Source organism: Mercenaria mercenaria, chromosome 1 (genome assembly GCF_021730395.1).
Source record: "Mercenaria mercenaria strain notata chromosome 1, MADL_Memer_1, whole genome shotgun sequence".
Lineage (NCBI taxonomy): Eukaryota > Metazoa > Mollusca > Bivalvia > Venerida > Veneridae > Mercenaria > Mercenaria mercenaria.
In genome coordinates this window covers 73,170,481-73,232,197 of record NC_069361.1, presented here as the reverse complement: position 1 = coordinate 73,232,197, position 61,717 = coordinate 73,170,481, and the positions used below count along the sequence as shown (strand labels likewise).

At 34.3% G+C, this 61,717-nt stretch overlaps 1 protein-coding gene across 1 annotated transcript; it reads right to left on the bottom strand.

The window, feature by feature from the left end:
- Nucleotides 1-16,776: 16,776 nt before the first annotated feature.
- Nucleotides 16,777-44,584, bottom strand: LOC123534233 (homeobox protein six1-like). The gene is made up of 2 exons (XM_045316384.2): nucleotides 43,683-44,584; nucleotides 16,777-18,777 (listed from the first exon to the last, which is right to left on the bottom strand). The coding sequence occupies exons 1-2, from the start codon at nucleotides 44,459-44,461 to the stop codon at nucleotides 18,528-18,530; spliced, it is 1,029 nt and encodes a 342-aa protein (XP_045172319.1). The 5' UTR covers nucleotides 44,462-44,584; the 3' UTR covers nucleotides 16,777-18,527.
- Between the last annotated feature and the right edge of the window lie 17,133 nt (nucleotides 44,585-61,717).

Here is a 61,717-nt window from a genome sequence, read left to right as displayed (position 1 = left end):
CACATATAGATGTCAAAATGAGGATGCTCTTGCCATTGCTAACGTAGGCGATCTCTTTTCAGTTCTTCTTACAAATTATACTACAAGCAGATTTTAATTAACGAATTTCCTAGAGATTATTCACGTTAATTACCTCAATAAATAAGGTTTTCAATGACAGTTTATTAACTTCATAAACTAAAAATTTAATCCGTAAATCAGCGCCCAGCTCTTTATGAATTGCTTCGGAATATTGCCGTCAAAATACGTTTTAAACGAAAGTTGATACAGCCTCCATAATCTCAGAAAATCGGATCGATTTTGCCATTAATGTTTAAGAAATAATTCCATGGTTTCATGTTACACGAACGGGATTCTCCTCTTTAACTCCTGTCAAGGTCACGTGATCTCTCGTCAAACACAATAATCACATGTTGACATCCACGTTGTGTTGAATTGGACTAAAGTCAGTTAAAATCGTTTTAATTTAAAATTTCATTTTTGAGTTGAAGACACTGTATAATGCAAAATTACATATAATGAATACTTACATACTTTATGCTATATGTATATTGGTTTGTATTATTTAAAGGTTCATAATGTCTTTGTTTATGGTGTGGCTGTCACACTTTTGTTAAGAACATAAAATATGTTTATTTCTTGTTAAATAATATTGTTGGGGTCATTGATTTCTCATATATTTGACAAAGGTTCCAATTATTAATTAACTTAGTATTAAATAGTATTGAGTCCATTGTTCAGTATTAGCTCTAAAGTCAGTATTTAAAGCAGTATTTTTCTGACAATGTAAGTACGTATAGCATCTAAATGGACAGATGCTTTATTTGTTTTAAAATGAAATTAAATGCCACATGGAACTTTAAATATATAGAAGATATTCAATTTTTTTTCATGAATATGATTTTTATTTTCATCGAATAGTTTGAAAATAAAGAAGGTATTTCACGAATGGTGGCGTGGCATCCAGTGAAATATGATATTTTGTATACCATACGATCATATAAAACATATTCATGACAGAAAATAAATTTTCAGTTTATCATAAATCAAAATGAATGAAAAACGTCATTTTGTTACATTCCGAACAGCCAACAACAAGAACAACAACAATAACTTTCCCGCATGTCGCATGTTCTACCTTAGTTTTATAAATGAATAAAAAAACATTTCATTTCAAGATTTAAAAAATCAGAATATTTAGGCTGGTCTGCCAGTCATAGCCTCTTACCTTCTAACTTCTTGTACCTTTCTCCTACTGCCGAATGTAAGTAAGACTAGAGCCGGATATTCAACAGATGGCATTGTACAGAATGAAAGTTTATTGACTGAAAAAAGTATGAAAATATACTACAATAAACTTTTTACCACACTAATAGCTTCTCTACAGAATGTACAGCTGTACGTGTTGCGTACAACTCCCATTTTCAGTTTCAACAATTTATTCGACTACATACCGGAGGCAAATAGTTGTCTTTGTAAGTTTTTATTCATTTACTACTTTTACGAGAAAATCAGATGATTTACTTTACTATTCTTACGCATTTCATATCCTCAAATGATGCCAGCCTAAGGCTTTAGTAATAGGTCTTGAAAACTAGTGAGAATACAGGAAATATGTTTCGCTGCAGTTGAAATATAGAAAATATCTCTTACTGTGGCGAAAAAATAAATACACGTTATTTCATGCGTATTTCTTGATATAACAACTCTTAATGATTAACCTTCTTTAAACAAAGTTATCTTCCTCCTTCTCCTCCGCCATCATCAGCAGCAGCAGCATCAGCACTTTTATTATTATAACTACAATTGTTGTAAAACATTGATTTTATAATAATAATAATGATGATAATTATGGTAGTTATTATTTTTATCATTATTATCATTAGTAGATCTATTATTATTAGTAGTAGTATTTTTCCTAATATAAACTAACGTATAACTAAACTTTACAAAAATCAGTGATGTTGTTTATAACTGTAGATATATTTATTAGTCAAAATAAAATCGTTTCTGAATGTTACTGTAGTCTCAATCACAATGTCAGATATAAATAACCGAGTATTTTCAAAATAGTTTCTAACTGAATTTGTACGTGGCTCTTTCCTGCCGACTAAAATTCTTTTTTACAGTTCTCCCCTATATATTCCTTTTAAATTTACTTATAAAACGAGCAGGTGTATCATTTTTGCCTAATATATACACTTTTGCATAGGTGTGCAATGTCATCGCAAATATCAATAAAGCTCTCTGGATTAATTTTACGTTTAGAAGTGTAGTTCCTATGACTTGGTAAACTTTAAATACATTAGAAGCAGCAGAGCCCTGAAAAGAAGTGAAATTAAGTATAAGACAGGGAATAAAGTCTGTTATAAGATGTCTGGAAAGTCAGAACACAACCAAGTAAAATGATGGTAGACTCAGTTCAACTGCATCTACTGAAATGTGCAGCACCCTTCACACCCCTAACACCGGCTTAATTAAGCCGAATTCATTTCACAGGTACATTAGATGGGCTACATAATCTCAAAGGGCCAGAAAATAGCAAGAGTTGCGGTCATTTTGGATTTTATTTATGAAAAAAGCACTGATAGAGCAATAATATAATTATCTAGTACCGATTTTAATTTTGCATAGATATAAGTGAGTTTTACTGTTCTGTTTGAATGTTAAATTATAAATAAATAATTAGAAAATTTGTTTATTACATAATACAAAGTGTATTGGCTCAGTGGATAAGGACCCCACCCCGCAATTAGGAGGTCAAAGACTCGAATCCAGTCAGAGATGGACATTGTTACCGAAGAGAGACCGGTTGTTGAGCCACCAGCTTACCATTTGCCTACCCGCCTGGTGCTCGGTATTAACAATTAATGATGAGTGTACATAGATGCCTGGCCCTTTCGGTATGACGCTGTAGCCGGCAAACGTTCCACTTTACCACGGAACATTGAATACATTCTTATAATTTTGGCAGTTGTCACTTATCAAAAATATGTAGCTCAGTGACGAGAATCAGAAAACGCGTGACAAGTACTGATGAAATAAACAAACAAAATGTTAATTTAAAAGAAGAGTTTCAGATAATAGATGATGTGACTACCTGAATGTCATTAGTAATGAAATTGTCTGTAGTAGAAATGACAAAGAAATCAATCAGTCTGTCCACAGTGAATCAGTATGTTAACAAATAAAAAAACTTAAAACTCTTGAAGTCTTTTTTTTTTGTCTTGAATTCAAATAAAAACATATTCATCCGAAATTCCTGAATAACTTACCAAAGAAGCAGATTGTTATATAACTGGTATCACGGCATGTCAAGCTCGCATATATTTCTTACAATGTACATTGTATTTGGCTTTAGTGTGTAATTTTATTATTGCAGGGGTCAAACATGAATTTGATCTGACTTTGGAATTACGTTGCACCAACGTAGTGTAGGTTATTTGGCGCCAAAAATGACTGAAAAATTTGGTTCCACATCACATTAACATCGCAATAAAAATGTTAGGTATGAGATCAAATTTATTATACCTATTGGAACCGCAGTGACAGAGCTAAGGCATGTGTTCAGATGTTACTACGAGTCGTAGTCGACTTTTGCAATCATGCAAGGGTAAGGCAGTGATTCCTATATTTTCATACACAAGCTGTCATCCTAGAATGATCAAACAAAAAGGAATCTAGTCGGGTAGATAAACATGTCGACATTGACAGGAGATTCCGTTTTATATGTATTTTACAGTGTTTAGGTAAGCATGTCGACATTGATCAGTTTCTAGCAAGTTATGTTGTCTTTTTTCCCCTTCATTGTATAGTTATTTTGCTTGTGAAAACATTATTCTATGGAAGTACAGCTGCTTCAAGATTTTTCATATACATATATTTGAAATTGTCGTCCAAATATTGTTTGAAGCCATCTGAAGTGATTTATATTTGCAGGTATATTAAATGAAACCTGATACTGACTCTCTGAGAAACTACCAGACGCAACATTTGTGACAAAATATACTTGTAAAGACAGGGATATCTCTCCTTAGTATTTACAGTTATATCAGAAATAATAATAGTAATAGAGCTCCATACCTAGATTTTAATTTTTCTCGTAGTAATTATTTGCTAAGATGACATAATACATAAGGATTAGCAATTTATTTTTTGATTCATCCCAGTCTAACTTATTTACAAATGAACAAATCTGTGAAAAGATTCTTTGGAGGCATAGAATGCAACCAAGCAACGTAACAGCAGACTTAGTTTGACTGAGTCTGTTCATGAGCGCAATCTAGCACCAGCTTAAGCGGAATTGTTGACTGTTCTCCATGATCCCAAAGGACGAGAAATATAACAACACTATTGGATACAAGTCAAAATAAGAGCACTTGTGAAATGCTTAGAGTTAGCCGCTAACTTACTGAATTGGATTTAATTCTTTTTTGTTTTGTTTGCTAAACTAGATCAAAACAATATAAACAGTAATCTGAAACATGTTTATAAATCAATGCAGTTTTAACTAATTTCTTCATAACATTTTTTCTTTCTACTTCTGATAGAAAATGAAAATGTCATTGCCTGTATATTTAGTTTGTTTGTGAAAATTTTAGTTATAGAGAAAACTTGTTTTTATATATCTATATTTCAAATAGTCATCCAACGTTTAAATGAAAATATCTAAAGCTGGTCTATTAACTGGTATAGACTTTCTGAGAAACGAGCAGACATAAATTTCTTTTATTGAAACAAAAAAAAAAATAAATAAATAAAAATAAAATAAAGACAAGGAAATCCTTTAAAATTAATGAAAATATCCACACGATTTACACCTTTTTATAAAATACAAGGTTAAAACTAACCACTCAAATTGATTATAAAAAATGCTTTCTACGAAGTAATTTGTATTAAAACACAGCATGTTTGAAAATGCATGATTTTGTAGACGGAACTACTGAACATTTAATACGTCGTAGCATAATTGTAGCACTGTTGACAAGTACGAATTATTGCTTGTCATTCTAAACTTAGAGTGACCGAAAGAAATGTCGGTCACATCCTTAGCTGAATAGAAACTCTTTTAATTTGGCTCCCGTGGTACAGTATTCTCAAGTGTGGTGTTTTATTATTGAATGCAAGTGCAGAAAATATATAAGTTAGAAATATTCTTTGCGCAGCAATCGATGAAATATTACATTTGCTTAGAAATGTGAGATATGGTGATGCCGATTTTGAATTTTTCTTCAGAAGTATGTGGATGTAATAAAGGTACCCAAGTTGAACGCACATATTTAGGTTTTTGTAAAAAGTTACAATATAATCAAGTATTGGCTAAAAGGAAAACTAATACATTAAGCATGTGTATAATTTTTTACTATAGAACCATTTTAATTTAAAATCAGCGAATATCCAGACATAGGATGTCCTCTCATTGACTGGCCGTTGAAACGTGCAGGTGGAGAAAGTCCCTATTGAGGAACGTAAATGTACATCTTGTAATGTCCTGGAGGACGAATTTCATTTTGCCTTTGAATCCTCAGTTTTTTTTTTCATTTACGTAGGCAATATATAATAGGGTTATTATAACAGTAGCTTGATCTGGGATGCAGTATTCGACTCAAGTGGATTTTTCCAGATCAGATCTCACGAGGCGCGCAAGCGCCGAGTGTGATCCGACCTTGCAAAATCCACGAGAGCCGAATACAAAGTCCCAGATCTAGCTACTGTTATAATGACCCTTTTATTATATACATTTACCACTTTGAATCTTGTTTTGTTCCTGAACGAAATCTTCAATGTTTATCGATATTAAATGGAACATAGTTAAGTTTTTATGCGCGCTTTTTTTTAGAAATGTGTCGGGTCATGCATATTAATGAAAATAGTCCGGCAGCATACAATACGGAAGGTACAATACGGAATTTAAAAGGTACAATACGGAATTTTTGTCGGTCTGTTCATATTTAATTGTGAAATACATGCAGATTTTTTACAGAATTTATACAGGTATATAATAAAAAAATACTATCGGCAAAATCCGAGTAATTTTAAGTTTTTGCTGTTAAAATTGTTAAAAAGTGAAAGCCTAACAGAAATCCGAAATCTCTCGATTTACATCTATAAAGCTTTTCAAGTCGGAAGAATATTATTGTTAGAAACAACATAGATACTTACACCTAGAAAATTTTATTAAAGACCCTTGTCATTGTTACAATATAATCTTTTCTGTCATTGTTATATTGCATTGTGAAAGGCAAAACATTTTCATCTTCATTTGTCTCTCGCACAACAAAAAGCTATTTCTGCGATTTTGATACTTAGTGATTTTGGATGTTTGTACTTACAGGGTATTAAACTAAAATGTTTTCCCATCCTGTCATGATTTTGATATAAACTGGATACATGTATTTGTCATGCTATGCTCACAGATCTTGTAAGATTTCATGCATAATAACGGTTCTTCTTCTCCTTCTTCTTCTTCTTTATGTTCGTAGTTTTTCAGGCTTCTGGCTAGTGAAGTGAACCCGTCCTAGTTATGAGAACCTATTCAGTGATAAAAAAGATAGTAAATTACGATTTCATGCCACACAAAAACAATTACAAATGTTTGTATTTGCTAAATTATAAGCAACATACTGCTTTGATAGATTTTTTTAATAAAATCTTATAACAATTACAACATGGTCAAGCTTATCCCAAACTATATATATATATATATTTATATGTATGTCTTTATTCGTTTAAAAACTGTACGAATTCATTTTTCCTACATTCGTCAGTACATAAAAATCACAATATTAAAAAACTTTAATACGATTAAAACCATTTTCTTGTAGCGTTATGAAATACTAATATCACTCAAGGTATGACGTTTATTTTTTTTTTAATATTTTTTTTTCATCTGTTTTCCTAATTTGTTTCTTTGGAGGTTGATTAATCGTTCATAATCCGTATTTAGTATCATCAGCTGTACGAAATGAATAAAAATTATAAATGTGTAAAACATTATAATTTTTCACCTGGCTTACAACTTTCAGCTGTGATAAAACGTCACATGACATCAATCGTCTATATTCAATATATACAGGTGCGTTCCCATGGTTTTGTATACAGGCAAATATTGCAGAAGTATTAGACATCTTGTAGACAAAGATTTTAATTCATCTTATTATCCTTTACCCTGCTAAATTTCTATAATAAACTTTGTCCATCTTTCAATTTGGACAGTACCATTAAGTGTTAAAAGGGGATACACTGGTTAGCAAGCCGATCATGATCTACACTGGTCGCAAAGGCAGAAACTATCGTGTCCAGCATGATAAGGGTTAATACAGTTCGAAAGTGGTATATAATTTCTTGAAATTAATATTCAGTGACCAATTGAAAAACTCGCATCAAAATATATGATTTTAAATAAAATAGTGTTCAAAATAATACTTGTTTGAAATATGCATTCATTATACCTCCTATCTTATATTAACATGGCCTTAAACATGTATGCATTTTTCATTAGAAAAATCATTTATATTTTTTTTTCATCATTGTTATCATTAATATCGAACATTTACATTTTGCTATATTTTAGTTTTTATCTACAATAGTGTCGACCTTACTGAAAAAGTCAGCAATATTTGTCATACGAGACACCTACAATCATTGAGCACCTGGCACCAGGCAGGGAGGCAATCAATAACTGTTATTTATTGAAAATACCAACTTTTTTAAATGTTGAATGTTTTATATATCTCATGTAACGCTATATTGGATGCTATGGAAACATATATAATTAGCCTAGCTAATTTACTGCAGTTGTCAAAATGCCTTATGTTGAACAGAGCCATGAATAAGAGATATTATGATCCACACAGAATGATACTTGTTTGCATATCTTGCTCGTTTGTTTAGACCCTTATGTATTGTTTGCATTCATGTTGTTTTGTATTTTGGATCAAATAGTTTCTAAATCCGGTAGGCGATAAACACATTATTGAAACTAACCTGAGCCGCACCATGAGAAAACCAACATAGTAGTGCATCTGCGACACACCTTGTATGCTTTGGACTGAAAATACATAAAATCGTAAGCTCACGTCATGAAAACGCTTGAAAAGGAAATTCAACGGTGTGAATATATTTTTCAGATATTTATTCTTTTTTCAGTTCTTTTTACAGGAGTGATCAGGTGTTCGCATAGGCAATTCTTGCCAGTTATTGACAATTAGATGAAGGTTCGTTGTCAATTTCAGATTGTTTCGCTTTATTTTAAACAAAAAGAATATTGGCATCAGCAGCGCCATTGAAACATGATATTTGTATGATATTTACATCGGGTTTCACAAGACTGTCTTTATTATATTGAATACCTTGGTTTATAAATGTTTCAATTTCTATACAGTTTCTTTAGGATTAAAGCTATTAGAAGCAAAACTCCGTTCCTTTTAACATTTGATTTTGTATGGTCCAATGGTATTAATGTATTTCAAGCCATTTTTCTGTTTTACTTATTTTTTGTCTTTATTCTTAAATTTCAAAGAAGGGTGAAACGTACCTTTATTGCCTCAAATAGGGACATACCTCTCTTTTTTTTCTTTAATGGATTATTGCATGTGTAAAATGAACGTATTAAGACTTACTATGCATGTACGTTGATTTTCCTGTTAAAGCAGGCAAAGACCCTATCAGCAAAAGTCGAGGTCAATGTAGGTGTAAATAAAGCATAATAATAAACTCAGTATAAAAAAAATGCTAGTTAGTTAATTTCAGTACTTTATAGATCTTCAATTTTGAAACAACAACAACTTCAGGAACAAAATACCATCAGTCCTGCTATTCCAAAAGCAACAATATATTATACAGACTACTATATTTATATGCTATAGCGATACTGATATTTTCATTATTGTAAAACAAATAGTGTTTCTTAAACCTAAATATTTCGTCGCATAAACAGCATTTTAACATTTACTACATTCGTTCTGTGGCTAGCTATTATTATTGACTATGCATCTAGTTCCTTATTAATAACATTGTCAGTCCAGTATAGGTCTAAAAGGGCATATTATAAGTCCATTTTATATGACATTATGGAGGGAAATTGCTGGGGTTTGTAATGCTGTAAAGTGTATTGATAGTTGTTACCGAGTCTGCGAGGTATAGACTATTTAATGTTTTGTTAAACTATACGTTTTTGAAAACGAAAAACAAAAGATAAAACATAATATAAAGGAAAATGTTCAACTGGAATGTTTTTCAATACAGTAATAAGAACATTGTCATGTAAGAGCGCAAAATATTATACCTTATCAATAATTTCTTGTCATATTTTCTTATAGGTATGGATTACTGTATTGCAAAGGGCTCCAGATAAACTATACATTATCAAGCGCAATTAAAGTAAAAAACATTTATGAAAGAATGATAAACTGTATCTTTTTTCATTTCCGTGATTTTGATATTGTAAAATTGACAAGTTTCGATTAAACTTTTATGTCTTGGTTTTATTCTGTTTCCATGAAGCAGTGTTTCTTAAAAAGAGAGCTCATAAAGTGAGTTTTCAAGGGAGCGTTCATTGAAAGTTGTTTGCCATAATTTCCTTAGTAAACATTAATTCTAGGTAAGATGTTTTAGATATAATAAAAGTGGACACAAAAAAAGACATTAAACTACTTTAATATAAATCCTCTTTCTGTGCTTTGAATAGATCAGCCTCATAATTATAGCGAGTGTTTTTCGCTTCCGTATTATTGGCTGTCACAGCTCGATTGTGCTGTGTCATAGATTAGCAGATTAGCAATTGTAATCCGACCTCCTTATTGATTCTCCCTAGCTCTGGCATGGAAGATTAATGGCACCCATCATCAGACAAGAACCATATCACGGATAATTATGATTTAGTAATTGAATACCTCCCACTTTCATCTAAAATGTGAAATTTTGTTGTATCCGTGCCAATGATATTTTGTGAAATTCAGTCCCTTTGCTAAGGAGTCTTCTGTACACAGAACAGATTGTATTGCATTGAAATTGTGAAAATATGGTTATCAGCTTTTTTTCCTTCTGTTAATTGTATACAAATTAATTATTAATGCCGTCGTTGATGGGTTGTAAAATGTAATGGAGTTGCTTTTGAGAGTATTGATAACGAACATGTGTTTACTAATTGAAAACTTTAGAAATAATAGCTTAAATGTGCAGACTATCTTACGTTTACATATGTCCAGTTCAAGACTATGAAAATTGTGTTCTGTTATATTATGCATGAAAGCGTTGCATATACATTTACATTCACTCTCTCCAGATCCTTAGGGACAACAAATTATACAGTTTCATTGTTTTCGGCTTGAAAACATCATATTGTTTTTTTTTATCTAAATCTTCTATCCATATTTGGGAGTCATACAATCTTGCAGGCTAGTCGGATTTTAATAGAACTTTACAGGTATAATTGGATTACGTCATCACCTTACACTTGGGTTATTTATTTCGGAGTTATGACACCTCAAAATCTTTGTCTGGACTATTTCTCTTATACTACTTGGAATGAATGTAATAAGATAATAATATCTATATGAAGATCCCTTTGAAGCATAGAATGCAACCAAGCAAAAACGTAGCAAACTCGGTTTGACTGAGTCTTTTCATAAGAGGTAATGGAAAGACTTAGTGGAACACACCACACGTCCCCTAGCACCGGCTTAAGCGGATCTCCATTACACATATGATTGCACTTAAGGACCAGAAAATGTAAAACAACACTGACTCTTAAAGTACGTGGAGACTTTTTACGGTGACTTAACAGCACTGTTTGGATTGAATGATAAAAAATCTATATGAAGATCCTTTGGTAGCATAGAATGCAACCAAGCAAAATAGTAGCAGACTCGGTTCATGATAAGTAATCATGCCTCTTAGCACCGGCTTAAGCGGAACTTTATTACATAGATGTTGAATGGACTCCATGATCCCAAAATACCAGAAAATACAACACTGAATCCAAGTACGGGGAGACCTTTTAAGGCCGTCACATGGCACTTAAAATTGCTGCTGAGACAGTAAAAAAAATTGAAAGGAGTGATAGGTAGCCCGTCTAGTAGCGCATATTTTAAGGGTTTTTCGGTTGATTGATATTGACAGAATTATGGCTCGCGTAATTTTAAATTAATTCAGTCCAGGAGAAAAAGATGATTCCAACAAGTTGTTAATGAGATACCAGCTTACAAACGTAACAGAATCGGGACACCGACACCGACGTCGCCGAATGGGCGAGTCCAATAGCTCTACCGAATAGTCGAGCTAAAAATGTGTCCGGGCTACCGTTCTTCTCCTTAGGTTGTTGGCGGATTTGAAATTAAATTGTATTTGAATGATCTGTACGAAGCCGAGCTGCGTATATTTTACGAATTTTAAGGTTTGATTATTTTGTCACTGAGGTTTGACCCTTTGCTTTTATACATTAAGTCTTTATAGATGTTCAACTTGGGTGCTGATATAATCTTGTCAACAAATCTTCCCCTAAACCGTTGGTTGGGGTTTCTATAAACGTTATTTATGAATATCATCAACATGTCGTGGGCTCAGCGCGAAACTATTGTATATTGTTCTTCATCTATATACAGTTACAATCGTTTTGCTCTTAGCCCACGATGTATCACTCAGTATTTTTGTTTCGGAATTATGATCTCTTAAAGGTTTATTAATGGTGTTTGTCCGGACTACTTCCCATAGGACTTCAAACAAATGGTTAATATTTTTTGTTCTACAGGACTATGGAATCCATTGCATGTTAAAGAATAATAGGGTTCCGCTTAAATCGGCTCTGGGGGAGGGGGAAAGGGGGAGGGGTAATGAATGTTTAACATTCTATTACCTCCTTTGAACTACCTAAGGTAAGCAGACTGCTAATAATTTGCTTGACTGCGTTCTTTGCTACCAAAAAATCGACTTCTAGATTTAAAACATACATATATTTACAGAAATATACGTACGTGGTTTTACCATATTACCGTTGATCTTAGTAAGAAATATTCTTATTTAAGGAAATGAATTTATGATTTTTTAGAAAGACAAGTTATAATATTATAAAGAAAACAAAATGAGATATTTTGCCATGTTCTGTTCTTATCATTATATAGCGATACAATTCCAGAAACCTCATATTACTACTTTAATAATTTATAATTATATTAACAATTGAGGTAAAGTCAAACTCTTTTACAAGGATAATGCATGTTTTTCTTGTTACAGTGTTTACATATGCCCGATTGATTGGTTGGTGTCCGAACTCGTTGCAGATGCTTTAACAGGAAACAAACTTGCGAAACATATAAGCCGCGCCATGGGAAAACCAACATAGTGCGTTTGCGACCAGCATGGATCCAGACCAGCCTGAGCATCCACGCAGTCTGGTTAGGATCCATGCTGTTCGCTTTCAAACTTTATTACAATTAGAGAAACCGTCAGCGAACAGCATGGATCCTGATCAGACTGCGCGCAGGCTGATCTGGATCCATGCTGGTTGCAAAGCCCCTATGTCGGTTTCTCATGGCGCGGCTCATATAAAAAGGTAAATTGATTGAATATTATGTTGATATAGCGTTAGTTTCTTTTTAGACTTATTTTAGTTATTTCGCTGTACCTTGACATTTTTCCATGGACAGCGAATATGTAAAAGATGTGTTAACAGCTGTTAAGACACTTTTATTCTGCTGCTAAAACTCCTTGAAAAAGACAATAGCAGCAGTTTTATGCTAGAATGATTATTTTAAGCACCTAACAATCAGTCTGCAGACGACATAATATTATTCTTTTCTATCCATGCCTTACTAAAGTTATTTACATACTTTCCTCATGTCTAGCGGATGCATCATTTGCATCGGAATTTCGTGCAGTTAGAAAATGTAGGCTTTCCAACATTTTAAGTTTCACGTAAATATTTCACTCAATGTTTATTTTACATTGTGGAATTTGATACGTCATAAAGCATTTTTCTTACAATTGCTGAGCAAGTAAAGAATAGCGTTTTTATCCATGATGTAATGCATTTCACTAAATACTGTATTTGAAATTTAAAACACACTTCGTCTGAAACTAATTTTCAGTAAAGTTTCCTTTAGTTTAAGGCAGGGAATGCAAATCATTAATGTTTCGTTGATGTTATAATTCTTTAGACGCAGAATAAAGTTCTGTACTCTAACACCAGTAGGTTCTAGTACTATCCTGCGTAATCTATTGGCAAAGAGGCAAATACTTTTGCAATATTTGTTTGTACCCAATAACTTGCATGTATTTACAAAAAAAAACTTGTGAACCAAACAAATCTTCTAACTGAGCAATTTATATGTTTTAAATATTTACACAAATCTTTAAAATACATATCTGAATCTTTGTCTACTTTAACAAAAAAAAAATATTACTTTGGAACATAACAAACAATTCATTAAATCAATCTATGTCGTTGAATGATGTTATGAATTTTACGACATCACTCCATCTTTAAAAATAAAGGTCACAAAATACACATGTATGTTCTGAATTATGATAAACAATCGAATGCACGAAGGAAAATCCGAACAAACAAGAAAGAACAAAAAGCAGAAGGGCCATTCACACAAAAAAGCTCAGTTAATGTATGTCTTGTATTAGGCGACATTTCAATATAGTCGCTAGTTCAACAAATGTAAATCATTTATCATTGTGGTTCTTGGCCGCAAATGTATCGCTTGAGTCTTGATGTTATAAATAACATGTCCTAACAGTATGACAAATAAAAAACTTTTGCTCTACGTGACTGTAATAAAATTCCAAAAAGTAAGTGTTGGGCAAGTAGAATTTTTTCAGTAAGAGTATGCCCATGCCCAAATTTCACATTTGAAAACAAAAGAACAATTAATGTATATAGTATCTATGTAAACTAGAAATAAACAGATTTGTATGCACAAGCAACATTGTGTGGTTAAAATAGTGCACACTCGCTTATTAAATAACAACCTCAGTATGAACTTGTGCTACAGATGATAACGGGCAATTTCTTTAACAAATGCTAAACTTCATTTAATTATGAATGCAGCTCTACTACATACACAATTATTATTTTATTTGTAATTACACAAGTTAAATATATTTTATGAAAATTGTCTAAATTTCAAATCCAATAATACAACGTTTTAGTGAAAAATGCGCATAGCTTATTTTTAAACTCTAAATGATTCAATATCAGATTTAAAAAGGAAAAAAAAAAAGAAGGTAAAATCATTTTGAAAAAATATATTTGTATATTTCACAAGTTAAATATATTTTATGAAAATTGTCTAAATTTCAAATCCAATAATACAACGTTTTAGTGAAAAATGCGCATAGCTTATTTTTAAACTCTAAATGATTCAATATCAGATTTAAAAAGGAAAAAAAAGAAGGTAAAATCATTTTGAAAAAATATATTTGTATATTTTACAGAATTGTTGGTCAGTAAAGTCGTAAACATTACCACTTGGAATTGCTACACTGAGCGAAAGGTCGAATCTGGGTTCAATTTTAAGCACATTTTCATGTACGGCTTTGGTTTCTGTAACAACAATTTCAGCAATAGATGAAACTCGTAAATTTTTAACACTTTCGTGCTGTATGTAGTTTCATTATATTTTTAATAAAATCTTAGAAAAGATCCTTTGGAAGCATAGGGGCAACCAAGCAACATAATAGCAGACACTGTTCATGAGAAATTATGAAATGTGTAACACTCCTCACGTTCCCTATTCCCCTATAAGTCTTAGCAACTAGACTTAACTTGCAATCTTCTAAAAATAGATTTTAGAAATAGTAAGCGTAGATGCATGTTACTTCTGATTTGTTCTTTAATTGATCTTTAAGGCTTAATGTCTTGGAACACAGTGATTGGAGTACTGCAAGTCTCTTTGAATTTTTTGCTGAAGAGGGGGAAATATTAACAAGAGGGCCATGAAGGCCCTGTATCGCTCACCTGACCTATTGACCTAAAGATCATCAAGATCAACATTCTGACCAAGTTTCATTAAGATATGGTCATAAATGTAGCCTCTAAAGTGTTAACTAGCTTTTCCTTTGATTTGACCCGGTGACCTAGTTTTTGCCCCCACATGACCCAGATTCTAACTTGACCTAAAGATCATCAAGATTAACATTCTGATTAAGTTTCATGAAGATACAGTCATAAATCTGGCCTCTAGAGTCTTAACAAGCTTTTCCTTTGATTTGACCTAGTGACCTAGTTTTTTAACACACCTGACCCAGATTTAAACTTGACCTATAGATCATCAAGATTAACATTCTGACCAAGTTTCATTAAGATATGGTCATAAATGTGGCCTCTAAAGTGTTAACTAACTATTCCTTTTATTTGACCCCCGTGACCTAGTTTTTGACCCGACATGACCCAGATTCGAACTTGACCTAAAGACCATCAAGTTTAACATTCTGACTAAGTTTCATGAAGATATAGTCAAAAATGTGGCCTCTAGAGTGTTAACAAGCTTTTCCTTTGATATGACCTAGTGACCTAGTTTTTGACTCCATCTGACCCAGATTTAAACTTGACCTAAAGATTATCAAGATTAACATTCTGACCAAGTTTCATTAAGATATGGTCATAAACGTGGCCTCTACAGTGTTAATTAGCTTTTCCTTTGATTTGACCCGGTGACCTAGTTTTTGACCCGACATGACCCAGATTCAAAATTGCCCTAAAGATCATCAAGTTTAACATTCTGACTAAGTTTCATGAAGATATAGTCATAAATGTGGCCTCTAGAGTGTTAACAAGCTTTTCCTTTGATATGACCTAGTGACCTAGTTTTTGACCCCACCTAACCCAGATTTGAACTTGAGCTATAGATCATCAAGATTTGACCAAGTTTCATTAAGGTATGGTCATAAATGTGGCCTCTAGTGTAAACTAGCTTTTCATTTGATTTGGCTTGGTGACCTAGTTTTTTATCCTACATGACCCAGATTCAAACTGGACCTTACGATCATCAATATTAACAATCTGACCAAGTTTCATGAAGATACAGTCATAAATGCGGCTTCAACAGTGTTAACAAGCTTTTCCTTTGATTTGACCTGGTGACCTAGTTTATGATCCCAGATAACCAAATTCGAACTCGTCCAAGATTTTTATTAAGGGTAACATTCTGACCAAGTTTCATTAAGATTGGGCCAAAAATGTGACCTCTAGAGTGTTAACAAGCTTTTTCTTTGATTTGACCTGGTGACCTAGTTTTTGACCCCAGATGACCCAATATCGAACTCGTCCAAGATTTTATTGAGGGTAACATCCTGACCAAGTTTCATTAAGATTGGGCCAAAATTGTGACCTCTAGAGTGTTAACAAGCTTTTCCTTTGATTTGACCTGATGACCTAGTTTTTGACCCCAGATGACTTAATATCGAACTCGTCCAAGATTTTATTGAGGGTAACATTCTGACCAAGTTTCATTAAGATTGGGCCAAAAATGTGACCTCTAGAGTGTTAACAAGCTTTTCCTTTGATTTGACCTGATGACCTAGTTTTTGACCCCAGATGACCCAATATCGAACTCGTCCAAGATTTTATTGAGGGTAACATTCTGACCAAGTTTCATTAAGATTGGGTCAAAAATGTGACCTCTAGAGTGTTAACAGTCAAATTGTTGACGACGGACGGACGGACGGACGGACGGACGACGGACGACGACGGACGCCGGACACAGGGTGATCACTAAAGCTCACCTTTGAGCACTTCGTGCTCAGGTGAGCTAAAAACGCAGAACACCAGAATATTTAACAAACATGACATTTATTTCATTGTTCTTGAACAAAATTGTATACATATTGTTTCTTGGTAAGAATACCAAACAATGTCAAATGATTAAATTTTTGCGAAATTTATAAAGCGAAATCAGTACGCCTGCATTTAATATTATATTACTTATGTAGTTAGGGATGAAATCAAACATTGTGCTTTCGGCAAAGAAAACACTATCCGTGCCATTTCTGTACATACTGTAGAAAATACGTTGTGGTTTCAATGTAGCAAAATGTACTATTTTCACTTTATTTAATTCGCCTGATTGTCTTGAATGGTATCTAGAAATATATCAAATACAATATGAGCTGTGTCATGAGAAAACCAACATAATGGCTTTGCGACCAGCATGGATCCAGACCAGCCTGCGCATCCGCGCAGTCTGGTCAGGATCCATGCTGTTCGCTTACAAGGCCTATTGCAATCAGAGAAACTGTTAGCGAACAGCATGGATCCTGACCAGACTGCGCGGATGCGCAGGCTGGTCTGGATCCATGCTGGTCGCAAAGCCACTACGTTGGTTTTCCCATGGCGCGGCTTATATCATTTGACAGCTGAATGTACAACAAAAACAGTTGCGTGATCATTAACATCAACTGAAATATAGAACATTTCAATTGTACATATAATAGTTTCCTCTCTTTTAAAAGATAAAGAATATTTCAGTTGTACATAATTATGATAGTTTCGTCACTTAAAAACCATCAAGAAAATGTTGTTAATTTACGTTTAATTATTTACATCCAATATCAACATTTATGTTTTATTGTTTAATAATATTGCTATCCGTTTTCAGTTTTTTAAATTTCGAAGCTAATGTAGAGAAGGCCAAAATCTCAATAAAATTCCAGTCAAGTTTCCAAAGTACACAGATAAGGAGTGTTTCAAAATTACAAAGAACTCTGAAGACGATACAATGGTTCTTCTTTACAACTGATGCAACCAGTTTGAAAATTCAACAGATTTGATATATGTCTCAACCCCAGCAAGTTAATTGTCACAATACCCTTAAAAGAGAAAATGAGAACGGTCTTTGATACAAATTGTAATAAAGTTTTTTGTTTTTATCAAAGCCCCGAAACACTAACGTCACCTCAGCGCAAAAAGGTGGATAACTGCGCTGACAAAAAAAGAAACAGTTATCCACTTTTTGACTGAAATGGCGAATTTTATGGTGCCAAAAATTTCGGTTAAACATGCCATTGTTTTGTCCAATATCAAACACATCCAAATACAGCTCATATACTACATATTTTAACAACATATACCACGTATGAACAAGTACATCATGAATTTCCATATAGACGTATCATTTCTTCCTTGATTTTTATTTGCCGAAGAAGTTTTGTCATTCCTGATACATTTATAATTTTGGAGAATGTGGCTGACCCTACACAATATAATGTTCCATGTTTCGACATTTTAAATCTGAGCTTGCAAACAAATCTCGGAATGTAATAGGTTTAAAATGGCTCAAGAAAAAACACCTAAGACTGGCCTCCAAGCAATGTTATAATCGCCTTTCCTCGTATATGCTCACTGTTCATTCTTCAAGATACAATTATTATATTGCGTGTCCCCATGTAACAGCTAATCACAGTGTCCAGTCATATCCACAATTGGCCAACTATCTGCCGAATAAATTATTTCCTGTTGTTACTTTGAGGGCACTATCACGTTCACATATCGCTCATGCACCATTACGACACATATCAAACTTATCTCATACGGCAGGCACAGAATAATGAATCCTATGGTCCATAGGCTGTGCAAAAGGGTAATGTGGGGGCAAGGGTTCACTTTTCACCATTGGCATTCCCATGTTCATTCTCATATCATCAATCATTTTCGCGGACATGTCAATATCATTCCTGTAGTCATGGTGACCATGGGACATCATAGTGGGTGCTGGGGGGAACGACTGGTGGTGATGATGATGCATTGTCTGTTGGAACTGTTCTTCCATCATCTCCCTGGAAAATAATACAGAACACAATTGAATATCATTGTCAAATCCAGCCATATACGGTAACCTTAATGTTCTAATTACAATCCTTAGGTTTCTTTAATGACCTTATGGCAAATGAATGCATTCATACAGTATTGCTAACGTAGGTAATATTACTAAATATATACCACATGGAAATGTGATATTAAGGAATCTTAACGCTGTTCTTTACTTCAGGAATTTATATACATTGGTGTTCCTTTTTAACAAAGTTTCAAAGTTTCATTTGCTGCTCATGTTTCTGTTATTTCTGTTTTGTTCTGCTGTTTAATAAGCAAATCTTATGGTGTATGAGGTAAATTTCTTCAGTATTTTAATTATTTGAGCCGTGCCATGAGAAAACCAACATAGTGGGTTTGAGACCAGCATGGATCCAGACCAGCCTGCGCATCCGCGCAGTCTGGTCAGGATCCATGCTGTTCGCTAACAGTTTCTCTAATTGCAATAGACTTTGAAAGCGAACAGCATGGATCCTGACCAGACTGCGCGGATGCGCAGGCTGGTCTGGATCCATGCTGGTCGCAAAGCCACTTTGTTGGTTTTCCCATGGCACGGCTCAATTTTGTTTTAGCTTCGTGTAATATTGTTCGTAGAATTTATGATCTCTTATATTTCTAGCATGTTAATATTCCTTTTGTATTGCATCCTGTGTTTCCTCTATTGGTTATGGTGAAGGTTTTGTGCTATTGTGACCACATGATTGTCGATATCTCGTCGATTAACTTCATTTTGTCTCATTCTGAGGACTTTAATATCTTAAACGCGTTGCGATTTCTGTTTTGATGGCTTAAAATACGCTGGTTATTTGCATTTTCGATTGTTTTCCATCAGACTAACATTAAAATAAACAATCTGTCCTAATGCATATTGTACAACTGCGAAACCGTATTTAAAATACGATGTTCATTTACATTTCCTAGTACTTTTATGTCTTTTTCCATATTGTACTTGTGTTTTAATAGCATGCAGGCACTCACCAAGAGGACACCAATCTGTTACACAGAAAGTATGCTACCGTGTGGTTTATGTAAATATTTTCACAATTACCCTTTCATGAATCCCCGATAAATCAATGTGTTGATTAAATTTTTGATGTCTTTTTAATAATTACAATGAGAGATGTCATGGCAAAACAATTACCTAGTTTGATGTGTAATAATTGCAAAGCCAGTGATCACGTTTGTATATTAGCTCTTAACACCAGATGGATATGCGTTTGTCTGATTTAGGAACAGATAAGCCGCTCTCTTTTTTTTCAGACAAGGTATATTTTCTACTAAAACAGCATTTTGATAGGGTACCATTGTACAGACCAATTAAGATGAGCAATTCGCAGCGGCCCGAATAGGTCGTAGGCAAAATGTTTGTTAACCTTTACCCTGCTAAATTTCTAAAATGGACTTGTCCATCTAGTGCCGCTTATTATTCAAAGGAGTGTTCACTGAAAATGTACAATCTTAATAGCGAACAGTGCAGACCATGATCAGCCTGCACGGTGCTGATCTTGGTCTGCACTGGTCGCAAAGGCAGAATCACTTGCCGCCAGTAGGCTAAAGGTTAAAGTAATATTGGAAATATCAATAATAACTTCCAAGTATCTTTGTTAACATACTAGTAAATTAACATATTAATGTGCATAACAGTAATGGGAGTAATGTTTACAATAGTGCATACCTACTACATGTATAGCTAAACACAGTATAAAATGAAACACAGTTTCTTGATATATTTAGTCATGTTAAATTTATTTGATACAGTTATTTCTGCATCTAATGGTAGTATCTCAAATTGAACTATTTTATTGATGATGTGCTTTGAATATCTTCAAGACTACCTGTAATATTTGGTACAAAATATGCCGCTTCCTTGCCACAAGAAGTGCAGCCAGTTTCATATTCACATGCTACGTGCTTAGAACATTTAATGCATACATATTACCCTTTGAAACTGAATATCTCTCAAGAGCCAACTTATAGTTCATGATGAGAATAATAGCACTTTACATGCGGATACATCTCATTTGCACATCACTTAATTTTTCATTTAATTATTCAAAACATTCACAGATCTACGATAAAAATCCACATGTTCCGAATAATTTATAAATTTATATAATAGACCTAGTTTTCATTTAGATATTACAAGCACGAGAACAGTATAAAACATGGTGACGTCTCAGTTACAATACTGACAGAAAATAACATAGAAATTATTTTGAATTGGACATTATCAATAATCTAAAATACAAGTTCTTTTTAACAATACATACTGGTCAAATGCAATTTATGATGTAGTGCAAATGTAGCATATATCAATATGAAAGTCATTTAAAAGTAGCATTTCAAATAATCTGAGGATGACCAGTATAGGCTAATGAAAAACGCTTTAAGCGTATAAAATGATAACGTACAATCGTAGTTCTGATATTCGTAGCCCTATGCAAGTTTCCTTACTATATTTTATTTTGACTGGCACATCATTTTAGTTTGTTTGCCCTGTCCCATACCCACAGAACGCCAAAGTAAGAGAAACTAAAACACTTAGAAAAGCTACAAGTATTGTCTTGTGCATTCTAAACAAAAAAGCTTCAGTTATTAATGTTTTCAAAGAGGTTAAATACACCAATCTGATATATATGAGCCGTTCCATGAGAAAACCAACATAGTGGCTTTGCGACCAGCATGGATCCAGACCAGCCTGCGCATCCGCGCAGTCTGGTCAGGATCCATGCTGTTCGCTAACAGTTTCTCCAATTCCAATAGGCTTTAAAAGCGAACAGCATGGAGCCTGACCAGACTGCGCGGATGCGCAGGCTGATCTGGATCCATGCTGGTCGCACACCCACTATGTTGGTTTTCTCATGGCACGGCTCATATAAGCGTTTCAAATACATTCAAACTAACTTAATTTTTTTTAAAAAGCTATTTGTTATAACAAAATAAGTTTGATACAAGCATATTTTAGTTAACTCCTGAAAGCATATATGACCAAATTAGGCATTGTTCCAGCATGTAGGTCCTGAATTTATCTGTGCAAAGACATGGTCCAATGTTGCGTTGACATTCAATGTTGCGTTGACACAGAACGTGGCGATAAAAAATATCGTTATGCATTTGCGTGTATGTTAATTCTTTAGCCTAGAAAATTGAGATTTTTAAAAAAATAGGTGACATATGTTGACATTATAAGGTATTCAACATCTGAATTTACCTGAAGAACCCCAAATCTTTAATATTGATTTAAACATCCTCATATGCATATTGTTATGTGCAAAGATACATTATTAATGGACCTAGGCGAATTAGCATTTTCCCCCAAAAGTGCAAGGTTAAATTTTGTTTAGTATAATCTGAAAACTTACTCAGGAGCTATAGTGTACTTACATACTTTTGATAATTGTACCACCCCGTGATATTGACCCACAGAACATACAGAATAATTCGCGATACATAAATAGCAATTAAGTTTTACAGTTCATGAGTTCCAACATTTCAAATCTAACCATTTTTTTTGTCAAGTAGAGCAAAACAAAATATTAACCTGCATTTTATCCGTTCTTACATCACACAAAGTCAGAGTTAAAAGCTACAGTTTTACGGTATTTACATTCAGCCAAGTTCAATTCATCGATAATTATAACTCTCCATTCTTCATTTTATGATCAATGTAAATAAAAAATTTGTACAAGTTGATGTTAATGAGTAATTATTTATTTTTTATGAAAGCAGGAATCAATCAGAAAGACCACCAACCAGGCCCATTATTGAACACTATATTTGAAAAGTCTAACAATTAAATTTTCATTTTCATTGATAATGTCTATGATACATCAAAAATGCTAGTCTATTCATGTTCTAGAGAGAGAGAGCTATTAAAATGTTTATTTATAAAAGTTTTAACATGAATTATAGATACATGCATATCCAACCATACTACAACACCTACATTTTATGCTAAACTGCTTAACTTCTAAAGGGTTCTAAACGAATTAAATTCTAAGTTGCCAGAAGCAATAATGTTTTATTCATTTCTATGCAAAACTGTATAACTTCTCGAATTAATTCTAAGTTGCCAGAAGCAATATTACAACATATAATTATTATAGTCGTTACATGTCTATGCTAAACTGTTTAACTTCATGAGTTAAATTCTGAGTTGCCAGAAGCAATAATACAACTTATTCTAGTTGTTACATTTCTATGCTAGACTGTTTAACTTCACGAATTGAATTCCGAGTTGCCAGAAGCAATATCACAACATACTGTTAAAACATCATGAGTTTAATTCCGAGTTGTCAGAAGCAATAATACAACATATTCTAGTTGATACATTTTATGCCAGACTGTTTAACTTCAGATATTAAATTGTGAGTTGCCAGAAGCAATAATCCATTTTATACTAATAGATTAAATTCTATGGTAAGCATTCGTAACTTAAAAAATCCAACTTAATTACTTCTTAATTGTTAAACTTTTTTAACTTAGACACTAACAAATTTCTCATTCACCGACAAACTAAATCTCGTGTCTGGTAAATTAGGGAGTTGATCTTAATACTACTACTACTACTACTAATAATAATAATGATTATTATTATTATCATTGTTACTACTACTACTACTACTACTACTACTACTATTACTACTCTATTTAACAAGGATAACTAATTTGGCTACATCCAGTCTAATATTCGGTCCATGCAAGAAGTGTATTACGTCAGTCAACTTTTGAGCTATTAAAAGTCTTGATGGTAGTGTCCAGTTTCCTTAACGTTTTAAAGTGGCAAGCTGTGCTGTGAACATGGTGTTCTTTTCCGCATTTCTTATTGGTCTCAATTTTGAAAATATGTAACACTTAAAGCAAATTTTGAAATATCTTACGGACGTAAAGATGAACTGATAACAAAAATATGATAACAGCAAATATGAGAAGGCTTAAAATAGAACAGCTTTGCATGGGCACATATCTAGGTGAAACCCCCATTCGCTGATGCATGGCTTTTTATTGTCATATATCAATATTTAATTATGATCGTATTTTCCTCATTTTAAAACATGTGCTGCTATATATAGTAACGAAAATAGTGTTGTTAAGCCAAATCCATTGATCATGCATTTTTATCAGCGCAGACTTGTTTGATGTTCGTTCTGAGTATTTTTAAGTCGCATGTGGTCAGATGAAGGTCAGGAAGGAAAAAAAAACTTATGTCCCTCCGGATTCTAGATAAAACCACCGACGCACCGTTCTTACAATAAGTCAGTCACAACTGTCATGACTCTACTCAGTGAGCGCTTATCATTACAAGAGTCATATCCCGATTTGTCAAATATATCTAAAAAAAAGGAGGGATAAGGTTTCATAATTTTAAGAGAACATTTACTCATTTTCATTTTTTGATCAACATTATTTTTTCCATTTTCGTTTTGAGCTGTGATTTCAGAGTAGCATGCAAACTTTAAAAAAAGTAATTTTGACGTCATATTCGGACATCCACTCAATAGCCCTAAAAGTTAAAAGAGAAGAAATTAACTTTTAACACTTGTTATTAATTACCTGCATTCATGAATTCGTGAAACAGCTTGCGCTGTACTGTTCCACTGTAGTAAACTGTTGCACACAGCAACGATATTGATGACAGCCGTGAAGCAGTTTTCATTTAACGGTCCATCAGAAACGTAACACACAATGTAGATAGTCTGATGATAAGTATCTATTCAGCTTTGGTGTCAATGTCTGAACACTGGGCGGGGTTGATGGCCATTAATACCTTCAGATACACCCGGGTATCTGGGCTTCTCATCGATAAATCTCTACTCTAACAATACCTTAAACCCTATCTGATTTTTCTGATATTTAGCTTCTGTATCAAATTGCACAGAATATGTTCTATATCTGATCAACCATTTATAAGCGTTTATTTTCACGTCATGGGCTTTCGAACATGTACACATTATGTTTGTCCCGGACCATTTTAACGCGTATTAAATGGCGGGGTTTATTAATTTCCCTATCATTGGCTGTCAACAGTGTCACACTGGGCTGTTTATATATTGAAAATGAATAAAATATATGTTCCTTCAAAACCCCTTTGTCAATAACGTGAATAACATTTACGAGGTGGAAGTATATTTAGAATGTATTTTAAATGTACAGGTTCGACTTTTTATGTAACGTTTTATTATTCATAGCGAAGTGCCACAAAATTTGACAATGTCGTTTTGGGTTATAGAAAATAATGGGGGATGACTTGACAAACTATTCAGAATATTTTATTACCCCTACCTACCATCAATAATGATTTTACATCGTGTCTTCGGTAAGACGGTCTTTTTATTCAATAAATACGGATATGTAGATCTATTTACATATTTCGCTGAAAAAGTATGTAAGCCATAGCTATAGATGTGATATGATGTTTTGACGATGAACGATACTTCATTTCGGAGTCTTACAAAGTGTAATACTAATGCTGTATTTGAATATTATCTGCTGTCTTATGATAAAACGAGGTGGTCCTCCTCCTTTTCAGTCTCAGTTTTTTTTGTTAAGTACACACTTGTCGAGTTATCCACAACGATCTATACATTTCCCTCCTGTGCATTGCCATATCCTTTATATAGATCAGATGCGTTTAAAACGGTTATTAAAAATTCATGCATACCTTTATCATTTCTTTATCAATTACGGAACAATTTTCTCTAAAGAACTTAATGATATGCTGATTAGACTTCGAAATGATCTGTAGATTGGAATAGTTAATAAATTCACTAAGATATTCTGATAGACATCTTTTTTTGACAAAATTAAAATGGCTACATTATGAAGCCTTTAATACTTTGGAAAACGTCTCATTTATATACATTCATCTTCTCATATATCAAATCAAGTCCTTTATCTACAAATAAAAAGATGGTAAAATGCAATCTACAGTATTTATTAGTTTGAAGGAAGCTTGTCGTCAAGGGAACTATTATATTCGTGAGAAGTTGCCGTGTTGTACGAAAATAGCACTTGTGTGCGAAAAAGATACGACCGTCAAAGAACCAGAGAATGTGTAAAGAAGTTTTATAAAGAGCAAAAGTAAACAACACTCGATTGACATGTTTTGATATTTCACAAAGATAAACAAAAATGCACGTCAGTCACGTGGTTGCATTGTAAGAAATATTCTTAAAATAGGTTTTTATTGTGGCGATTATTAGATGCATTTTTGAGAAGGCTTGAAGTTCAGCTCTAGTTTCATCTGTCAATTTCCTCATACAAACCATAGGCGAACATGTGCCATAGTTTTCTTAAAAATAAATTTCGATAGAGATCCCTGAAACAAACAACGCGGACGACCTAGTATTTCAAAACGATGATTTTTACATAAGTTGATAAGATAGTCATATACAGGTACTCCATGTAATTTAGTTGTCAGAAGTTATTACTTGCGTGTGAAAAGGCTGTATGGTTTAGCCGTCAGATATGTGCTATTTTAGCGGCTTAAAAATTACTTATAAAATGTTTGCAGTATTTATAAACAAATATAACCATGCAGTCAGGGAGCCAGGCTAGAAGTTATTACATACGTGTGGAAATGTAAGATTGAAAGAAGTCTAGAATGTGCAAAAAAAAAGGAGCAAAAATAAATATAATGCTCAAACGAAACGATTTTATATACCACATATAAATAAACCATGAGCATTGTTTTTACAGAATGTATCAATGTCTCTTGGTAACTATGAATATCAGGAGTAAATTTAGGGTTTGCAAAAGTTTTATGTTTTGTTCAGATGTAAGATACCGAATGTGTCAATTTAGATAATTATTCTAGGAAAAGTATATTAAAAAGCCTTGCTCATCTAAAACGGTCAATGCCCCGCTCCTATAACTGCGCAATCTTTAGATAGAGATTGATATTCGACAATGCACATACTATTCATAATCGTGTCACTACACACTTTATTTTGCAAATTTGACAGTTCTGGTGTAGTGTGGAGATAAATGTAAAGTCTTGCTGATTTGTATTCATTTAATATACAGCCGAACTAAACAAGATTATTTTAGATATTTAACTAGGGCTACAAAGATTTTTCACCCATTATGCTCGAGTGTGGTGCTCTGGAAGGTTCAATACCATTAGTGTGCACGGGTTTAGTGCATAAAGATTAAGGCCTTGTTGCTGCTTGCTCTGAATACAAACGGTTTATTATCCAATTCGGAGACATGATGAATGTAATTTTATGTACATACAATGTCATTAAACAACTGCGTGTGCTAACATTTAAACAAACTTTGTTTTCTTGTAAGAAGTCGATTTAAGTAGATTATAATTGTCATTCAAGCACTTACTTTAAGTAAATTAACTTAAAGGATATCAGAAGAGTTGGAAAGTCACTCTGTGGGAGGGGGGCATTCCTGGCCGGTGACTTATGATTACTTGTTCAAATATCTCACCAATTTTAATGAGACACTTTCCTTTTTACTCGTTAAAATACCGAACAAAATGCATGTCAAAGTTTACAAGGACGTACAAATCATCCCTAAAAAGAAGTGACAAAAGAACAAAAGGTCATTCGTATGCCACGGCAGGGGTAGTCAATGTAGAATGAATTCGTGAAGACGCTGTTCATATTCTTAATAAAACATAAACATTTTACAACATGAATGATCGCTATCGCCTTATAGACAGAGCGAAAATGACAAAATGAAGTGTATTTTCTATGCACATCTTTTCCCCATTTTATGAATTACGCCCAGGGAATGCCTTTCTCTCACATGAAGAGCCACATTGGGAATGGTGAATGAATGTATGGCCACTGCGATAACGAAGACAGCGGGTTGTCAATTATTTTCCAACATGATATCTCAAATCCTGGCAATAACCAGTAAATGATTAAAATAATGAAAAATAGCTGTTTTGAAATAATGACTGCAGCGAAGGGAAATGATGTATGAGACACTTGTTCTGCGGACAAAAGCATTCCACGGACACCCTTTCAAGCAAATTATGAAATTGAATGCATTGTACAAATTATTGAAAGTACAATAAATTTTACTCATTTATAAAAGTGTTATTGTCATTAATAATGATTAGTAGTTTAGAAATAAGGCTAAAATGTTCATATTATTACACGGGAACAATTAATATTTTTTCATAAAAAAAATAAGAAAGTGATAAACTGACAGGGCGATATTAAAGTTTTAAATGACAATCACAAAACATCCTCAATTGGATAAAATGCATATTAAAATCCGTTCATGTTATAAGCTTTTATATGTATACTACACTCATCTTTCACACGAGATATTAACTTCCTCGGTTAAATATATAAACTAACTACTCTGTATTGCTCTGCTACATTCACAATTATGTGATTTCATTAAAACCCTCACCCTGCTAAATTTCTATAATGAACTTATTCATCTTTCAATTTGGACTGTTAAAAGGGGTGTTTACCAAAAAAATACTGCTGATCATGATCTACACTGGTCGCAAAGGCAGAATCAGCCGTGTCCAGCACGATAAGGGTTAATAGTAGCAGCTATTGTAATTTTAGTGACATTGCATCAAAATAAAACCTGATCATACTATATCTTTAACCTATAACTTACTAATGTAAACGATAGATATCAAAATTAGTTAATATATCAATTATCGAATTAAGTAGGAAATATGGCATTTTCTTTCGTCGCAAAAATGACATTTATTTACTCTGGCCGCTGCGAACCCGCAACAGAAAAAAAAATGCTGACACAGTTAAGACATGTTTTCCGTATAAAGTGTGCAAAAAAGTGCTACATGTATATTACTTTTTCGAAGAATCATTTAAAATTCAAGAATGTTTAAAACAAATTTTGTTGAGCAAGATTAAAACATTCAACCGGTTATTGTTCTTGTAATACGCAATTTGCAGTTATTTTAAATAGCTGTCGAAAATATGTATGTTTGTGAATAAATACTAAATTAAAAGACAAAAGCAGCTGGCATACATCATTTTTAACATGTATATAACAATTAAGAGATGTGTCTCCTACATACGGGAGATATTAACAACAACAAAGCACCATTTACATTTTATATACACCGAATAAAATACTCGTGAAGTAGATATATCAAAATTCTCATTATCTATGTTATCTATGAGGTGTTTATACGAGTCCATTAAAGGGTCAAAGTTGTGACGTTTGGGGAGCACCTGGATAGTGTCTTCGAACTCACTCGCCCATTGTTTCCAGATAGTGGCACGCAGTAATAGCGTCACCGAGATATCAAGATAAACTCTTCTCTACTCACATGAGAGCGTGTAGAAAACGAAGACCTGAGTAAACCTACAAACCTCTCTCTGTGTTACCAACTAAGGTAATATTTTCTGTCAGTATTTTCCGCAGTGAAATGAATTAAAATTAACCTTTAGCATGCTAGATAAACTGTCGTCTGCTGGGAATGTCGTCTGCTTAAATTTTAAAGTTCATTCAATTTGCTCCAAAATTGGAAGAAATATTGTCAGAGTAGCAAACAGCTTGGAACCTGATCAGACGCCGATTTTAATCGGCGTCTGATCTGGTTCCAAGCTGTTTGCAAAGGCTGTTAAATTCGCCTGCAGCAGGCTAAGGGTTAACGTCCGAACTGCTCCGCCAAGAACTGGACATAGTCATCAAGTTCTGAGTCATGAACAAAGGCACAAACTATTAAATTTTCCTTTAATTTGTTTATACTGAATTTACATATCTGAAAAAAGCAGATCCTTTTTAGAATATAAAAGCTTTATTCGGGCAATGTTTTATTAAAATCTCTAATAACATTATTTAATTTCAGAGGCAGTTTTAAATCAGCCGAAGCCCAGTTTTTGATGGTTGGTAATTAAAATGCAAATTTTGCGTATCCCGATGAGGCGTTATTGTAGATTCCACTTTCATCTTGCCTTTAAAGAAATATAAGCACGAAGTGCTATCTGTCTGCATCATGACTTATGTGTCATACATAGTACATGATTTCTAAATAAATCGCGTCTATATGCTGCTGGACTAAAACTTAGTAAATAGTTAAGAAGAAAAAACAATATGAAATTTATTTCTTGATGTCATGTAATAAAACACTTACTTTTCGTTCTTTCGGACCTCAGGCAAACAGTATTGACTTATCACCGGCAAACCATTTAATAAGCGTATATATTAAAGTAAATCTGGCTTAATGGAATATATATATATCATTTTATTAAAGATGTGTTATGCTCATCTTCCACTAAAAATATCTTTCTATATAGATTTAAATCCAAAAGACCCTCATCATCCTCAACTTGGATAAATACATAAGCTATTATATATTCTTGTAAATATTGACTGAGCAATAAATTGTGTTTTAGCACGCTGTTAAAGCTATGCATGCAAACGTTTCATCGTATTTAATACCCTATCTTGTTACAGCCATTGCTAACGAAAACTTCCACTATTTAGTGGTATTATATTTTTATTCTATGTTTATTTTTACATTTATAAGCCAGTGGTATTTCAAGACTAACGCACAGTACTGTTTATACACTTGAACATAGTTTATTTTATGTTTACACAGATACAGTGTATTATTTTCTAATAAGACATATGAGCATACTATATTATTTTTTCCCCCCACTATAATACACTTCTGGCAATCCCTGTATTTTTATTAAGTGCGATTGTGGTGATCTTTTCGTTTTGCCAGCAGTACCTGTTCAACCCATATTCGTTGCAGACTAATACGAATCAATTAGTTAATGCATTTTAGATTGGTTTAACATATCAGTTTTGATCCTCACAAAACAATGAAATATCAAAAATGTGTTTTGCAATCCCATATCTTCTTCCGCTTATTTGTGTTTCGATTTTATGACCTGCTTGTCTGTATTATTTTACCTTTTTTATTTCATAGATCTTACAGATTAATGCAGCATTCAATCTATTTCATGTCACAAACTCATCCGTATTTTCATTCACTTTTCACTGTTATTCCAAATTTTTACCCGCATCCACACACACACTATTATGTGAAGATGTTTACCCCGGGATTTAGTTCATTTAACCTTTAACCTGCTGGCGGCAATTGATTCTTCCTTTGCGACCAGTGCAAACCAAGATCAGCCTGCACACCCGTGCAGTCTGAACATGGTCTGCACTGTTCGCTATTCAGTCAGTACACTTTCAGTAAACACCCCTTCGAGTAATAAATAGTATTGCCCAAACTGAATAATGGACCGGTCCATTGCAGAAATTTAGCAGGGTAAGGGTTAATGTGTTTTACCTACTAATTTACACGTTCTTTCCTTTTCATCGGAAATACAGAGAAAAGCGACGGTCTACATTTTACCTCGTACAAGATATTCATTGACTACCCACAACACAATTCGTAGAAGGCATTATATAAACTCAGTTTTCTTTTTTTTTCCCTTTCTCAATACATGTATGTTTATAAAAAGTGGGTGTGTCTGACATATTTGCCAAGGTAATAGCATCTGTAAAATTATGTTATTAAACATGTACATTTCATGTTAACTGCATGTGGTTGTAGAACTTACATAATTACAAGATACAACTGGAATACAAAAATGCCAGTTCCGTAACTGGTATTGTGTAAGTAAATACGTTGAAAACGAAATTATGACAAAGAGCATAAAAACATTTGTTTGTAAAAGATGTTTGAATAAGCTATTGACATTCGCTTCGGAATAAGCAATCGACAGTCAATATTTTAAGAGACGAAATATTTCCAAAATTTATAAACTCGCACAAAACTTCACAGACCTGTTCTGAATAATTTGACTTACATAGTTACAACGTAAAAGTAAAAAAAAACACCTTATGCAAAACATGGCTTCATAATTTATTCAATTTATGATGTAAACTTTCATATTATAGTTTCCTTACTCTATGTAAATTTGAATTATAGTTTTTTTACTCGATATTATGCTGAAGTTTATTTATAGAATATAAATAGTTTCCTAGACTTTATCATTTTCATCAAATGTACTTTATTCGTAGATCAACTATGGAATCATAATTATTATATCTGACATGGAATCAATATGTCACAATGCACAAAGACAGTCTTTGGTAATATACAACAAAATTCAACTTGGCATCACAAGATTCAGTCCTGTTTTATTGTAAATGTTTTGGGTGATGCCATACATACATGTAGAGGGTGTAACGAAAGTTCATTCCAACTGCGAAAGTGTAGTGTAGTAGAAACAAGGAGAAAAATATGTTCAGTCATTTAAATTACTGAGAAGTTGACATATCACTGATAAATGTAAGCATAATAAAACTTTACTAATATACTGAAAAACAAATCAAGAATCTACTAAATATATTACAATATTTTACATAAGATTTGTCATTTAAATTATGCAAGTAGACTAGCTGTCCCATGAAAATGAGAGAATATTAATATTTTCTACACTTCTACACAGCGTTGCATGAACATTTTTTTTCTTCAAATTTTCACCGACTGCCATCCATAAAATAAAAAAACCGCATCATGATCAAAGGAAGTCTAATTGTGTCTTACATCTTTTTACTACGTAACAGTTTGTTTCAGGGACAAAGTTATACACCAAGTAATATCTTATGGCAACGGCATATTGTAACCATCAGATCAGCGCGTAAAATCAAGCAAAGCCTTAGCAAACGTTTTTACTTTCGTTCTTTCAAATTTTAAGTTCGTAACAATGAAATATCATTGAGTCTCACCACAATAAAGAATACTTTCATAATAGAATTTATGTACTTAAGTCAGTTTATTTGAATAAGTTATTCACAGAAGCCTCATGGCGCATGGTGTTTATTGGCAACTTGTTTATACTGTAACATATGCCAGTATTGTGCATGCGTATCTTGATGTAATGGTGGCACTGAACATGATAAATGCTTTACATCTTCAAAAAGATTATATCAAAGAAAGGAACTAAATCATTATCTGAACTGACTGCTCAGTATAATTTAAGGGTTTGGTCATAGCAGTGCTTTGTTATACGTTGTAATTTTACAACACGTTTTTCTCGTTCAACAATAAATGCAAAATGTTGCCTTGCTATTTGTCATACATAATATACCTCCCAACATCAGATAGTATTTGTTTTGCATTCTTAATAACAAATAAATCATAAATTTTCAGTCATAAAATCTGTTCGACAGCGCGGCTGCTGCCAGCAAAGACGAAACATGGCTTTCCCAACAGTATACTACTATTTTGTGGACATAGGCTTTCCCAACAGTATATTACTATTTTGTGGACATACTTTAACCTAGACTAAAATTTAATTCAAAGCCCGTTTGATTGATCTATTTTGTGACAGAATTTAAAACAAAACAATTGCCCCTCACTGCTACTCCACGTGGGATTTACAACCCTTGCAGGCAGCCATCCAGCTGGCTTAATGAAGGCATTTGCTTGCTTGCTTGCTTCCAAATACAAATGACAAGGTACTAACCCTTTAATATCTATACACACCTTCTTTTAAAAAAAGAACAAAAAAAAAACGAAATAAAGGAACAGCAGATTACCAAAATCTACCAATTTATTATTTGGGTACAACCCTTAGATATGACGTTATCACGCGCCGTAAATTTACCTGTCGGAAGCGTTACCTTTATTGGATCTTAGTAACAGCATATGTGACATTAATTTATTTGATGCAACGTGTACGCCATTGTATAATTAATTAATTCGAAGTTAGATCGCATCAGAAGATTCGAAAACTGTCTATGCTTGATATTTTAAAATCTTGATTTGGCGTCGAGACGTGTCTAAAATTTCATTTCATAGATCAACCAATTCATATAGAATGACAAATACTTCATACAAATCAATGAAACTATACCGGTGAATATTTCATTTAATCAAAAAAATAAGAATGACAATGATAAAGACTGATTGGCAAGATTTAAACGTTCAAAAGACGCATTATCAGTTTGTATGTGTGCCGTTTGCTCATTTGTTTAAGCAATTAATGTTTAAATTAAAAGTTCTGCCATATTTTGAAAAGAACTTTACGAGACACTCAAAGAATTTTCGAACGGGAATGGCAAAACAGTGACTAATTCTAAAAGAATGCAAATGATTAAAAATTTGAAGAACACAAATGTGACATTTCAATTCCGTTTAAAGAATCGTAAATATTTAAATATTATGGCATTTACAAAAGCATTTGTATTTCTGTCATCAATTTATGGACATTGTTCTATCTGATGGCATTGCCTATCTGTGATACTGAAAGAACGTCCCTGACCTGGTCATAGACAGTAATTTGTTTACAGAAAAGTAATATCTAAGATAATAGAATTCATAATTCCACACGTCTTTATGAAATTTACATCAAACAAAACATGCTGGGCTGCAAAGTAAGAATCTAGGGCATATTAAAAACGACATTTTCATTCATAAAGACATGTAGACTGGTGTATTTTCAAATATGTGTAATCAAAGGACACAAGAAATTTGATTGACAATAGTTTTTTTTTTTTCCAACAGAATTTTGATTATAATTATTTATAATTATGAAGTGTTCGAAGAATACAATGTCACAATGGGAAAGGATAATAGTTACAAAAAAAATCAATCTCATTGATTTTGTTTTACTATATGTAATTAATTTCAAATTAACCTTTGTTTGAGTTATGTGCTACTTGAACACGTTTGGACATATAAGTAACAGAAAAGAAGACCGAAAATATAGACAAATATGAAACTACGACTCTCCTTTGAAAATAAAGTGGTAAATTACAGCAATATTCTTACCTAGAAAAGTTGTAAAATCATGAACCTAACCTACTTATTATTTTACACATAACCTCGACAGAGCTTTCGCTTTGACTGCCTTCTGTTTTTCTCTATGTAGGCTGCTCATATCTATCCCATTTGTATTCATATAATGTGAAATTAATGAAATAAAATGATTCTGATTCTGACTTCTTTTTGACAACAATATATAACGTCCAGCACACATTTAAGGATTAAATACCAAAACGCAGATACAAACACAAATACTTAGAAAGGACATGATAATAAAAAGTTTACTATTTCATCCTTAGAAATAATTCTGCTTAGATATTTAGACATGTTCTGCAAATTTTCTGTTTAATATAAAACTGGTGGGTATTTCATTAATTGGTCCCTTGAACTGTGGGAGGCAGGGCTGGTTAACATCTGGTTGGCTTAAAATTTGAATAACTTGACCCTGACATTTTTATTTCATTTAAGGAGTTTTCATTTTTGTTATGGCACATTAAAAACATATGTGTATATATGTCACTAAATAATGCCATTATGGTTTGTCCACCAGCTACTCTCATAGATGATGTGCAATCCTGACCATGTCAAAGGCAATCCTAGTAATTATTAGTACTTTACAGAAATTTACATCAAACAAGACATGCTGTGCTCCAATGATTGGGTTCTAGGTGCATTTCAAGGATATTTTCATTTATTCTGTTTGAGGTCAAACTAAACTGATGGTCTCCAATTAATTGAAAGACAAAGGAGAATGATATACGTGACACTTTTCCGCACCTAGTTTTACAACATAATATTATAACTTAGGTGATGAACATATTTCACTTACTAAAGCTTAATCTTTTCAACTTTAAAGACAATGCAATATCATTAAGGAACTCAAAAACGCAACACTGGTGTTACTTCTACTTTGGCTAGTATGATTTAGTTTACATCAAATTAATATTTGTTAAAGGCTGTCAATCAGGAAGAAAAACATTTGTAATAGGCTATTAATCAGGAAGAATACATTCTATACCATCTGTAATATCACTTGTTAAAACATAATATTCTATTAAATTGTAATATGAAGGAAATTAGAATTTAATCAGACATGAACACTAGCATTAACTCGTTATGGCCACTAATTTAGATATAACGTAAAAAATTGATGTTACTTTTCAACTCCCAATAAAATTACATCTGTTGAAAGTATTAACGCTTCAACACAGTAATATATCCACCAAGGATACTATGATGCGCTCCATAGTACATTCATCCTCTAATACAATACAGAGTGTGCAAGTATGACAAAAAAGACGAACACTACCACTGGGAATCTGCCAGAACAAGACAACCAACGGATCTACAATGACGAAAAAGGACACTAGATCTACGAATACAACACTAATATAAGAACCTGACAAAACAAGACAACCCGTAGACCGAGAGTGATGGCAAAGGACGCTGAATCTGCGAATATTACCACAAAGAACCTGACAAAACAAGACGACCCGCAGACAAACAGCGATCAGTAATATTAGTAACAACAAACGACCGTATGTTGACTACTGGAACTGAGGTAGACATTCATAATGCGACTGACTCTATTACTAGGGAAAGCAAATTGTGGCTTATTGTTCCAATGTTAAAATGATTTTGTCAAAGAGCACGTGAAGAAGTAGTTTGTCCTCAAACCTGCTCCGTTTAGAATTAGTACATACGGCAAAATAAGATCATTTTTGTTATACAATTAAATACTAATAAATGATACAGTTAATTTAAATAAGTCAGTATCGATCACATAAACGTAGTCACTGACTACTATACTGTAAACTTGAACTAGTGCAATTTTTTTTCTATGGAAGCCTAACATCCACTGGTACATTAACCTCACAGGTTCATAGCATGAAGCAGCGACAAAGAGAAGACATGATGGAAAACAAAATCGAAGATACTCCACTGGTGGGAAAATTAACCAGACTTTCCAATCAAGACAAAAAATTAAGTTTAATTGACAAAGGTCACACGGAAAACATGCACCTTCGTAGATAATTTGACGGAAATGAAAGTTAACCAGGTAGTCTAGTAGTGGGAGAGTAGTTCAAAGCTTCCGTTAATCAAAGTTTGATTTCAAGCTTTAATTTCTTGTCTTGAAGACAGAAACTTCCAACATTGCCGCAAGCGGAGGTCATGTCCTTACTGAAGGACTCGGTAAAAGCGAAGATGTCATCTAAGGTTAATCAGATGGTTGGAAAATTGTCCTAAATTTATTTTACTTGTTGAATACAATTAATGAGGCGAAGTCAATTACATGCATTCGGGTAAAAAGCGTGTAATTTTCGCAGTAGCGTGTCTCAGTGATTCTCTTCACCACATCCAACTTTGTATTGTGATGGAATATTGGGCCGAAAGACATTTTTCTTAAGGAAACTGTTAGCGCCGCTGTTTGAATGATCAGTGTGTGTGAATTTGTCAATGGAGTAGATCGCTCGATGAAATATTGTCGAAAAGCTGCACAAATTGGTTTGAATGTCATTTTTATAAACCAGGTAGATTGTGAAAAGGCATTTGTGTCCTTCTACGATCATAAACTGTTTGCTCTCCTAATAAGGTACGCGATGAAACTATATTCTTTGCGGCACGGAAATATTGATTCAAGAAATTTAACCATAAATTAAGATTTAAAAGATAATACTAATTCAAACCGTATTAAAATGTAAATCTAATATTAAACCATTTTAAAAATGTAAATAACGCATACATTATATGATATTAAAGCCATTTATGTATTAACATTTGAATACTTGTTCCTGATTAAATTCAATTTCTATTCATCTCTTTTTTTGTATTCTAAGCAATTTCCAAAATTATTCCGAAGTTGCAAGAAGAATCGTTAAGCTTTACACGAACATTAAGAAATAAGTAGAAACAGAAAAACATGTCTATACATCTTAAATTAGTTATTACAGGTATAAAAGTTTAATTAAATCACGTCCCTTAGTTATGCCTTTGATAATTATGTATCATCATCATCTTAAGTGAGGTTGATGAATCCTTATACACACCAAATCTAAAACGCAACAATTGTTTTATTATTAAATCTAACATCTTACAAATATGCTTATTACATACAGATAAAGCAAATGCAAACATTTGCAACAGTTGGTCTTTTTTTTCCGAGTCAATTGTGTGAGACGTCACCTTGTTTTGACGTCAAAATAAAATATCATGACGTCATCATTGAAGGTCAATAAGTGTTTTAAAACATCAGTCTCTTTGTAATGGCTGCAAGCATATGTGTTATGCTGAATAAAACTGTGTATTGTGTTTGTATCATTAGAACGTAATGCTTAGAACTGTTTGACAGTTTCCAGCAGAAATTGCCGTTGTCTCAGTCAAAGGGGCACAGGTACGGACTACGTTCACGTTCAAGTCAACTGTCTATGCAGTATCAGACACGAAGAGGCTTAATTGAGCCGTGCCATGAGAAAACCAACATAGTGGGTTTGCGACCAGCATGGATCCAGACCAGCCTGCGCATCCGCGCAGTCTGGTCAGGATCCATGCTGTTCGCTAACAGTTTCTCTAATTGCTATAGGCTCTGAAAGCGAACAGCATGGATCCTGACCAGACTGCGCGGATGCGCAGGCTGGTCTGGATCCATGCTGGTCGCAAACCCACTATGTTGGTTTTCTCATGGCACGGCTCAATTTATGTTCTTCGTCATAATTACTGACCGAAGAAAAATGCTCTAATTGAAATTAAATTGATAGACAATGCTTGATAAAATAATGTGAGCGCTTGACATAGTGGCTGCTGGTATGACTTGAAGGCGCGAGTGCGGTTTGGGCGTTCACCAGCATAAGGAGTTGGTACTTGACTTTTAGCAACGGAAATTGGCCCTACTTCAGCCTTTAGATGACTTATAATTGCCACATTTCTAGGACTATTAGCAAATTATCAAACGAAGTGCTGATTACGATAAGGAAATGGTGCACATAGAAAACACCATGTATTTATAGTGTAACCACTTCATATTTGGTGATGTAAAATTACTTATAATTGTTGTTCTTTTATTAAATGTGGAAGTCTTAAATTTTTCGGCCTCGTTTTTATGCTAAAATTAGCATTACGGAGAAAATGCTGCAAATAGACTGAGCATGAATGATGTTGGTATAATAGGGGAGCAACAAAGGCAAAAAAAAAACACCACCACTTTTTATGAGTTAAATTGCAAGTTTTTATGAGTGAAAACATGATAATTTTTATTATGTAAGAAATCAATGTTTCGAATGTTGGGTCATTGCAGTTGAAGAAATGACTAATGGGAAATAGCTCTTTATTACTTTGGATTTAGAACACTTTCTGATTTTTTAAAGAAGCTGAACGTATGCTACCTGTTGAAAAGTTCGTACTTATATATCGTATATATAACTATATATATATATAATCTCACTTCCTTAATATAGAATACATTTTAGAATACCTAACAGCGGCAAATAATCTATTTCTAAAATTGTTCAAACATAAAGGGAGAACTGCTATCAAGGAGACAATTAAATTTCCGTGTACTTTTATCGTCTCGGCCTATCGTCATATTTTGTCTTTCAAGGAAATAGTAAGAATACATCTACACAGTCATTATGTTAAAGTACAAAATGTGTGCTGTTATTGCAAATATTGTTGTAAAATTTCACCTCGTTGCTATGCAGACTAGCTTTTTGTCATCTGTGAGATGTCTTTATTACTAAAAACGTATCTTTATTGCATACGTTCAACGTATGAAATTAAATGATTTGCAATTTCGAGAAAGCTCGTTTGCAGACGACATCTTTTTGAAATAAATATAGATATGCCAAAGACCATTAATTGCTCTTACTGAGTTTTAGATATTGCAAATTAAATTCGTGTCTGTCTGCAAAAATCAGACAGGTTATTCAGGTAGATTTGTTAAAATATTTACGAAGAAATTTCTGTCGACATCTACTGTACTCAGGTTACACAGAATATGTGCCGCACTATGAAAAAACCAACATAGTGCATTTGCGACCAGCATGGATCCAGACCAGCCTGCGCATCCGCGCAGTCTGGTCAGGATCCATACTGTTCGCTAACGACTTCTCTAATTGCAATAGGCTTTGAAAGCAAACAGCATGGATCCTGACCAGACTGCGCGGATGCGCAGGCTGGTCTGGATCCATGCTGGTCGCAAATGCACTATGTTAGTTTTCTCATGGCGCGGCTCATATATTGAGTTTTGTCTGTTTAGAACGCCCAAGAACCAATAATGTCCATAACCAGAAATTATTACCGCATGTTCAATTTTGAACATGCTTTTTCATTTGATTTCAATCCTAAACAAATATGACCATATCAAGAACTATAGCAAGTTTGTCTTTCTCTGTTTCTCTATGTGCATGTGTATTTTCTATGTAGACTATGTATATGTTTTCTGTACACATTTGTACATATGATATGTGCGAACGTGTATCTGTTATGTATACTTGTGAATGTGAAGAAATGACAATAGCCAAAATCTTTTGATGTTCTTTGAGATAGTATGAATTATGACAATGTAAGCTGTGTTTTTATACTATACTGTTTGATAAAACTAGACTCTGCAAAACAAATCTGCCCAGATCTGTTTGAATAAAGTCCTAAGTTTATATATAATATATAATAATGCAACAACTGCTTTATTAAATATTTAACAGTTTTAAATGTGACATATAGAGCATAGTTATGTAACAGTTTGTTACGCAACAATTGCTATCTTAAGATGAATAAGAACTATAGAATATATCTAGCACGTGTTCTTACGCAACAAATGTTATTTACAGATGAATATGAATTCTAGAAAATAATATTTGACATTGGTTCCTACGCAACAATTGTTTTTAAAAGATGAATATGTATTATAGAAAATATCTAACATGAGTTCCTACTCCATTACTGCTATTTAAAGATGACTATGAAGTGTAGGAAATATCTAACATGGGTTCCTACGCAACATCTGATATCTTAAGATGAATTTATTTAGTAAAAAGATTTATAAGTGGGATACATGATGGTTTCTTTATACAAGCATTGGAATTTTAGGATGAATTAAGTTTATAAATATGAATATGAATTATAGAAAACATGGCTTTTCAAGTTTTTTAGCTGATTTTGTAAAGATGAATCAATCATACCGCAAATCAAGCATATGTTTTTACGCAATAATTAATATCAAAATATGACTTAAATGGTATATTAAGTATGAGCTCTCAAGTCTTTTAGGAGATTTTAATTTTTATGTCGGCTGTCTTTTATGATATAATAATGAATGACTTAACTATACATTAATTATATAAAATACCTATAATAAGAAAGGATGTAGTCCTTTTGCTCTAACATTATTAAATAAGATAAATATAATGTCAACCATGAGCATGCAAAAAAGCATGGGAATGTAATTTTTAAAATGTAGAAATTATTATCATATAAAATGTTTATTTTTTGTCAGAATGTGTATACATGTACATTTTTCAATATTTGAGCAGTAAAATTTCACATTATTAATTGATTTTTTCTTGAATAAAAATTATTAGTTTTAAAAGGGATGTTACTGTCCATTAAATTCGCGTTTATTTTTATGACCGTTGCAATAACTAGAAATGTTGCAATAAAACATCTAACCCACCCTCCTATTCTCTAGTAATAAACTTCAATACTTATCACAACCAATTTTATTATTTTATTACCTTTAGAAATAATTTAAAATTCATTTAAAAACATGTTCCGCTATCAAACAACAATATAGAAACCCCCCAACATTTGATGAAAATCGCATAAAACTCGCATACCATGACGGCATTGTCAATATTATTCTTTATGGCTGTTAAAACTGCTATTTTGATATAAAACGGACCATTAAAGCTGGGCTAAGGAATCTGCTTGAATAATCGGGAAGACACTCTATACTTAAACAAGTTGAAATCTTGTCGCAGCCCTAACAAAAGGGTGACCCTATTATGGATAATTTAATTATTATTTCTGAAGATATGTGACCAGATATTCTAATTATGCTATCTTTTGGACAAGAAAACCTCAGTCTCGAGTAATTACAAATTCACTCCCAGATTTGATATAATTTCCAGATATGGACGTAAAAAACGTGTTGTCTTTCAAAATATGACATTAATGACATCTTTTGTAAACAAATAAAACGTAAACGAAAGCCAGGAAAGGAAATGATATCTTTTCTTGAAAAAATTAGGACTTTCTTTGGCAAAATATTTCCATATTTTAAGGCGTTTTTTTTATTAATATCCTCTAAATACGATATAAAATACAATATATCAATGGAGTAACTTAACTGAAGAATTAAAGCATAAAATAACAAAACATGTCGGAAGAATTTTCATTGAGGATGTTAGTTTTCAATTTTTCCGTCGTAATTTTCCATATTTTACGTGATTCATATAAAAATTGTTGACAACCGCTTTTATTGTGCTGTTTATTGCGCCTGAACCTACATACACAGTATCCGTTCCAGGAAGTCTGTTTCAACGTAATTTTAGAACCACCTGTTGAATTTATTTAAGAAATCTTTTGTGAGTGGTTTATTAATTGGTCATTTTTTTCACCAAAAGGACTATTCAGAACTTAAGACGAACCTATTAATCATAATAAGAAATTATAAAAACTTGAAAACTTGTTTTATATTTATGCGCACTTAGTATTTTTCGTATTTTTTTAATTACTTACATTGTACTGTACATTCTATATTCTACTGATACATGTTTCCTTATATATTTTTATCAGCATAATATGTGTAAAACTAGATATCTGATTGCTGCCGTATTACTTTAGTATATAAACTTAACGCAGTTGTACCCCACACATCAAGTTACGACCCTTGGAAGACTCTGGACTCTCTCTCTTCTTATATTACCATCTATCTAGCTTTCTTTTAATTTCTACAGTTAGTCATTCTACTTCTTCTCCAACATTGTTGTTATTCATTTCGCTTAACTTTGTTCTCTTCCAATTACATTTTGTCATTTTTCATAAGAATACAATGCAATCTATAATATAACATTTTCCTTTAAATATACCTTCGGGGACGGATCGAACTACTAATGTTATATGAACTTGTGGTCCAACCCTTTTACCTTTCTTAGAATGTTTTGTATATTTTCTGTATATGTACATTGTATATGTTGTCACAAAAAGGAAAGAATAAAATATGTTTAAATCAATGTGTAAAACAGTAAATTGAAATTTATTTTCAGAATTTCGGCATTTCCACTATTTGCTATTCAAAATTGAATTAAAAAGAAAAGATGGGTTCACCCTTACAAGAAACACGAAGGTTTACATTCGAGAACAAATCAGGGTTCACTCTTTAAGCAGAAATTAGACCATGTGTGGCTTTTTCCCATTTAGCTATAATTACGTACATGTACGTTTATATTCAATCAATATTAGAAATGCAAATATTTCTACACAGATTAAATGATGATTTCTTTTTTTGCTAATTTCCTATTGCGTTTTATAATCTCGGCAGTCAATTGTGTTTTGAAGATCCTTGTGAAATATGACATTGTGAAGATGCTCCGTATTCCCCACTCATTATACACTTCAATTTTCATACTTCATTTAAAAGGAACTATTAAAAGTAGTTATTGAGCGTCGATGTTTCCATTTTAAAAACGTTTATTTGGGAAATGCTGTATTTACACAGACTCGACTTTATTATAGCAAGGCAATGAAAAACGCACACACTTAAAGCTAAAAAATCGGACAAAACATTTCACACATGTATAAAGCGGAAAAACGAGCTTTTGCACATTTTTGTTTCAGCAATGATTAGGCGTTCTAAAATAATGTGTGCATTAAGCTAAAATGATTGAATTTAATCGTCTATGAAACAGCTATCTTCCTATAAATTTAATAGCATGTTTAATAATTTGATATGTCCCTTGGTGTACAAACTACGATAAATATAAAACATAACAATCAAGAATGTAATAAAGTTTGTACTAGATTTACGTTAATATAACAAAGAATGGAAAAAAAATGCATCAGCATAAAAAAGTCATTAACAGAATGAATTAAAGCCATGTAAAAATGGAAATATAAAAGTTTTCTAATTACCTGTTGACGAAGCCATGTTGTTGGGTAGGTGTTCTGTCGCGCTGTCGCCTGTTTTTGAACCAGTTGCTGACCTGGGTTAGTGTAAGTCCCGTCTTTTTGGCCAGATTTCTTTTCTCATCCGGGGTCGGGTATCTATTTGCCTTATAACAGTCTTTTAAAGCCTGGCGCGACTTTTCTTTAAAACAATACACGGTTTCTTCACCATCCCATATAGTTTTTGGCAAGGGGTATTTTCTACGAAGTCTATATTTGTCTACGGCACCTAACGGTCGCCCACGAATTTTCTGAGCTTCCATATAGTGGGCCTTATACCACAAGTTCTGTAAGAATGCATGATTTGATGCATCGAACGTGTGACTTTCTAAAATCGCGTAAAGTTCTCGATAACTTCCTCTATGAAAAGCAACAGTTGCTCGCGCTTTCAGAACAGCCTCGCTTCCGCGCAAGAGCTCACTCGGAGGTAATGACCAGAGGAAACGCGCAAGTCTGTCAATGTCGCCTTTTTGTTGAAGAGCTTCACAAACACATGCAACTTGTTCCGGAGAAAAAGTCAAATTCTTTCCATTCGGAATGTCTTGGTTTGAACCGTTTGGCGAAGGTGAAGAGTCAGAACACTGGCTACTATCACCCCCTGAGCCCGCTGTTGTGTCACCATTCATTGTGTCATTCGGGGCTCCTAAAGTCACTAGATCCCCACCTGTAGGGGGTAACGTGCTCCCATTACATACCGGGGAGTTTGGGTGCACTCGCGTATCCATGCCACTCGAATTTAACTCCATATTTACACAAAAACTATTTGAAAGATGACGAATTTTGAGACATGAGCTTAAATTCTACCCCAAAATATATATAAAATTTATGCTACTGCTATGAACTCAGTGAAGCTTAATAGATAATGTTTACTATATAAATGATCACACAGCAATATGGTGGCTGCTATTGGACGCGAGCCTATTAAAGGCCGTACGAATCAATAGAAAGTAGGCGGAGCGATCTTTTAAGATAGTGGATACTACAATAATAGATTAGCGCGAGGCTGGTACAGAATTACTATACAATATAGAAGATAATAGTGACATATATTGTACGCAAGGAGATAATATCGCACTCGGTGCAGACGATGGGTCGAGAAAAGGTCTATGCTTGGATCTGGTCATTGTCTCCTGGAAAGATTTATATTCTTTTCGCTAAATAAAAAATATGGGAAATAAATGTCTATAAAAAATGACTTGTGAAATGCATAGAAAAATTGTATAATATTGAGAGAGATGTCAAGGGTTCATATTGATAAAATAAATTTTGGAAATGCTTAGGTCGCCTGTAAAATATCGAACAACTTTTGACCTCTGTACACATAACAAATGAATACATAATTATTGAATATTTAATAACATATTTGTTGATTAATCTTATTTGAATAAATACTTAAATAGAAGCAATAACTGGTAGTAGTAATACTATAAACAATGCTATGATGATCATGTTGTTGTTGATGTTGATGCTGCTACTGCTGCTGCTGATGCTGATGATGCTGATAATGATTTATTAATATTATCATCATCATCACTATTATTACTATTATTATTATTATTATTTCAAAGGAACAGTACAGCTACAGTATTTCTACTTTATATTAAATCTAAATTGCCTGACAAACACACAAACACTCTGGAGCATTTTCTAAATTTCAAACAAAATAATATAAATCTAGAAGCATGCAGTTCTTACGATTGTGAATATAATTATAACCTATTATCACATGTCGACGTCGCGGGAGTGTAATAAAGCCATTAAATAAAAATGATAATACACTAGTGTAATAAAGCTTTGACGTCGACGTCATTTATAGTATAGGAGACGTTGATCAAATTGACTTGTTTATATAGTAAAAGAAAGTCGAATTTTTAATGTTTCGACAAGAAAGGCTAACATGTGATAAAAAGAATATTACATTTGTGACATTGCACATTGAATTTATTTAACTCGTTGAATAAAATTAATAAAATGCTCGGCACAGCCTCGCATTTTATTATTTTATTCAACTCGTTTAATACATTCAATATGAAAAGACACTCATGTAATATCCTCTATTTATTGAATAATGCAGTATTTGCTTAATATGTATACTTGTTTTACGGTCAATTTAAACAAATGCATGGACAAGTTTAAACCTTCTTTTGTTATATTTTATTTAAAAGTAGACTGTTGTTATTAGCATGTATTGAAAATTTAATGTAACGTTCAAATTGATTTCAAAGCTCTTCGTAACGTAAGTGAAATAAATAATTTAGCGCATTTACCACAATAATAATTCAAAATGATAGCAAAGTGAGACCTGCAGCCTTTTAGTGAGAAGTTATTCTTTACACGAGCATTTCAAGCAAAGGGGGGGAGGGGGGGGGGTATATTATTACAAAAGAGTCGGAGACAGACAAAACGTAATAAAACCAGTTTAACTTTAAAGCAGGCGTAGTCTGAAATTGAGCTCAAATCTTGAATTGATGATGGCACAATGCCCTGAGTAATTTTAATAGTAGTGGCCAAGTTATATTATTCTAAATGGTAATGACAAAATAGTGAATATTTATGAAGTCAATCAAATGTGACTGTTTTATTACAACACTTTCTATAGCATCAATATTTCATCAAATTCGAAAGCCTTTAAACGCTGAAATTGAGGGTGAGGCAAGTTCAGCGATATATTTATACATTTTTCAAAGTTGTGCAGATTTTGTTGATCGGTCCTTCCGTCAGAAACATATCCATGAAGTGGAAATTTCTTATAATTTTGATAGTGATGACCGTCACCGATATTCGTTCTTGCAACCCACACGGAAGCAGATCATAATGTTCTTTGCAAATGTATATGAGCCGTGCCATAAGAAAACCAACATAGTGGGTGTGCGACCAGCATGGATCCAGACCAGCCTGCGCATCCGCGCAGTCTGGTCAGGATCCATGCTGTTCGCTTTTAAAGCCTACTGCAATTAGAGAAACCATTAGCGAACAGCATGGATCCTGACCAGACTGCGCGGATGCGCAGGCTGGTCTGGATCCATGCTGGTCGCAAACCCACTATGTTGATTTTCTCATGGCACGGCTCATATCTTCAGATCGATTATATTAAGAATTCCTGCAGCGTTTCGTTTGATTTGATAATGTAAGGAAAATGATGAAATTATTTAGAAAATGCCATCAATTAAGCCTAGAAATCCTCCTGAAGTCGCGCAATATTCTTCCGCTGAAGAACTCGTGCATATTTCCCGATACGAAGCTAATAACCTATAAATATTCGTGCTAGTAGATGAAATGTAGATGTTTGAGAAAAAAAAAGAAGTAAATACATGCATATTTTCATTGTTCTATGAAATAATATTAATAAAAGTACCTACTCGATTTTCTGAAGAAACACTTTTTACAACATATTAACAGATATGAGCAAGATTAATTTATTGAAAATGCTTTAAACTGTCACTAACCTAACAACTTGAATTTATGCAAAGATAATTAACGGAGATAGAAATTGTACTGACTTTCAAAAGTGTGGAGTTTGCCACCATTTTGCAGCAGACGGTGTGAGCACGTGCCATGACGTGGTGTGTTTTGACGCCTGCGCGTTGACCAGTTGTTGGGGCCATAATTACCTCCTGTCAATTCTTAACGGTAACCTGCTGTCAATGAGTCAGATGGAATAAATATCGACTCCAGGTGGACAAAGTTATCATATTTTGTCAGTTGAAAAGGTGAAAATGAAAATAAAAAGTGTATTGTAAGTGTATCAATGCGCGTGTTTTCTGCCTGTCAACAGGTTCCAGCGTGAAGGAGTTTGATTAAATTCTAGCGGTTTTTAAGGTGTGCCACCACAAAAATAGTTCAGTTCATACTTATATTGCAACAGTATGTAACTATAACTGTTGCTAAACGTGAATAATTCTGCGTATTCTAATAATACCTGTCAGTAACTCTTGTCTTTTGTTTATTTGCAGCAGCGGGCAAAATTAAACAGATTTGCTTAAGAGAGAGAAATGTAATTAAATTTCAGCAGTTACTGATAGCGTTGATGTTGCCCCTATAGTTTAAGCAAACCAAAATTAAAACAACAATGCAAGGTAGAACCATAGTGGTCAAATAGCATTTTTCTGGTTCATTTAATTTTAGATTCGTTTAGTTTAGTTTTAGCTGAACTAATTTATTTAAGCTCGATTATGATGAAAGCTTCAAACTTATTTGAAGCACTCTCGATCTCGATTCCGCTTCCTAGAAAAACTAGTACGTGTGTCATATGAGAAAGCGTGGACATGACCCCAGTGGGGCTCAAATCCACGACCTTAGGGTTGAGCGGCAGACACCTTAACCACTAGATCACTGCTCCCCTTATTTAATTTTGTTAGTTGTCGATCAGTTCCTTTCTTAATAATAAACTGAATGAATTTGACGAATTTTTATATTACCAAATCATTTTACCAGTAGCGTCAGTCAATGATTTAAACTGCTTTTCGTTCAGCCAACTATGAAAAAAAAAGTATGTATACCTGAACATAGTCTTTCATTTCACTGAAATAATTCCATAGAGGATGTTCCTATTTTTCCAAGTTACAGTAAGCTCGATTACAAAATAAAGAACAAATATGTACAAAATCTACGATTCAGTGTGGTAAAATTGTTTCTCATATTCACGTAATACGGCAAGTATCTCGAACTATGTCAAATTTGTTCACAGGCACATTTAAAAAAAAAGAACAACTTAAACTGTATATCTGGAATTTCATTGATCACATAAACATATGTTCCGAATAATTTTCTCTAGTAGAATTGGGCGATCAATATTTTACAAAGTTAAATTTAGCTGTAGGTGTAAGCTTCAATGAACAAGAGTGTCATTATGGCCCTAGTCCGCTCAACTGAGTTTCATATTAAAGGTAACAATTTTCTAGACCTCATTTCTAGTACTTTACGATGAAAGAGGGTCTGATGGTTCAAACTGTTGCTGTAATCAAGATGAACAGAACAGAACATCGTATCTCGTTACATGCATACATATAATATATATAATTATTTCATGGTCAAGTGATAAACTCATACAATGTTTAAGTAAAGAAAAAAAAAAAAGAAACATATAGCAAATTGTAATCACATTTTGTGAATGGAGAGTAGACGTTCACATTTAATTTACAGATGTTGTCATATTATAATTGCACGACATGATACCATACGTTGTACACAGTTTACAAGTTATACAGTACAATATGACATCCTGACAAACTTTTTACAAATAACTTATACATGCATTAAGAGTAACCAGTAAAGTCAGTTGCACTAAGGATGAATCAAACATGAATAACAATATTGGTCGAAATGCATAATTGACATATGAATTGAGTAAAATGTAAAACGAACCATATGTACCACTATATGCAGAGGTGCCAAGCCGCCAGGAGAGGGTCGCATGTAATCAAGATGAATTGAACAGTTCTAGTAGCTACCTGTGAAATTATTTTGAATTTGGGCAAGTGGTTTCTGACAAGTTTACACTACAAAAACAAAAGCCCCTGGTGGCCACCTTTTTTCTGACGAATCGGAATAATCTGATCACACTTGGTTCATGGTAAATATTATTTCAAAATTTTGCGATCACTTTCTCACGAAATGGTTATTAAAGTTTCACCATAAATATATAAGAAAAAAACTGACCACTCCCTCTGGTGGCTCTTTTTGACGACTAAAAATAGTTTGAGCAACCTTAGTACGTTTTCCAAGTTTTAACTATAGCTGCTTAATGAAAATCTGCCCCGCTCCCTGGCAGTACAGTTTTTAACAAGACGAATTTTGTATAGAAAGTCATCAACAAAACATTTCTGTTGAATTATTTTGAAATCAGGCTAGCGGATTTTACCCATTCTGTTGCCACCGCAACCTGGGTTCTACATAGATGAATCAGTTACTTTTTGAAGGAATTTGAAAGGGGACCGAGCAAGGAACATTTCTATGAAGTTTTATGAAAACTGGCTAGGTGGTTAGGAAATGTTGCTTAAAGAAATTGTGGACGACGGACAGATTAGCGATGGACATTATATACGATTTTCAAAGTTCACCATGAGCACTTCGTGATCAGGTGATCTAAAAAAAAAAACAAACAAGTATTATATCCACAATTATATTTTTCAACCAAATATTCGACTCTATAAACATAAGGTGGCAAATTTGCTATTTTCGTATGGTGACATTCTGGTAATAAATAAATGCGGTATAATAATATATGAGCCGTGCCATGAGAAAACTAACATAGTGGGTGTGCGACCAGCATGGATCCAGACCAGCCTGCGCATCCGCGCAGTCTGGTCACGATCCATGCTGTTCGCTTTTAAAGCCTACTGCAATTAGAGAAACCATTAGCGAACAGCATGGATCCTGACCAGACTGCGCGGATGCGCAGGCTGGTCTGGATCCATGCTGGTCGCAAACCCACTATGTTGATTTTCTCATGGCATGGCTTATATCTTATTTCTCAATTATACCTTGTCAGTAAGATATGTGAAAATGAAACGTAAGTACGTGTAATTCTGCCAACAAGTTTCATAGTAAGGAAGGATGATTAAATTATATCAGCTTTTCCAGGGTGCGCCACCGAACAAATAATTCCTGGTAAATTTTGCAACATTTGGCCGACTCGTATCAAATACTCGTTCATATTAAATTATTTTTCAGCATGGTTAATTTTACCACAAAGTACAGATATTGAAATTAGAATCTAGATTTGTTTTGAATATCATACTTAAACAACAAGCGTATGTCGATTTCAGGTTTCAAACACAAAGCATCATGAATAAATAAAACTAAAGATTAAAATATCGTCAGTTTAAATGAGACACAGGACTATAGGCAACGCAAAATAACCGTTCTGATAGGGACCAGCTGTGTTTAGACTTTCATGCACTTAACTTGACAAGTCTTCATTATAACATTTTCAACACTATGAATTATATTTGCATTTCCAGCATATAACTTTCGGGTTCTGGTGAAGAAGTTAATATTTTTAGTGGTGTCACTAGAAAAAAAGTAAGTTACTTAGTTATTCTGACACTACTCCAGCAGACTCAATACATTTCCTGCAGATTCTTTGCAACTCAAGCAGACACCATGCTACTCCAGCAGACATCAGGCAACTCCAGCAGAAATCGTGCAACCACAGCAGATACCACACAACTAAAGCAGACACCATGCAACTCCAGCAGACACCATGCAACTTCAAGCAGACACCATGCTACTCCAGCAGACACCATGCAACTGCAAGCAGACACCATGCAATTCCAGCAGACACCTTGCAACTTCAAACAGACACTTTGCAACTCCAGCAGACACCATGCAACTCCATAAGACACCATGCAACTTCAAGCAGACACCTTGCAACTCCAGCAGACACCATGCAACTTCAAGCAGACACCACACAACTCTAGCAGACATCATACAACTCCAGCAGACACCATGCAACTTCAAGCAGACACCTTGCAACTCCAGCAGACATCTTGCAACTCCAGCAGACACCATGCAACTCCAGCAGACACCATGCAACTTCAAGCAGACACCTTGCAACACCAGCAGACACCTATCCAGACACACACTCCAGCAGAACCATACAATTCCGCAGATTACTGCAACTCAAGCAACACCTTTCTACTCCAGCTGACACACAACTCAGCAGCGTCAACCACAGCAGATACCATCAACTAAGCAGACACCATGCAACTCCAGCAGACACACACAACTCAAGCAGACACCACTACTCCAGTAGACACCATGCAACTCAGCAGACACCATGCAACTTTCCAGCAGACCCACACTTAGCAACCTCAACACAGACTACATGCAACTCCAGCAGACACCATGCAACTCCAAACAGACACCAGCAACTCTAGCAGAACACCTTGCAACTCCAGCAGACACCATCAAACTCAAGCAGACACCACACAACTCTAGCAGACATCATACAACTCCAGCAGACACCATGCAACTTCAAGCAGACACCTTGCAACTCCAGCAGACATCTTGCAACTCCAGCAGACACCATGCAACTCCAGCAGACACCATGCAACTTCAAGCAGACACCTTGCAACACCAGCAGACACCATGCAACTCCAGCAGACAACACACAACTCCAGCAGACACCATGCAACTCCAGCAGACTACATGCAACTCTAGCAGACAACACCTTGCAACTCCAGCTGACACCACACAACTCTAGCCGGCACCACACAACTCCAGCAGACTACATGCAACTCCAGCAGACACCTTGCAACTCCAGCAGACACCACACAACTCTAGCAGACACCACACAACTCTAGTAGACACCATGCAACTCCAGCAGACACCATGCAACTCCAGCAGACGCCACACAACTCTAGCAGACACCACTCAACTCCAGCAGACTACATGCAACTCCAGCAGACACCTTGCAACTCCAGCAGACACCACACAACTCTAGCAGACAACACCTTGCAACTCCAGCAGACGCCACACAACTCTAGCAGACACCGCACAACTCCAGCAGACTACATGCAACTCCAGCAGACACCACACAACTCCAGCGGACACCACACAACTCTAGCAGACAACACCTTGCAACTCCAGCAGAACGCCACACAACTCTAGCAGACACCCCACAACTCCAGCAGATTACATGCAACTCCAGCAGACACCTTGCAACTCCAGCAGACACCACACAACTCTTGCAGACACCACACAACTCTAGTAGACACCATGCAACTCCAGCAGACACCATGCAACTCCAGCAGACACTTCGCAACTCCAGCATACACAACACAACTCCAGCAGACTAATTGCAACTCCAGCAGGCCCCTTGCAACTCCACCAGACACCTTGCAACACCAGCAGACACCACACAACCCTGGCAGGCACCACAAAACTCTAGCAGACATCATTTAACTCGGCGAACAACGTGAAACTTCAGTAGACACCTTGCAACTCCAGCAGACACCACACAACTCTAGCAGACACCACACAACTCCAGCAGACACCACACAACTCTAGCAGACACCACACAATTCTAGCAGACACCACACAACTCCAACTCCAGCAGACACCTTGCAACTCCAACAGACGCCTTGCAACTCCAGCAGACTTCGTGCAACATCAGCCAAATGATCGGAGTAAGTTTTACACCTAGAAATCATTACTAACAAAATCCTGAAACATGTTTGCTCAAATTTTACACCCTGTTGTAAATATTTCGGACACGTTTGTATTAACTTCATGTATCTGTTGAATTTTGCTTTTCATTGTATTTAAATATAACGCTTATAAAGGGTAATGTAGTCTACTTTTTAACTTTATGCCAGTTGAAGCTAAATGAGCCGTCTGCTTGGCTACAACGTTAACACATTCTTACAATCGCCGGAATTTCTGAAGGTTTGGTACGTTAATTATTGTTTAATGAATCGAGATTTTATACCGAAACGCGCACGTAGGGTTGGAAAAGAAATACTTCACATAATATTCAGAGGTCGGCTAATTTGTTCTACTTTTCGTACGCGGCGGAACTATATTTGAAAAAAAAAGCAGTTTGTAAGACACGTATGCCCCCTGTGATAGTTTGTCCCATTTGCAGTCTCGAGATCACCATGACATTGACCTTTGACCACCAGTACAATAGAGGTCATCTACTGACCAAGGTTATCTACATACTAAAGACAACTATCCTATGACGCTTGTGGGCTGTAAACCAAACCGTTCTTCAGTTACTGAACAGAAAGCATATCCAGTCTCAAGTAACTGTGACCTTGATCTTTGACCTACTGACCCCCCAAAACAATTGGTATCATTTACTGAACATGAAAAATCATCCTATAAAGACTAAAGGATTCGGTAGTTATTATGCAGAAACCATTTTCAGTCCAGTCTTGAGATCACTTTGGCCTTGACCTATTACCTGCTTATCCTCAAAAAATAAGTTTCAGCTATTTACCCTATGAGCTTTGACGACTACACGCCAAAGCAATCTTTAGTTATTGAGCGGAAACCGTTACAGTCTCGAGGTCACTGTGACTTTGACCTCAGATCTACTACATGTACATGGCTGGCATTTTTTTAAAGTACTTTCATTAGGAAATAAATGCAAACCATACGAATTCTCGGGAACTAAAAGTAATAGTTAAAAGCGTGTTTGGGTGACTGGAAAAGTTTTCTTGCATCTGATATGATCCTCAATTTTCTCTCGGGACATTTTCACTTTAAATTGACACAGACCGAGGACACGAGTTCATTTTGATACAGAATAAAGAATGATCAGCTATTATGCCACTTAGACAAGCGAAATCACTAACAAATTCAAGGTAAAAGTAGATTTTTTTTGTAAGCATTGATAGCATCAAACGTAACCACTGCCGCACACCGCAATTCGAGACACCCACAGATTCTGTAGTGAAATAGCATAGCAGGTCCTTCAGCAAGATAATGCTATGTGGGAGAGGTCAGGAGAAGGGGGAAGGGAACGTGGGCACACTATGAACATACCATGCAAAAGAACACTCTAACAATAAATCTGAAGATATAGTGCATTTGTGCCTACATTTGATATTTTGCAAAAGTGTTTACCGTGAGACGAATTAGGCAAAGAAGTTTGAACATCAATGAATCGCCAATAAAGGTGAAATATCTTATAAAAAAATCTAAAAATAATGTCAAGTACTTGACCCTTATTACGAGACGGCCCACAAATATACAGACATTTAAGAGATCGCAGACATTAAAACTTGACCCCATATCCCTGCAGCGGGGGAGTGTGTAAAATAACACGCTTAACCACATGTTTCCTGTCACATAACACCCTTCGTGCAGCGGATAAGGCGCGTTTACCAGTCAAAACAATATGCTAGGGGACACTAAAAAGCAGGAAAATTAAATCGCTAAAATCGGAAGCGCTCTCAATCTAATTAGAGTAATTCATACAATAGGCTTTTCAATTAAGAGTGTATGAATGAATTACACCCATTGTTTTCTACTAGTATCAAAGAGAAGAAAAAAGTTTAGTAAGTGTAGAATACAAAATGCATGAAAAGCATGTTTAATTAATATATTTAAATAAAGTCTCTTAGGAAGAGGATATACAGAAATAAACCATACTGTTAATAATTTTATATTTTCCCGTAACCTTCCGCGTACTACGTGTACAACTCATTCGTAAGAAAAAAAAACTGTTATAAAAAAAGAAGGAAGAACACGACAAAATGCAAATTCTCAGGGATATTTGTGCGCCATTTCTTCATTTTTCTTTTCGAAATTTGTTGTTTTTCATTTAAAGTCCATTCTTAAATCTGTTTAACAATTTTAAAAGACTCAGTTTTTCCACGTAAAATTTTAAAAGTATATATTATAGTTTAATGGTGCTTTAGTTTAAATAAACTTTATAATGGTAAAAAAAACAGACTTTATCTATTTATTTTACTTCTGTAGCATGACACAGGACCAAAGACACTGTTGGCGGATATTGGCCTTGAAAAGAGATGCCCGTTTCCGTGGTCGTTGATTAGTTTTAATAGATAGTTTGAGCTGGGTATACGTATCTTGTTCCTATGCTATTTCTGTATTTTCCGGCTATATTTGTCCGTATGGTCTACAGTAGGATACATTATAATACAACAAAGTATAAAATGATGTTGCAAGTATACTGCAATTACAACACTGAGCATCCGCGAGGACCCTGTCCCCACCGATACCCATGTGCCCCCTAGGACACAAGCTAAATTCCTTCGTACAACCATCCAGAGAGGCACACGAGCACCAGAGAAAACAGAACCCCAGCAAACACACAGCGCTCGACAGTAAAATATGGCAAATGAATTAACATAAGAAATGAGCAAAATTCTCATATGATGGAGACTGAGAAGTAAAAATGAGCCATGCCATGGGAAAACCAACATAGTGGGTATGCGACCAGCATGGATCCAGACCAGCCTGCGCATCCGCGCAGTCTGGTCAGGATCCATGCTGTTCGCTAATAGTTTCTCCAATTCCAATAGGCTTTAAAAGCGAACAGCATGGAGCCCGACCAGACTGCGCGGATGCGCAGGCTGGTCTGGATCCATGCTGGTCGCATACCCACTATGTTGGTTTTCTCATGGCACGGCTCAAATGATTTTCTGTTTAAATAGGGAGTATATTGCCAAATATCACATGATTATCTATAACCTATGACCTCGCCACTGAACGGCTCACCTTCCGCATCAGCGAGGGTAAAAGTTGACACTTGTCGAAGTCATCTCACTATAATTTAACAAATCTATACAATGGTTTTATATTTCAGCACAGTATAATTTAAAATTAATTCGCCCTTAATAAACTGCAATAACTGCATATTTCATTGCTTAAATCTCGTCGTAAATAGCTAGCGTAATGATACGCTCTCAGATATTAATAATCGTGTATGGTCGTACCATTTTATCGCAAATTAATTTTCTGGAACATTTTCTAGAAAATAATTATATATTAAGCATAGAAGCATAAAGTCGTTCCAACAAACGTACATGGCTAATTAGACAGCGCGTGTTCGTAAGATCAACACGCACGTGTATTCACAATCGATTTCTCGTGCACGCTCGTCAAGGCAAGCGTGCAATTTGTCAACATGGGAAAGTTTGAGGATGATAAATGAGAAAAAACGTGTGGAACAAGAAACGATTCAATAAAAAGGCGGGAAATTTGAGAATAGCAGACGATAAAATAGAGCATGAGTATCAAATTAAACATCATCACTACCTGCCCGAGACATAAATCAAACTGGAATTGTGGTTTAAAGTATTAAAAATAAAGGTGTTTTCATTGTGCTACTTTAAAATCGAATATAATGTAATCTGATACATGTATAAATTTCCAAGATCTTTTCCTTATGAACTTTGGATAAGATATGTGTTTATCTTTCATGAGAGATGACAGAAAGTGACTGAAGATTGATATAATTAAAATTAAAGAAGTATATAAAGAATTCCACTGTGAATATGAAAATGTATGCAAAATATAGAAAAGGAAAAAGAAAAAAAAAACATATTTCAGCATATATCAAGTTAAAACGCGGTGCCTTATTTCTCAATTGATAAGCACAGTCTTAACAATGTTATAATACACAGTCTTAAAGGTGACAAGATTATAAAATCCGAGCAATGATGACAGTATCATATTGAAATTGGACTGAGCAGATTGCTGTTTAAATGGGTCGCATGTAGTCATGTTTTTTATTCCTGGTTCATACCAGAGTCGAGTCGAACGTACTCTTTTGACGATTTGACTGGTGACAATACGCCTGATACTTAACTAAGTGACTGAAATATTGCGCTGCAGTCACCGAAAAAATGAACAAGCTCTTAAAATGTTTAAACAACAGTTAGAATAAGCAGCGATTTTCATCTTTTTATTCATTTAAAATGCTTCAATATATTTCAATAAAACTTCGTACAATTAAAGGCTATAGAAGCATGAAGCGTGTATGTCTTACTAAAAAACGAAGTTGCACCAATTTGAGTGTTTGTGAATTTCAATACTATTGATGAATACGGGCCTAAGAACCTAAATGTGCCATCTGTTTCTAGGATGACTTGTGTATATAAAAAAACTGGAGCCACTGTCTAACCCCTGTTTGATCGTAAGAGGGGACTACTAAGTTTTGCTCTATCTCTTTCAGTCCATACCTCATATTTTTAACATTTCGATGTAAATGAGATATGAAGCCAAAATTTTAGTAATATTTGGTGCCATGTTGGTGCGCCATAAAACCCAAAATCAGACGTAAATAAATGTACTCGCAGTATTAATGAATTCCTTTTTTATCATTATAATGATAAATTGTTTGAAATAATGATCCGTATCAAAGTAAAATTCAGATTAATTATTCAAGTTTGCAATTAGCAAAACTCATATCATTTTACTCGTAAACGAGAGTCTAAACATATGACACAAAAAGTTTGTCCAGGACTAAAGTGATTGACACAGTCCCGTCAGGACCATAAACAGATAACGATGTTAATGCAAACTGTCTAAATTATTTAACGGGGAGAAAATTCGAGATGTTTACTTACAAAAAGAACATGTTTTATGCAAATGGCAGAGCGTTGTTTTATTTAGTACCTCCCATACCTCCGACGACAGGACAACTTGCGGTATATTTCATTGCAGTCGGAGCGACAGGGGAAGTAACTAGTGCCATAGGGTGGCGGAATGGATAGTATGGGAACTCGGAGTTCCATTCCGTCTTTTTATTGCATACTTGAGCCCATGGTCAAAAACACCTATTGAGATGCAGACGACTCATTAATGCAGGTTTTCAATTAGCATAACTCGTATCATTTGGCTTGAAAATAAGGGTAAAATGAAATAAAGAACAGCTCGTCAAAGATCCACCTGTCAGAAAATTATGGTAATAAAAAAGATAAAAAATATATTAAAAATAAAAATAATGCAGTAGTGTTGATGAAATCAGCACCAATAATAATAATAATAGTAATAATAACAAAAACAACAACATCAATGCAGTGGTGTTAATAATGTAATAATAATATTAACAATAATAATAAAAACAACAACAACAACAACAATAACAATAATGCAGTGGTGTTAATTATGTCTGCATCAAATAATAATAATAATAATAATAAATAGTAATAATAATAATAAAGCGGTGGTGTTGATGACGCTATTGACAATTCTATTGTTGTTGCTGATTATGTCAATGATAATTATTATGATGATGATAATGGTGATGAAAACGGCGGTGTTACTGTAGTTGTAATTGTTGTTGATGATGATGATGATGGTTATTATTATAATAATTATGAGAACAATTTTGTGACACATGCGTGTATATCCGCAGATGTGTTAATCCGAAAACCATCGTGAAGCTCTCGGGCAAATGATGGTAACACGTGTAAAAAGATACATGATGAACGATTGACAAAAAGTCGCGCCGTCCTTGAAAAAACGTAAAACAAACGAAACAGTACAACCACGAACAAGGAACAAAACAAAAGCTGTGGAATTTAGCTAAATGAATGAAAATGTTGAAATTTTACCTTAACCTAATACAGTCGCTTCTTGGATCTGGCAGATTGGTGATGTAATTCTATACTTGAACAAACAAGTTCTCATGTTTCCAGATCACACATTGTGATAAAATTGACAAAAAAGTATTAATAATTTATAGAAAATGTTATTCAGTATGAAATGATGATTAATAGTAAGTCGGTCTATATCCGGGTACATATTCATGTATCGCTTACAAACTTGAAAAAATAAATACATGTGAAACTAATTGACTGAATGGTAAATATGCTTCCATTAATAAATTTTATTTGTATTGAACTACAAAAAGGGTGAAAATAACCTTAAAAGTTTCCTAGAGGTAAATTTGTCTCCGTACCAGTAAAGGCTCCGGTGAGATTCCCCTCCCCGGAATCGTGAACAAAAGTAGTGGGAATGGTTGGAGGGTTCTTTGACTTGACGTCCACGAGATATATTTGGTTTATACAAATGAAATTAACCTTATGTTTTCTTGTTAGTTTTGATCCAAAAAGTGGATTGACTTACTCAGAGGAATATTTATAGAATTACAAGAGATCACAGAGTGATCTTGGCGCCCACCAATGTGTCATTTTTGTATGTTCCAAATTTCAAGACTTACTGACTAGCTCAAGGTCAAATTTCATTTCCGTACACAACACTGTGCATGTGGTCTAAATTCGAAAGCTGTAACTTGAGAAATGTGAAAGTAGGTCACTAGATCAATTTCAAGGGCAAAGTTCTTTGTACACAAAAATATGCATGTCCATCAATTTTGAAGACTGTAGTTTGAGAAATTTGAAAGTAGGTCACTAGGTCAATCTGAAGGTCAAAGTTTATTTCGGTACACAAAACTATGCAAGTGGTCCAAATTTGAAGGCTGTAGCTTGAGAAATGAGAAAGTAGGTCACTAGGTCAAAATCAAGGTCAAATTTCACTTCACAACACAAATCTATGCATGTGGTCCAAATTTGAAGCCTGTTCCTTCAAAAATGTGAACGTAGGTCACTAGGTCAATATCAAGGTCAAAGTTTGTTTCGGTACACAATCCTATTCATATGGTCTAAATTTGAAGCCTATACCTACAGAAATCTGAAAGTAGGTCACTAGGTCAATCTTAAGGTCAAAATTCATTTCGGTACACAAAACTATGCAAGTGGTCCAAATTTGAAGGCTGTAGCTTGAGAAATGTGAAAGTAGGTCACTAGGTCAAAATCAAGGTCAAATTTTATTTCTGAATACAAAACTATGCATGTGGTCCAAATTTGAAGCCCGTACCTTCAAAAATGTGAAAGTAGGTCACTAGGTCAATGTAAAGGTCAAAGTTTGTTTCGGTACACAAAACCATGCATGTGGTCCAAATTTGAAGGCTGTAGCTTGAGAAATGTGAAAGTAGGTCACTAGGTCAAAATCAAGGTCAAATTTTATTTCAGAATACAGAACTATGCATGTGGTCCAAATTTGAAGCCCGTACCTTCAAAAATGTGAAAGTAGGTCACTAGGTCGATGTAAAGGTCAAAGTTTGTTTCGGTACAATTACCATGCAGGTGGTCCAAATTTGAAGGCTGTAGCTTGAGAAATGTGAAAGTAGGTCACTGGGTCAAAATCAAGGTCAAATTTCATTTCGGAACACGAAATTATGCATGTGGTCCAAATTTGAAGCATGTACCTTCAAAAATGTGAAAGAAGGTCACTAGGTCAATGTCAAGGTCAAAGTTTATTTCAGTGCACAAAACTATGCATGTGGTCCAAATTTGAAGGTTGTAGCTACAGAAATGTGAAAGTAGGTCACTAGGTCAAAATCAAGGTCAACTCATGTCAAGGTTCATCTTGCCACTCAAAACCATACATGTGGTCCAAATCTGAATGTTGTAGGTTATTGACAAGAAGTTTTTATAAGCTTTTCCCTATATAAGTCTATATGAACCATGTAACCCCCAGGGCGGGGCCATATTTGACCCTAGGGGATAATTTTAACAAACTTGGTAGAGAACCACTAGACGATGCTACATTACAAATATCAAAGCCCTAGGCTTTGTGGTTTGGACAAGAAGATTTTCAAAGTTTTTCCCTATATAAGTCTATGTAAACCATGTGACCCTGGGGTGGTGCCATATTTGACCCTAGGGGGATAATTTGAACAATCTTAGTTGAAGACCACTAGATTATGTCACATACAAAATATCAAAGCCCTAGGCCCTGTGGTTTTGGACAAGAGGTTTTTCAAAGTTTTTCCCTATATAAGTCTATATAAACCATGTGACCCCCGGCGCGGGGCCATATTACACCCCAGGGGAATAATTTGAATCATATTGGTAGAAGACCACTAGATGATGCTTCATACCAAATATCAAAGCCCTAGGCTCTGTGGTTTGGGGCAAGAAGATTTTCAAAGTTTTTCCCTATATAAATCTATGTAAATTATAGAAATAAACAAAGGGCCATAACTTACTAAAAATTTGTTGAACCAGTCTGATTTTCAGGGGGACACAACTAGAGTACCAATACATCATTCTGACAAAGTTTGGTCAAAATCCCCCTGGTAGTTTCTGAGGAGATGCGATAACGAGAAATTGTTAACGGAAGGACGGACGGAATGACGGACGGACGGACGGACGGACGGAAGGACGACGGGCCACGGACGCAGAGTGATTTGAATAGCCCACCATCTGATGATGGTGGGCTAAAAATCAGACGAGTCTATCTCAAATGCAGTTTCTGTGCGTACGTTTAAGTTATAAGATAATTACTTTTGTTTAACTGATCTGTATGTGCGTTTTTGAACTAGGTTCAGCCAAAGACAAGATATACGTACGAAGGGGCCAATTTATTCAATTCCTTACAAAGATGAAAAACACAAGCCGTGACTATTTATACGGTTGTTGGATAAATTTCCTATACATATATATCATCCCGGTTAGTATATGAATTTACACTATATCACGTACTATTATCAGGTATTTAAATTAAACGTCAAA

Bases quoted from the DNA above. Each gene is read 5' to 3' on its own strand.
- LOC123534233 (XM_045316384.2), bottom strand. From the start codon at position 44,461: ATGGAGTTAAATTCGAGTGGCATGGATACGCGAGTGCACCCAAACTCC. The intron at 18,778-43,682 runs GTAATTAGAAAA...ATTATTTTCCAG, and splicing joins CAACATGGCTTCGTCAACAG to GGAGATGATGGAAGAACAGT.